General features: G+C 32.6%; 4 protein-coding genes and 1 non-coding gene across 11 annotated transcripts; 2 read left to right on the top strand and 3 right to left on the bottom strand.

Moving 5' to 3' along the window:
* Positions 1–26,766: 26,766 nt before the first annotated feature.
* On the top strand, positions 26,767–32,881 carry LOC120073868 (RNA-binding KH domain-containing protein). Of its 2 annotated transcripts, none has more exons than XM_039026759.2 (7): positions 26,767–27,132; positions 27,288–27,376; positions 29,520–29,668; positions 30,988–31,107; positions 31,226–31,342; positions 31,521–31,664; positions 32,223–32,881. In XM_039026759.2, exons 1-7 carry the CDS (start codon positions 27,053–27,055, stop codon positions 32,367–32,369), a joined length of 846 nt encoding a protein of 281 aa, XP_038882687.1. In that variant the 5' UTR covers positions 26,767–27,052; the 3' UTR covers positions 32,370–32,881. The 2 variants fall into 2 exon arrangements, with proteins under 2 accessions (XP_038882687.1, XP_038882688.1); XM_039026760.2 differs by having other exon boundaries at positions 26,810–27,132; positions 30,991–31,107.
* Positions 32,882–34,843: 1,962 nt separating this feature from the next.
* On the bottom strand, positions 34,844–34,938 carry TRNAY-GUA (transfer RNA tyrosine (anticodon GUA)). The gene is made up of 2 exons: positions 34,902–34,938; positions 34,844–34,879 (listed from the first exon to the last, which is right to left on the bottom strand). It is a non-coding gene; the product is annotated as a tRNA-Tyr (tRNA).
* A 55-nt stretch (positions 34,939–34,993) lies between these two features.
* Positions 34,994–36,821, top strand: LOC120074492 (alphavirus core family protein (DUF3411)). Its single transcript, XM_039027635.2, has 2 exons — positions 34,994–35,251; positions 35,439–36,821. The coding sequence occupies exon 2, from the start codon at positions 35,486–35,488 to the stop codon at positions 36,590–36,592; it is 1,107 nt and encodes a 368-aa protein (XP_038883563.1). The 5' UTR covers positions 34,994–35,251; positions 35,439–35,485; the 3' UTR covers positions 36,593–36,821.
* Positions 36,822–41,332: 4,511 nt separating this feature from the next.
* On the bottom strand, positions 41,333–46,724 carry LOC120073831 (ZIP metal ion transporter family). 4 transcript variants are annotated; one of them, XM_039026700.2, is made up of 6 exons: positions 46,492–46,724; positions 44,857–45,608; positions 44,335–44,619; positions 43,640–43,768; positions 42,809–42,906; positions 41,333–42,565 (listed from the first exon to the last, which is right to left on the bottom strand). In XM_039026700.2, the coding sequence occupies exons 2-6, from the start codon at positions 45,313–45,315 to the stop codon at positions 41,752–41,754; spliced, it is 1,785 nt and encodes a 594-aa protein (XP_038882628.1). In that variant the 5' UTR covers positions 45,316–45,608; positions 46,492–46,724; the 3' UTR covers positions 41,333–41,751. The 4 variants fall into 4 exon arrangements, with proteins under 4 accessions (XP_038882628.1, XP_090168248.1, XP_038882630.1 ...); XM_090312122.1 differs by having other exon boundaries at positions 44,857–45,536; positions 46,548–46,646; XM_039026702.2 differs by having other exon boundaries at positions 44,857–45,536; positions 46,492–46,642.
* Positions 46,725–52,502: 5,778 nt separating this feature from the next.
* Positions 52,503–64,486, bottom strand: LOC120073192 (Leucine-rich repeat protein kinase family protein). Of its 3 annotated transcripts, none has more exons than XM_039025868.2 (21): positions 64,123–64,486; positions 63,859–64,001; positions 62,779–62,929; positions 62,454–62,525; positions 62,285–62,356; positions 61,663–61,806; positions 61,475–61,546; positions 61,329–61,400; positions 60,294–60,365; positions 59,816–59,884; positions 59,635–59,703; positions 59,341–59,412; positions 58,825–58,911; positions 58,583–58,651; positions 57,505–58,016; positions 56,411–56,566; positions 56,047–56,330; positions 55,703–55,769; positions 54,401–54,657; positions 54,130–54,264; positions 52,503–53,050 (listed from the first exon to the last, which is right to left on the bottom strand). In XM_039025868.2, the coding sequence occupies exons 2-21, from the start codon at positions 63,953–63,955 to the stop codon at positions 52,700–52,702; spliced, it is 2,880 nt and encodes a 959-aa protein (XP_038881796.1). In that variant the 5' UTR covers positions 63,956–64,001; positions 64,123–64,486; the 3' UTR covers positions 52,503–52,699. The 3 variants fall into 3 exon arrangements, with proteins under 3 accessions (XP_038881796.1, XP_038881797.1, XP_038881798.1); XM_039025869.2 differs by having other exon boundaries at positions 63,859–63,955; positions 64,123–64,384; XM_039025870.2 differs by lacking the exons at positions 62,454–62,525; positions 62,779–62,929; positions 63,859–64,001; positions 64,123–64,486 and having other exon boundaries at positions 61,663–61,768; positions 62,285–62,334.
* Positions 64,487–72,089: the final 7,603 nt, after the last annotated feature.

The raw sequence follows: 72,089 nt of genomic DNA, 5'->3' as shown, positions 1-72,089 counted from the left end.
AGCCCCACACACTCCTGGATTCTCATCTAGAGAATACCGAGGTCATCTTTGTGGTAGTGCCCTATCAAATTTCTTAGCTAGTATATCAAATATATTTGTCAAGATGTGGACTCAAGCTTTTTCGTTTGGCTTAATCCATTTGTCATATGCATTCAAAACCTTTTGATTTGCAGATGTGCTAGGAGATGGAGAAAATTCCTCTGTTAAAACAAACCTCAAATCATCAACTGCTAGTATTGCATTTATATTTGATTTCCATGTTGAAAAATTAAGACCGCTAAATTTATCGGAAGTGAGTAATTTATAAGAATTCGACATACTGAAAAATTTAAACAAATTCTAATTAAAAAAATGCTTTTAAATTCAATCAAATTTTAGCAAAAGTAATAATGTAACCAAATTTCATTATTTATTTGCAACGATACTTTAGTGAGTTAGAATAGATGCTATCGAGTGCCAGTCAGATACTCCTTCATTAAAGCAAGACATTATTGACTAAATACTATTTTCAGAACAACTTTTTATTCCTTTAGTCATTTAGTTACCATTTTCAGTCAATAACATACTAACATTTAGTAACTCTTGTAAGTGTAACCCTCCATTTTTAGATCTCAAAGGTCGGCCCCAACGATGGTTCTGAATTGGAGAGTCAAGGTTAGGAATGGATCTAAGAGATCCTATCCATTTCTAGAGTTTAAGTTGTTCTGAATCCCATGTTACAACCCTTCGAGGGGATAGCCGCTGTAAAGACGACTAGCTTATGTCACCTAAAAATGACAAGCAGGCGCAACATAGGAATCTCAAGGTCCAACTAATGGAAGAGACCGTTGGATACGTTGATACATATCCTTCACCCACTTACTATGAACTACTTCCCCTATTCACCTTGCTATTGACCCATGCAAACACTTTCCGAATTGAGGTCATTCCCAGAGTGACTCGAAGTCGAGCATGAATCTCAAGGTGTGAACTCTTAGGACATAAGAGCTAAGAATAATATATCGCATATATTATTAATCTCCCACTAAAGTTTTCTTATTTGTTTTGGGTAAATCTTTACTTAGCTATATTCGGCTAATAGACATCCTAAGTCTAGGTGATTATTCAAGTATAACATTTATATTTGGATTTAACCTACGATGTCTAAGTGATAAACCATTTTATTACCTCACACCGCTCACGCATGCTCATAAAATCGGGTTAACAACGCTCAAGAACTGACTAAAATCCCCAGGTAGTGTTCCATAAACTGTTAACTTAAGTACCTCCAGCCTTAAACAAGATTTTAGCCTGGGTGAGTTTCTAACCATAGTTTTATAAGATAACAACCTAGTTTACCTATTTAAAACAAGTTAATATTTGTTAACCCTAGGTGAGCATGCTTCTTATCTTTGTTATAGATTTTAAATGTCTAATTGATTTTATAACACTTTATAAAATATAGACATGCTTCAAATTCATAACATTTATTAGGCCATTCACAATTTAATATGATAATTTATATTAAAAATATGAAACCCTAACATATTGATTCTATATATTATAACCATTTATAACATACTTTCATGCATGCTACATGCTTCGTATGGTGGGATTTTAAATCTACATTGCATACTATATGCACATACAAGATTTATTTAATTATAACATACATTCAAAATGCATAAATAATTAAACACATACTAATATAGCAAGCAAACAACCTAAATTATTATAATAATAATCATAAAATGCCTTGAACCACCACTAGATTGCCCGAACCATCTCGAATCCGCTCCAAATCACTCGAACTGGACTCTAAGGTTTGAATTTAGGCTGAACCGGCCAAAACCCTATTGAACCGGACCCGAAGGAGTCAAACCGACCTAATCGAATTGCCTGGACCGCCAGTAGCACACATGTGCGATCTGGGTTGGCTAATGAACAACGTTGCAATGCTTTAAAAGTAGCGTTGAAACGCTGCGAGGCAGAAGCCACTCCTACTGTAACCATTTGTTGAGCTTGCTTCAAATCTTCTTCAATTACAACTTAATTGCAACTCTATTGGCTCTAATAAACTTACAAACACTTAATCACACATTAAGACCCATAAACAAAGAGCCAATTACAATAGTTACTACATAATTGAAGAGGAATCTAATGCAAAATCTGTGAAAATATCCATATTAGCACAATCTCATACAACTTATGAAAAACACTCACCAAACTAAAATTAACATAAATTGAGTGCTTAAATATGCTATAATACTAGTTGTTGGTGTTGACCATCAATGAGCGGAAGCAATTTGGATCTAAAGCACTCTAATTACATCAATTTTAGATCTAAAGCATGCAAGGATATTAAAGAATAATAGGGTTTCAAAACTTACATTTGAAGAACTTTTCAATTTCTTCAATTCCAGCTTGAATCTTCTCTCCAACACCTTGAAGACCACCATTTAATCTTCTCTACTATCCTCCAGAACCTTAGATTGGATGTGGATCCAAAATGAGCCTTAAGTTTAGGGATTTTTCTTTTTGAGAGAATCACAACCTTAGTGTCAAGAACTACAAAGAACTCTTTCTCTCTAAATTTTTTTCATCAAAATTTGTCTTCCTTCCGCTGAAGCAAAAGGATGTTGTTAAAAAATAGCATGCAATCTCATTGCATAAAGGCTTGACACCTTACCAACACAAACAAGTGGATTTTTATGTGTTTCATGTGGGAAAACCCCACTATGTGTTTTTCATTATTAATTTCGAATTGAATCTAATATTCAATTTTCATAATTTGAAATAAAAATCCAAAAATGAAAAACAATTAAAAAATATTAATTCAATAATTAATATTATATAATATCATTAAATTTTTATACAAAATTGATTCTAAATTAATAAAATTAATTCTTAATAATTAATTAAACAATTTAATTCGTTAATTAATTTAATATCAAATATCAAATTAATAAAACACATATTCCAAACATGAATCTCTATTCATGTAATTAATATTTAAATCATATTTAAATATTTTCCAACTCTCCAATTTTGTTTAATTCGATATTTAAACGTTTAACTATATCGTATATAATTAATAATTGCTTTAAATTGAATTTGAACATTTCAAATTTTCTCATCACGCTATTCTAAAGTTTAGTCTGTTTATGAGCTAGTAGGGGGGCCTAATGGACCTATAGATCATGAGCTTCAACGATTCGAGATTAATCGATTAAACTCTTTTAACATAATTAATCAATATTCGTTAATTACCGGGTCACTCCACTAAAGCCCAGTAGCTGCACTCTCATTTCTATAGATATATTTCTATCCACTTGATTTAACCATGATCAGTAAGTCAATCTTTCACAGATTGTTCATATTATCAGCTGGGTTAAAATTACCGTTTTACCCTTGTAAGACATCTTGCTCCTTAACTCTCCACTGATCCACTAAAACAATTGGATTATGATCCTACCAATAAACCGAGTCCCTCTCAGTCATAGAGAGGGTGGGGCCTCTTTGTTCAAGACTAAATGTTAGTATTTAAGGGAAGAACCTATCTCTAACTCTAAAACGGGTAGAAGTGAATTCCATCTTGTAGGAATATGTCCCCAACTATCTACTCGGTCTTACCCCTAAAATGGGAGGCTTATTGAGCGACGCTGTTGAGCTACTGTCACCCACGCGGATTAAAGGATAATCTCGAGTAAATAGGAGTTCATAGTTAGCTCAGGATTGAGCTCAAGTTACCTTAGGTCATTAGATTGAAATAGTCAGTTTTAACAGTAAACGGTCGTTATAAAGAAAAGTGACTATTTCGTGGTCCGGTCTTATGCAAACATCTTTTCCATAGGATGCCCCCACTCGCATGTTTCTACGTGAACGATTTCGTGATCACATCGTTTGTATCTATAGCCCCAGAATAAGGTACTCAACCCTATCCTTATACTCATAGACCGTTTTGGCTATATACTCAAACATGATCCTCTTTTATATCTCCACATAAGGTTAAAGTATTCATGCTATAGCCAATAGTTCATTAGTTTATTGGATTTATGCTTTACAAGTGCAATTTACTAGAAAAGGTTATAAAGTCAAAGAGTGCTTAGAGCTCATACATTCAGATCTTTTTGGTCCGATGAATGTAAAGGCTAGAGGAGGGAACAAATATTTCATCTCTTATATAGATGATTATTCGAGGTATGGTTACTTATACCTAATGGAACATAAGTCTGAAACGTTTAAAATGTTCAAAGAGTATAAGGCTGAAGGTGAAAACATATTAGGTAAAACAATTTAAACACTCCGATCTGATCAGGTTGAAGAGTACATAGATTTAGAATTTCAGGACTATTTGATAGAATGTGGAATTCAATCCCAACTCTTAGCACCTGATATACTTCAACAGAATGGTATATCAGAAAGGAGAAATAGAACCTTATTAGATTTGATTCATTCTATGATGAGCTATACTCAATTGCCTTACTCATTTTGCAGTGGAGACTGTAATTCACATTTTGAAAAATGTTCCCTCGAAGAGTGTTTCTAAAACACCTTTCGAGTTACCCTAAGGAAACGAGAGGTGGTCTGTTCTTTGATCCTCAAGAAAAATAAAGTGTCTATATCGACTAATGCTACGTTTTTTAGAAAGAGACCACATGAGAGATCATAAACCATGTAGCAAAGTATTATTAAATGAAACTACTGAAGAATCAATAAGGGTTGTTGATGAAGTTGGTCCTTCATCAAGAGTTAATGAAGAAGAAAACACTTCAGGTCAGTCTCGTTCTTCTCAATCACTGATAATGCCTCGACGCAGTGGGAGGATTCTGATACAACCTGACCGTTACTTGGGTTTACTGAAACTCAGGTTATCATACCAGATAATGGTATTGAGGATTGAATGTCCTATAAACAGGCAATGAATGATGTAGACAAAGACCAATGGGTCAAAGCCATGGACCTTGAAATGGAGTCCATGTACTCCAATTCAGTTTGAAGCTTATAGATTTACCTGAAGGGATCAAACCCATAGGATGTAAATGGATCTACAAAAGAAATAGAGATACCCAAAGGGAAGGGGTTGACTATGAGAAAATTTTTCTCCCCTGTTGCTATGCTTAAGTCTAAATGAATTCTCTTATCCATAGTGACATATTATGAATATGGGGTATGAAAAATGGATGTCAAGACTACTTTTCTGAATGACAATCTTGAGGAAAATGTCTTAGCCCGAGGGATTTGTAGCCTAAAGTCAGGAGCAAAAAATTTACAAGCTGAATCGATCCATTTATGGGTTGAAATAGGCATCCAGATTTTGGATCATTAGGTTTGATACAACGATCAAATCTTTTGATCAGAATGTTGATGAACCTTGTATCTACAAGAAAATCATCAAAGACAAAGTAACTTTTTTAATACTTTATATGGATGATATCCTACTCATTAGGGAATGATGTATGGTACCTTACTGACTCTAAGGAATAGTATTCTTAGACACCTCAAGAAGTTGAGGATATATTCCTTATATGCTTTGCACCAGGCCAGATATTTGTTATGCAGTGGAAATTGTCAGTAGGTGTCAGCCCAATCCAAGGTGAGACCACCGAACAACGGTTAACAACATCCTCAAGTATGTTAGAAGAATGAGGGACTACAAACTAGTGTATGGAGCTAAGGATTTTATCTTTAGAGGATACACCAACTTTGATTTCCAAACTGACAAGGATTCTGGGAAATCCACGTAAGAATCAGTGTTTACCCTAAACAGGGAAGTTGTAGTGTGGTGTAGCACCAAGCAAGGATGCATTACAAATTCCATTATGGAATCTGAGTACATGGCTACTTGTGAAGCAGAAAAGAAAGAAGTTTGATTAAGAAAGTTCCTAAGTGATTCAGAATGGCTCCAAATATGGACTTGCCCAGCCCCTAATTTGTGACAAACGTGGGGCAGTAGCCACTGCTGGTTTATTTACGAAGGCTTTCTCGACTAAAGTGTATGAGGGTCATCTAGACGGTCTAGGTCTACGAGATATGTACATTGGATAATCTAGAGCAAGTGAGAGAAATATAATAGGTATATGGATGCCCTAGTTTATTGTATTTATTTATAATAATCCCTCCTTTGATTGTGTAACACCCACTAACTAGAGTTTTAATTCAAGTGAGATTTGTCGGGTTTTATGCCCTAAAACTCGTAGATAGTAAATGTTATTAATTGACCGTTAGCAATAAAGAGTTATAGATGTTCAATCAATAAATTTTATTGTTTGTATTATTGTCTAATTTGTATTAATAAACCTAAATCCAATAAACTAACATCCAAGGTTGTCTTATGAATCTTGAACTGTATATGAAGACATATGGGGATTAATGTTCAAGATTTAGCCTAAAGGGTCTAGTATAGGAATAAGGCTGAGTACTTTATCCTAGTAATACTATGGATACGACGTTTCTCTATTTATTTGAATTTTGACATAATTCTACTTTGTATTTCATACAAATGTAACGATCCAACACATTTGTGTGGTGACACGCGAGTCGAGGTATCCTATGTGAAGTGTTTGCATAAGACTGAACTGCGAAATAGTAACCACTAGATGTAACACCGTTGACTAGTTTGGTTCCTATTTCAATAGGATGACCTAAGTGACTTAGTCTTAATCTTTAGTATATTATGAACTTCTGTTCACGAGAGATTGTCCTTTGATTTGCATGGGTGAGGGTAGCCAGATCGCGACCCAATAAGCCTACCATTTTGAGGACGAGACCGAGTAGGGAGTTGGGAACTTAATTATATAGGATGAAATTCACTCTTTCCCTCCTTGAGGGTAAGTAGAGGAGTGTTCCCTTAAGTGGTGTCTCTGGGACTTGAACAAAGAGCTCTACCTTCAAGGAGGGAACATTCGTTAAAGATTAACCCAAGGGTAAAACGGTAATTTGACTAATACTTAAGAAGCCAGAGGTAACCCAAGGGTAAAACGGTAATTTGACCCAATTGGAGTTACGAACATTCGTTAAGGATTAACTTGTTGTTATTAGTCTATATCCGTGGAGACAGAAATATTTGTAGTGAGAATAGTGCACATGTGAAGCTTTAGTGGAGTGTACCCACAGTTAACGAATATTGATTAACTTGTTAAAGAGTTTGACCAATTAATCTCATATCGTTGGAGCTTCTAATCTGTAGGTCCACGAGATCTCCTCGTTAGCTCATTAGAGGATACTTAAAAGGGATTATTTGAATTGTTATAATTAATTTAAGCAAACCATATATTAATGTAATTAATATATAATTAATTATGGATATGATATATAATTAAATTGGAAAGTAATATTTGAATAAGATTCAAATTAATTGATTCAAGTGAATTAGATTCATAAATAATTAATTAATAGAGAGGTATTGCACATATACATGTGATATATATGATAATTAAATATATACATTAAATTGGGATTACTGTATAAATAGTTATTTAATTATTGTATAAATTAAAATTAAATAAGTGTTATTTAATTGTGCAAATTAAATAAGTGTTATTTAATTAAATAGACTAATTAATTAAATAAGAGTTATTTAATTAATCAAAGAAAAGGAAAATATATATTAGGAAAGAAAAATATATTGGGAAAGATCCTAGACACTTCCTTATATAAAGACCTTCCCATGGTCATTTGTAAATATACATTCCTACACAACTTTGGTTATAGAGAAACTCTGACAATAAACAATCTCTAGTGTTATTGTGCAGAATTTCTCTAAGTTATAAATTCTCTCAATTCTCCAAAAACACCATTTTCCTCTCCCTCTCCTAATAGTTGGATACCATTTATCCGTTTATTAGAATCCTAGAGAATAACGAGGTTTCTCTCGTGGTAATGTTCGAGATCGCTCAAGGAGGTGTTCGTGATCAAAACCGTTTGGAGATTCGTTCGTTGGAACCTTGGAGAGGCTTGTTCATGGCACTAGGGAATCTACAAAGGCAAAAACCGTTCAAACACTTTTCCCTAGAAGCATACTAACTTACGGGTTTATTTATTCTATTTAGTATAACGATTTTGTTTAATGTAAGATCGAATCGTTGGATGCAAGGTGTGATAACACAACACATTTCCGCTGCGGGATTCGACCCCTTTAGGAAATAACAGTAGCTAGGTCATCATATCTAGTTGAAGGTGGCGGACGCCTTGATCCTACACCCTGCCAAAGAGAAAAACTTTAGGCCAGCAATTTCTGGAGTATCTACATGGAAAGTGGAATAGCAGGTTTTCTGAGCAAGAACCGTCTAGAAGAGGGGGAGTTTCACTTCGAAATCGAAGGGATTGATGACTCATCGGAGGAATAAGGTGAGGGGGAAGATGAGTAGAATGGTGCTTGGAAGGTTTATCATCAATAAGGTTAGTTATGTCACCCTATGGCCCCTTAAATATTCAAATAAAAAAAGAAAAAGAAAAAAAGAAAGTCAAGGTCAAGGCTAAGAAGAAGACTTAAAAGAAAAAGATGACAAAATCGTAATGGGAAGCGAGCCTAAGAGAGACTAGTATGCATTGCTAAACCAGAGTAGGATCGAAGCGATGAGATTCGTCAAGACGACAAGCGGAGTCCAAGAAAGAAGCTACGCTGGGAGATCCTCTGTAAGTACTGTTAGGGTTGATGTCTTAAATCTCGTGGGTTCTATAGTTTGTAATTGTAATGTACAAATAATTTATTTGTCTAATAAAATCTGAGGCATTTTATTTGACATTTAGTAGCATTAATCCATAAAACCAATAAACTAAGATCTAAGATTGTATTTGTTGGGGTTGATGCCCTAAATCTCGTAGGGTCCTGTAGTTTGTAAACATATGTATTAACAACATTTTTGTGATGTAATTGTTGGGATTGGTAACCTAATTCTCCCGAAGTCTCGTTGCTTGTAATTATACACATTGTTTTATGAATAAAATAATTGTTATTTCATTCTGGCATTTACTCATATCCAATAAACAAAGTACCATGGTTATTTATGTAAACTTAAGCATGTATATGTGATATACAAGTGGATCATGCCTTAAGTGATAACCTAAATAGGTTTGTAGTATAAGGATTAAGGTGAGATAACTGATCCTAGTGACACTACGGATACGATCCACTTTGTAGAGGTTTGCAAGTGTTGTAAACTACTACATATGGTAGATTTTGACCATTCATATAGAGACATGCAAGCGGGGGTGTCCTGTACAATGAGTTTGTATAAGATCGGACCACGAGATGACTAGACTCTATATATAACACCGTTGATACTGGAGACTTACATCTCACCTAAATAACCATAGGTGACACGACCTCAATCCTGAGTGTTTTGGGAACTCCTGCCTTTGAGGGCGGTCCTTTGATTAGTATGGGTGAAAATGGCCAGATTGCCAACTTAACATGCCTACCTTTTTAGGGACTTGTCTGATTTGGGAGTTGGGAACTCAATTACACAAGATGGAATTCACTCCTTTCTCGAAGCAGGGGTAAGTAGATAGATTGCTCCCTTAAAGGCCGATTCCGGGGCTTGAACATTGTAGCCACAACTTCTCTTTGGAAGAGAGGACTCAGTCATAGTAAGACTACGACTTATGTTCATTAGAGGATTCAGTGGTACTTAAGGAGTTAGATGTAACTACAGGGGCATAACGGTTATTGGCCGAGTTGCACTTGAGTGATCTATGAAGGGTTGTCGCACTGTTGATTGGTTAAGATGGACACATAATATATTTGTGGTAAGGAGAGTTCAGCTATCAGTCTTTAGTGGAGTGCCTGGCAGTTAACGGATGGTGGATCTCGTGACTAAAGAGTTTAGTCAGTTATTCACGTACGGTTGGAGCTTCGAGATATAGGTTCATAAGGTCCCTTTGGTAGCTCACTAGATTCAAGCTAAGGATCAATTCTTGGTGTTGATTTGAAATGTTCAAATTGACAAGAGATAATTCAATTATATGTGATATGATCGGTATGGTATATGGATACATCAAGTAGAGGATTAATGTAAATGAGATTTACATTAAGTACCATGGAATAGAAAAAGAGCTATAGTTTATATGTTTCATGAGATAAAATATTAAAACTATAGGTTATAAATATATTATAGTAAGTTAGTTATTATGTAATCTCCCACTTGTCCTAATGCCTCGGGAGATTAATGTACAATACAATATAAAAACATGTATAATATACAATAAACTAGGGCATACCTCAGTATCAGTAATAATATGAGATATTTTATTCACTACAGTCTATGAAATATGAGATATTTAAGTTACATTAACCACAAACTAAGATCCCTGATTTTCATTGGTTGTAACTTATACATGTATGCGAAGACATATAAGTGGAACGTGCTTTAAGTGATAACCTAAATGGTTTGTAGTATATGGATAAAGAGGGAAACCTTATCCTGGGGACGCTACGAGTGTGACCCACTTTGTAGATGTTACAAGTGTTGTAAAATGCTACAAATGGTCTGATCCTGACCATTCATATATTCGACATGCGAGTGGGATGCTCTATACAAAGGAGTTTGTATAAGACCAGATCACGAAATGTTTATTCTCGTTATATAATGCCACTCATGATAGAGACTTTCATTTCACTAGGATGACCATAGGTAATGTGACCTTAATCTTGAGTGAGTTGTGAACTCTTGCCTATGAGGGCGGTTCTTTGATTTGCATGGGTGTGAATGGCCAGATCGTCGACTCAAACCTACCACTTTAGGGATTCGTCTAATTGGGGAGTTGGGAACTCAACTACACAAGACGGAATTCACTCCTTCCCTGAAGCAGGGGTAAGTAGATAAATTGCTCCCTTAAGGGTTGATTCCGGGGCTTGAACAATGTGGCGCCACACCTTCTCTTGGCCCCAGAAGGGTTTACTTATAGTAAGGCTATTATGTATTGTTCATTAAAGGAATCAGTGGTACTTAAGGAGTTAGATGTAATTATAGGGGCAAAACAATAAATTGGCTCAGTTGTACTTACGAGCGATTTGTGAAGGGTCATCGTACTGTTGATTAGTTATATCCAATAGACACAGAAATTTATCTGTAGTGCAAAAAGTGCAGCTATCGGTCTTTAGTGGAGTGTCTGGTAGTTAACGGATGGTAGATATCGTGATTAAAGAGTTTAGTCAGTTATTCACGTACCGTTGGAGCTTCAAGCTATAGGTCCATAAGGTCCCCGTGGTAGCTCAATGGATTCATGTTGAGAATCAGTTTTTGGGTTAATTTAAAGTGTTCAAATTAACAAGAGAAAATTTGATTATATATGATATAATTAAATTGATTCAATTATATGTGATATAATTGATTTGATGCATTAGATACATTATTAGGAGGAATTAATATAAATATGATTTATATTAAATGCCATAGAGGAGAAAAACAATTATGGTTTATATATTTTATAAGATGTGATATTAAAAGTATAGGTTACAAATATAATATTTATTTATAATTAAATCAATTATGATTTGGTTTTTTCTCCTAATAACCAACTTCGTGGGAAATTGTAATCAATTATGGTAACTGATGGATAAAATGAAAATCGTTTTCATTTTTTCATAAACGAACTCACATTAAACAAAAAGCTACGATAGCCTTGAGAGAGTAAATGATCGTGTATAGAGTTTTTCTATACGATAGCTCCTCAATACTAAACGATCGAGTACCCAAGTCTACACGATAGACTCTTGTCTTCTCCCACTTACTCAATCGTCTACATGATCATTCAATTCCTCCTTCCCTCTACCAAATCCATACATAGCTCACAACTCCTAGATTCTCACACCGAGAATATCAAGGTAGCCTCGTGTGCTTGTTGCTCGAGGGTCGAGGGTCGAGTGTTACTTGACTGCGTTTAAGGATTCTATAGTCCATGTTGTTCACTGGTTTACGTTCATGTTGTTCGATGTTAGACTGAGGTTGATCGAGGGATATGAGAAGAAAAGTTCTTCAAGGGTATGTTCACTCAATCTCTTTTATTTTCTTATTGAAGCATGCTGTAATTTAAAGTTTATGCATAACTATTGTTGTTTGATTGTAAATGTGTGAGTTCTTTCACAATGTGATTTGGAACAATCTGCTTCTGCTCATTGATTCTCTTATATAAGAGTTCCTTCAGTCTTCTATAACTTGAACATGTATGTGGAGACATACAGGTGGATCATGTTCAAGCGATAACCTAAATAATCTGTAGTAGATGGATAAGGCTGGGTACCTTATCCTTGTGACACTACAAATACGACCCGCTTTTTAGATGTTACAATTATTGTAAAGTGCTACAATTGATTTGATCATGATCATACATGTGGAGAAATGTGATCATGAGTGTTATATACAAAGAGTTGTAATAAGATCGGACCACGAGATGACTAGTCTTACTATATAACACCATTGATAGAATAGACTTACATTTCATCATGATGGCCATAGGTGACTTAACCTGAATCCTAAATGAGTTATGAACTCCTGCTTATGAAGGCAATTGCTTGATTTGCATGGGTGAGAGTGACCAATGTCACTGACTCAATATGCTTACCATTTTGGGGATTCGTCTAATTGAGGAGCTGAGAACGCAACTACACAAGAAGGAATTCACTCATTCTCTATAGTTAGAGGAAGTAGAGAAATTGCTCCCTTAGGGGCCGACTCCAGGGCTTGAACAAGGTGACGCCACAACCTCTCCTGGCCTGAGAGGGGTTTGGTCATAGTTTGGATTATGACTTATTGTTCATTAGAGGAATCAGTGGTACTTAAGGAGTTAGATGTAACTAAATGGGCAAAACAGTCATTTTTGCCCAACTATACTTACGAGCAATTTGTGAAGGGTCAATGCGTCGTAGATTGGTTATATCCAATGGACACAGAAATATATCTATAGTACAAAGAGTACAGCTGTTAGTCTCTGGACTGATCGACAGTTAATGGAAATTGGGTAAGTTAATTAAAGATTTTAATTAATTATCCAAGTACCATTAAAGCTTCAATCTATAGGTCCACAAGGTCTCCTCGGTACCTTAATTAGGATTATTGAGAATTGAATTAATTTTGGATTAATTTGAATTGTTCAAATTAATTGAGGGAATTAATTATATATGATATAATTAATATAATGTATTTGATACATTATAATATAAAGTTTATTTTGAGATGAATAAATATTTGAATATGATTCAAATATCAATTATATGAATTTGATTTATATAAAAACTATAGGTTAAATTTAATATGAATTTGATTTATATTAAATACTATAGGTTTAATGAGAGAATTACAAACTATAGGTTATATCATATTTGATATAATATAAACTACATGTTATATGTCATGTTAGATATAACATATAGTATGATATATGTATTATATAATAAGGTGGTTACTATATAATTATATATTATCAAATTAAAATTGGTTTTAATTTAATTTCATTTAAATTTTGAATTTAATTGAGGGGGGGAGTTGCATAACTCCCTCATCTTAATTCTCTCATAGATATACGTGGGAGTGGGTGGTTTAACGAAGTAGGTCGTTTTCTTCCTTTTGATTCACAGACGCTTGTATGCTCAATCTCGGGTCTCCGAAGCATTCTCTAAAAGAAAACTTTTCTCTCTCAAAATTAAAAAGCCTCTTCTCCCAAAATTATCACAAAGCCCACAACTCCTGTGGATTCTCATCTCAAAAGAGAATACCAAGGTTTCAATTGTGGTGGTGTTCGAGGTTGGATTGGATTGCTGTTTTGACGAGTTTGTGATCCTAGGAGAGTCTAAAGAGTTCGTTGGAAGAGGAATTGCGTGAAGAAATTTGTTGTGTCTTCAAGGGTATAGTTTCTTTTCCTAAACCCTGATTCCTCTTTTCTTGAGTTAAAGCATATTGTAATTATTAATGTATAATGGTTTCCGTTCTCTGTAAATTTATCTTTCTGTGAAAAATGATTTTGGGACACGATTTTGCTTTCGCTGTGATTTTCACATACCTTCAAGTACGAGGTACTGCACATAAAAACAGTAAGGTTAGAGAAATGAGGAATCAAGCAATGTGGCTCCAACAAGGGAAAGGGGAATGATAGCAACTTACTGTATTCCCTAAACTCTGTTGAAACTGTATAACGGGAATCAAAGCCAAGAGAAAACCAGTTCCCACTGACCCAAAACTAGTTGTTTTTCTAATTCTTTACAGAAGAAGAACCGTCTACACAACTCCCTCTTTGGATCTCAAATAGTAAAAAGACTCGCCAAACCTCAGGTTGCGACTTAAATTATTAAAAGACATAAAAGTTGTTGTCGATAAAGGGAAATAATTGCATGCTAAACCCAAAGAACATAACAACCCAATAAGTGATCTATCTATTAGGAACTATTTGAATGGGGGCTAGTTGAAACAATGCTAAAAAACTTTGAAGAAAAAGACATAGTGGGAGACAAACACCAAAAGAAAACTTAGTTAAGTAAAAAGAAACTTTACCATGAGGTAGATTGGCTATGCACCCATCAGGGTTAGGAACTCTCATATGAATATCTTCTGGAATATAGTAACCGTATATTAAGTTATCCAAATAAGATTCAGTGACAAGGGATGGCAAGCTCAAAGGACGAACCTCCCTCCCTTACCCCCCCTCCCCCTTTCCAATTTCAAATCTCTCAGCAAAGGAGGTGGCATCATGATAAGAAAAGTCCAACTGATCTCCATTAGAGTAATCAACAAAATCATCAAAGGTACTCAAACTTTAGTCTTCATCACTAGCTATGTAAAGGAAATTTCAGCTAACAAGATACAAAAAAGGAAGAAGGTGCAAAGAAAAGAAGACCAACCTCAATGAAGTTAGATCCGAGAGGAACGAAGGAGTAAAGTATGTGTCAATTAGGGCTTGGGTTGGTAATAAAGAGAATGGGAGAAGAGAAGGATCGAAGATTCTCCATAAAACCTAGGAAGATAAACTCCCAAAATGATGTGATACAACAAGATGACACAACATTTCAAGAAAGGGAATTAAAGATTGTTTTTGCTAAAAAACAAAAGAGAATGCAAAAGTTGATGAGTGTCCCTTGAACATTGTAAAAGATAAAGCAATAGATAAAGAAGGGATAGTTCAAATCTAAAGATACAAGTTTTAAGACAACTGAATCAGGTTAGCCTCAGTTCATAGTCGATCGAAAAAAGGATGACACATAGCACGAGATGAAAGCAACACGAGTTATTAATGACAAGATAGCTATAGCCGGAAGGGTTAGGTAACGAGAAAGATCGGTATAGAGAAGCTACAATGAAAAGGAGAAATGACCACAACTCTGTCCTGGGGATGGAGAATTAGGCCATGAAGCTGGTTAAGTCCTAATAAAGTTAGACATATAGTATTCCTGGTCAGCTCATGACCCAAGGAACACCCAGGGTACAAAAAGCAAAAATTTGTGAGGAACCTATCCTTGAGGTGGGCCGACACAAGCACATAACTTCGTCATGAGATAGAGAAGTGTGTTAGAAAATTAGTTGGACCTCAAAAGGGTTTGGCTCGATAGGTCTAACAGCTCCTAGCAAGTATGAATTAAGGATTGTGACGAGGTGGCATGGAAATCAAAGGGGGAGAATATACTCCCAAGATAGGTTCTTAGGATTAAAACCTGAGACAAAATAGCTAAAAGAACCACAAACCCTAACTTAGAAGTGGAAGCTAATGTTACAGGCTAAGAAGCACAAACACGGATATGGATACTGAAGGAACTCTTATTCAAGAGTACCCACGAGGAGAAGCAGATCTTTCCAATTCATTGTGACAGAATTACCGCATATACATTCAAAACATACTAATATGCATTCATAATGCTAAAGAGATCAAGAGATCATACCAGATGAAGATTTCTTCTTCACAGTGAGTCTAAAACCCAATCGTCTACCTTGAACAATCACCACTCAGACAAAAGGAAACGGAAAAGACACCACCACTCAAAGCCCTCAATATTCTTGGAGTGAGAATCCAAAGTGTGGGCTTTGTTTGGATTTGGTAGAGGGAAGAAGGAAGAGAGACCGTACACAACGATCAAATAAGTGGGAGATAAGGTCGTCTATCGCATAGACAAGATGCTTGATCATTTAGGTGAAGTATACGATCGTGTAGGAAAAAGTAAACAATAGTCTAAACGATCATGTAGAAAAGGTTAAACGATCGTCTAAACGATCATGTAGGAAAGGGGTGAGCGATCGTCCAAATGATCGCATAGAAAAAACTAAACAATCGTCTATACGATCGTTTAGTAAATATCGGGTATTAAACAATTGCTTAAGAAAAAGTAAACGATCGTTTAGTTAATAACGCACAATGTTGTAATCGGTAAGTGATCGCTTAGCAATATCATATATGTAAGCGATTGTGCAGTCACCATCGTATAGGCACTGATTTTCTAAACGATGACACTATCTTTAACACAATACCTACGCCTATGATCCTGCACACCGTCAGCTATTTATAATGCACTCATCTGTTATTTAGAACAGAAGAGACGCCATCCCATTTCCTTTATAACCGTTCAATGAATGTGATCTTATCATATTCATAACATATAAATTAATATCATATATTAATTATAATATTTTCCTCTACTAGATATAAATCATATTTATATCCAATTGTCTCCAAATTAATGTATCTCATACATAAAATTAATTAGATCATATTTAATTAACTCGTTCAATTATATCATATATAATCGAACTCCTTCTTGTCAATTTGAACATTTCAAACTGACCCAAAAACTGATTCTCAACTGGTATCCAAGCTACCAAGGGGACCTTATAGACCTATGGCTCGAAGCTCCAACGGTACGTGAATAGCTGACTAAACTCTTTAGTCACGATATCCACCATCTGTTAACTGTCAGACATTCCACTAAAGACTGACAGTTGAACTCTTCTTACTATAGATATATTTCTATATCTATTGGATATAACCAATCATCAGTACGATGACTCTTCACAGATGTTCTAATTATAGAAGGCCAATTTACCGTTTTACTCATGTAATTACATCTTCCTCCTTAAATATCACTGATCCCTCTAATGAACAATACAACATAGTCCTACTATGTGTGAACACCTCTTGGGCCATGAGAAGGTGCATGACGCCACATCGTTCAAGCCCCAGGATTAGCCCTTAAGAGAGCAATCTATCTACTTACCCCTACTTTGGGGAAGGAGTGAACTTCATCTTGTGAAGCTGAGATCCCAGCTCCCAAATAAGATGAATCCCCAAAATGGTAGGTTTGATTCGGCGTTCTAGCCACTCGCACCCATGCAATCAAAAGACCGCTCTCAATGGCAGGAGTTCCCAACTCACTCAGGATAGGGTCATGTTACCTATGGTCATCCTAGTGAAGTGAAGTCTCAGTCATGAACGGTGTTATATGACAAGACATTAACACTTCAAGGTCAAGTCTTACACAAACTTTTTGTATAGGACGTCCCCGCTTGCATGTCCACTACACGAATGATCAGGATCAAACCATTTGTGACAAATCACAACATTTGTAACAATTCTACAAAGCAGGTCGCGCCCGTAGTGTTACCAGGATAAGGTTTCCTTCCTATATCCATATACTACAGATTATTTTTGTTGTCACTTAAGACATGATCCACTTGTATGTCACTACATACATGCTTAAGTTACATAAAGACAACCAGGGATATTAGGTTTATTGGTTTGTGGTAAAATAAAAGACATCTAAATGTGCAAAGTCAAGTAGTGAAGTAAATATCATTTATATTATACATCACAAGTATTCGTACAAAGTTGTTTACAAACTACAAGACACGAGACTTTAGAACACAAACCCCAACAGATACAGGATACAAATACGATATGATATAGTGATACGGCAATTTCTAAAAAAATAAAATACGGATACGTTGAAGATATGTATATGATAATGCCCAATTAATTGTTATAATACTTATTTTAAGTTAGATGAAAGTCGATTTAAGAAAAGAGTGAAAACTTAAGGAAAAAATCCAGCAACGTTGAGTGGTGGTTGAACGACTAGAGCAGATGGTATGAAAGAAGTAAAAGATGAAGACTGAATAATGAAGTTGAGGATGAAGGGGTGTGTGAATCATGATTTAGATAATGAGAGAGAATAGAAGAATGAATATTTAATTATGTTTCGAGTTTTGTCTTTTATCTTTTCATGTTTTTATTCTTTATTATTTTTATCATTTTAATCTACTTTGTTTTGGATTGCTAGATTTAAATGGACTTATAAATAAAATGGATTGTGGGTTGGGTTTAAATTTGAAAAAAAAAAAAAAGACTCGGTATATCCCCTTCACGTATCTGTAAGCAGATATGTATATCTGAAAATTAAAAAAAAAAATAGATACATCGAATCACGTATCAGACACGTATCTGGACGTATCCGTATCTGATACATATCTGATATCATTCTTTGCACAATTAGAAGTATTTGTGATTCCTAAGTTATGGGTGGATTCTAGAATCAAGGGAAAAAGCATCAATTAGGAAAGAAATTGTTAGGTTTTATGCCCTAAAACTCGTAGATAGTAAATGTTATCAATTGACCGTCATCGATAAAGAGTTATTGATGTTAATTCAATAAATGTTATTGATTGTGTTGTATTTTGTTTTGTCTTACTAACCATAAATCCAATAAACTAACATCCAAGGATGCCTTATGAGTCTTGAACTGTATGTAAAGATATACGGGGATCGATGTTCAAGAAATAACCTAAAGGGTCTATAGTATAGGGATAAGGTTGGGTACCTTATCTTGGTGACACAATGGATACTGCCCACTTTGTATTCGATACAAACGCAATGGTCTAATTTGTTCGTGTAGTTGACACACGAGTGGGGGTATCCTATGCAATGAGTTTGCATAAGACTGGACCGTGAAGTAGTAACCACTAGATGTAACACCATTAACTAGTTTGGTTCCTATTTTAATTGGATGACCTAGGCAACTTAGTCTTATTCTTGAGTGTATTATGAACTCTGTCCACGAGAGATTTTCCTTTGATTTGTATGGGTAAGAGTGGCCAGTTTGCCGACTCAATAACCTATCATTTTGGAGACAAGACCAAGTGAGGAGTTGAGAACATAATAATACTGTAGGAATGTATCAGCAACAGCGGAAGCACAAGGATCATCTAAGCATTCTAATTCACTAATTTTGGCAAAATATAAAGCATGTTCTTGTAGAAAACAAGTGAGTTTCAAGACATATCTCTTGTAGAACTTCTTCAAAGCTCCTTCTCTAGCTGCTATCTTCTCTGAATCTAATTACAGACCACCTCAAGATCTTTCCCACTATTCTCTTGGTACTCTAGATTGAGTTGTGGGACTCAAAACAAGCTTGAATCAATGGATGAAGAAGAAAAGCTCACAGCAGCAATCTTGATGAAGAACCTTTTGAGTCCCACGAATTTCACTCTAATCTCTTCATTATATTGCAGATCGACATGCAAAGAAGAGAGTTGCATGAGTTGCAACTCATGCTTGGAGAAGATAAGGCAAAGATGAAAGCTTTTGTGTGAGCAAGTTGAAAGATGGATAATGGAAAATCAACTTTTTCCATTTTGTGTTTTGTTTTCTAATTTTTCAATTTTATTATAAAATAAAAAATGATATTTCTAAAATCCATTTTGATTTAAAAATTGAAAAATGAAATTAATTTCATAAATTAATTTTTAAATAAAACTAATTAATTTAATATCAAATATTAAATTAATTTTTACACATATCCATCTTTCTATATTTAAATCATATTTAAATATATAAGTTCTCCTATTCCGTTTAATTCTCAAATTAAACACGTAATTATATCTTATATAATTTCCTTAATTCTAATTTGAACATTTCAAATTAACTTATCACGATATTCTAGAGCTAGTAAGGGGACCTCGTGGACCTACAGATCATGGGCTCCAACAATCCGAGATTAATTGGCTAAACTCATTAGACCAGATTAATCCTCATTCGTTAACTAATGGGTCACTTCACTAAAGCTCATAGTTGCACTCCCCTCACTGTAGATATATTATGTCCATGTGATTTAACCATAATCAGCAAGTCGACCCTTCACAAATTGTTCGTAATAACGATTGGGTCAAATATCTGTTTTACTCCCAAGATTACGTCTTATTCCTCAAGTTCTTACTGATCCTCTAATGAACAACTGGTTTGTGATCCAATCACTAAACCAAACTCTCTCAGCCCAGTGAGAAGGTGGGGCCCTTGTTCAAGACTTGGATTTAGCACTTGAGAGAACAACCTTTCTCCTATCCCTAAATAGGGTAGGCGTGAACTCCTTCTTGCACCTTATGTCCCCAGTTATCTATTCGGTCTTACCCCTGAAATGGGAATCTTATTGAGCCGGCGCTGTTAAGCTAACCCTCACCTATGCAAATCTAAGGGCAATCTCGAATAAATAGGAGTTCATAGTTAACTCGTGATTAAGATCGAGTTACCTAGGTCATCTAGGTGAAGTAGTCAATCTTATACAGTAAACATCGTTATAAAGTAAGAGTGACTTATTTCTTGGTCCAATCTTATGCAAACTCATTGCATAGGATGCCTCCACTCCTCATGTCATAACATTTACGAATTAGGATCACATCGTATGTAGCACTTTACAACTTTTTGTAACAACTACAGAGTAGGTTGCATCCAATGGTGTTACCAGAATAAGGTACCCAACCTTATTCATGTACCATAGATCATTTTGACTCTTTACTCGAACCTGATCCACTCTTATGTCTCCACATAAAGTTCAAGTACTCATACAATAATCATGAGTCTTAGTTTATTGGATTTAGACTTTCATACAATTCTTAAAGTCAATAATAAGTTTATTGATTATAGAAAATGTTTATCATATTACAAACTACGAGTTTTAGGACATAAAACCCAACAAATACAAGATGGAATTCACTCCTTCTCGACTTTAGGGTAAGTAGATGAGTATTCCCTTAAGTGGTGTCTTCAGGACTTGAACAAAGAGCCCTACCCTCTCATTGACCCAAGAGTGGTTTTCTGTTTATTAGTTGGATTATAAATAAATTGTTCACTAAAGGAGCACTGGTATTTAAGGATACAAAAGTAACCCAAGGATAAAATGGTAATTTTATCCTTTTGATGTGATAGACACTCGTGAAGAACTAACTTACTGTTATTGATCTATATCCATGGACATAGAAATATATCTACTGTGAGAATAGTGCAGTTGTGGGTCTTTAGTGGAGTGTACCTACAGTTAACTAATATTGATTTATTTGGTTAATGAGTTTAGCCAATTAATCTCATATCGTTGGCTCACTAAAGGATATTAAAGAGGAATGATTTGAATTGTTCAAATCAATTTGAGAAAATTGTGTATTAATATGGTGAATATTTAATTGATTATGGATATGATCTATAATTTAAATTAAGTTGGAGAGAAATATTTGGATGAGATCCAAATATTTAATTCAAGTGAATTAGATTCGTAAAGAATTAATGAATTAAATCAATAGAGAGGTGATGCACATAAACATACGATGTTTATTTATGTTAATTAAATACATACGTTAAATTGGATTTAATATATAGATGGTTATTTAATTAATGTGCTAATTAACTAAATAATGTTATTTAATTAACTGAGCATAAGGATAAATTGGGAAAGAACTTGGAGAAGGGTTAACCTTTCTCCATATAAATTATTCCTTATGGCCCTTTTAGGGCAACAATTCATCTGGTGAGATTTACCCTAGCCACCAAAATACAAATCCTCTCTTTACTCTCTAAGAGAAATCTCTCTACCTCTTCCTCTTCCAATTAGTTGGATACCACCTATCATTCTATTGAAATCCTTGAGAACAGCAAGGTTATTCTCGTAGTTATGTTCAAGTTCGATTTAGAAGAAGTTCGTACCAAGATCGAGAGGATTTTTTGTTGAGCTCAGGAATCTTCAAAGATAAGAATGGTTCTAATCTTAGTTTTCCTTCTCCAAAGCATGTTATTTCATATGTTATGTTCTAGAACACTGTTTTTGTTTATTCAGAATCAATTTTCAAGATGCAAGACATTCACACGCTTTTGTTCAGGATTCGATCCCTATAGAAATGAAGATTAAAGAAATGGGTTGGGAACCAAATGGGCATGGTTGGCCTCATCCAAGCCGACTAAAGCCAAGCCACTAGGATAAGCTCATTGGCCGAAAGCCCAAAAGGTCAGAACCACAAGGAAGAAGCCCATACCAACCCAAGAAGAATACCAAGCGGGTCAACCTCAGACTAGGCATGATCCATGCAAACTTGATCTGATGTAGAAACCTAAAAGAATAAAAAAAATGTGATTAGAAGATAGAAGAGAAAAAGAACAAGGATGAGAGCCTATAAATAGAGAAGAAGAGAGAGAAGCAAGATAACCTAATCAACTGACTGAAAAAGCTTAGACTGAGAACCTTCGAACTCTTTCTGACTTAACCAACGAAGAGTATGTGGCCTACACCACACCAATGTACAGTTTTCCATTCTTTCGCAGGCAAGCTCTCTTCTCCAAAAAATACAAATTTACCGTTGAAGCCTCTCTCAAGGTTAGCCTAATATTCTTAACCAAAATTTTGCATAAACACCATATGACATGAGTTTTTTATACCCTGTAAATGTGTAAAATGTTTGATTTTTTTTTTAAATGAAGTAATCTATTAGGGGTCGTTTGATTTAAGTTTTTATAAATGTTTGATAATAAATAATACCTGAAAATAACATGTATAAGAGTAACATTGCCGAAAATAGGAGATTTTGGTTGGGCAATGTGTATGAAAATGTTACAGGATTTAAAGGAAATAAATATGTTTATATTTATTTTATGAACTTCATCATAGTAACCTCATATAATTTTAATAGATTATTGTATAAAAAAAGTTAATTAATTAATAACAAAATAACCATTTGAATTGTGAGGTTGAAGAGAGCACGACAATAACATATAACTACAAGAACGATCACATATGAGTTGATTATTGGTCCAACATTTTGATCCCTCTTCACATGACTTCTCGAACCGACATTGTTTTGACATTACAAGTATAGGTTCTATCAACGACATATCATGTTTTCGAGGAGAGAAATATTTAAATTATATATATATTTAAATCATCTTGCTACATCATTTATCTATTCAATTTTATATTTCAATTTAATAGTATTATTAGTGGAGGAACCTTTTAAACCTATTCAAAATTCACGGGCTAAATTTGCTCATTTGAAACTTTATGGACTAAATGTACCTATTGCTGAAAGTTGAGGGAAAGTTGGACATTTGTCCAAGGGGTTTATATATAGATGCTTGTATGTGAATTTCCAAATTGTTTGTGGTGAAAGTAGAAACTTTCCCTACATATTTCGTTGTTGTTGCTGTCCATCCGAACGAGCAGGTTCAGGCAAAAAATGAACTAAATTTTTACTGCTACTTCTTTTATTTTTTTAATCGTTTTTATTAAGTTCATATCTATAATTTTTGGATTTGAATTAATTCTTAACAAAGTCGGTTTTTTTCATCTTCTTAAAATTTCAATTTTCTTCTTATTTTTCATGTACATAAGGGGTTTTTTTTATCCATATTTGATACCGATTCCCAACTTTCATCTTATTCTCTTTTTGTATAATATTATGAATAAATTTTTCTTTGATTCCATTTCTTTCTCCGACGAGTGCACGTTTGAAATTAAGTTTTTCTTTGATTCCATTTCTTTCTCTGACGAGTACACGTCTGAGATTGGAGGTTGTATAAACCTTATGAAGCAATCGACAATCGCGATTTAACATCGAGGTTACGCCGATTCTTGCTTTCAAGGCAATAGGTCTTCCATAGCACAACAACAATCTACATGTGAAATTACACAATTTAGTATTGATTTACCATATAAATCTTAAATTTATCTAACACCAGTTTATTTTATATAACAATTGAATTTTCTAAAAACATATATAATTACTTAAGACTTATTTTTAACGCTACAAAAATTTCAAGCATAACTATAATAATCAACACTACGCTAGCTAAAACAATATAAAAAATTCTATTATTAATTATGGATTAGAGGTTCGATTTGCTCGCCCCACATTATAATAAAGTATCTAAAGATAATAATTATTTAAAAAAATAATAATCAAGGCACAATTTTCCTCTCAATATTTTGGATAAGACAGGATAAAGGTGAGATATGTCTTCGAAGAACCAATTCTCTATTTGAATAATGGACATATAAATTCCTAAAGTTCATTATAAATACCATATAGGTTTAAATTACAACTTTAGTTTATGAATCTTTAAGTTTGTATCTATTCCGTTATAAATTTTCAAAAATATTTAACAAGTCTTCAAACTTTAAAATATATACTAACAAATTTTTAAGACTTTAATTTTATATCTAAGTTATCCATGACATTTGGTTTCTTTTTTAAATGAATTAATTTATTGGGGGTCATTTGGTTTGAAATTTTATAGATATTTGAGGATAAAGGATCCCTGAAAATAACATGTATGAGAATAAGATTGCTCCAAATAAGAGATTTTGATTGTGTAAATGTGCATGAAAATATTATTAGGATTTGAAGGGAATAAATTATGTTTGTATTTATTTTATGAACTTAATCATAGTTTAATAGGGAAATTCTTATAAAGAGAAAAATCCAAAAAATATTTACACTTTATAGCAAAAAGTTCTAAAAATACAAAGCATTTTTGGAACTTTTTGCTATAAAGTGTAAATATTTTTTATATTTAAAAAGGCCCTAATTATTAACAAGTTATTCATTTGAATTTATAATTAGTTATAAGTTCTATTAAAAAAATGAATGGTTATACTAAGTTAATTTAACTTATACTAAAATGATCTTTTTTAATTGAAACCAATATTAAAATTAATTGTTAAATCGAGTATAATTTAATTGACTTACGAGTATGTTAGTAACTACAAATGTTAGGTTTAAATTCTCATACCCTTAAATGTACTAAAAAATATTTAAATTAATTTACTAATATTTTAAAGGATAATTCTTATAATAGAAAATTTTCAAAAATATTTATACTTTATAGCAAAAAGGTTCCAAAAGTGTTGGAACTTTTTGCTATAAAGTGTAAATATTTTTAAATTATTTTTAATATTTAAAAAGACCCCTATTTTAAATAAATATTCCTAGTCACATTAATTTAATATATTTTTATCGATAAAAATAGATTAAATAAGTATTCAGTTATCTATTTATTACAATCAATTATTCAGTTTTAGTTAATTAGAGTTCAATAGCCAACATGAGCATAACTCAACTCATAGTGTTTATACTATCGATCTCGAGGTCAGAAGTTCAATTTCCTCATCCCACATTAATTACAATATCTTTGAAAAAAAATAGAGTTCAATATTATTGATTATAAATTTATTTGAATGAATAAATTTTAATTTAAAGAAATATATTTTAATATACAGATATATAAATATGATTGTAAGAAAAAGACAACAAGATATGATATGTTATTAAGAAAAACTAATAAGAAATATTAGGAAAACGTCTTAAAATTTTGGTAGGTTGATAATGAGTGATGTAATTAAAATAATTATAAAATTTCATTATTTTATTATAAAAATAAAAATAAAAGTAATCAATTATCATTATTCAAAAATGAATTTTTACTTAATTTAAGTAATTAAATACATTTAATATATTGTTGGTTAATTGTTTATTTTGTGTATATAAGCATTTGTATTCGTTTAATAAATTTGTATTTGTATAGGGGAGTTGAGTAAATATTTTAATAAATAATTATTGATTTATTAAAATAAACAATCGAATTAACTTTATTAAATTAATATCCATTAATTAATTAATTAATTAATTATATTCAATAACATTATATATAAAATGAAAAAAGGGCGAGCAAATAGAGAACACACAGGAGGGTATAGAAAATCTTGTCACCGAAAAAATATGATGTCTGAGAATAACTTATTCTATGCAAAAGGTTGAAAATTATATAACAAATATGAGTTTAGTTTGCGTGTGTTAATATCCATCTTGAAAGACCTTTATCTAAATGACCTTTAAACATAAATATGAATTTTATGTTTAATAGACTCAATCTATATGACACAAAATAGAAAAAATTTAGAGATCTATCAGATATTTTGTAAAGTTCAATGACTAAATAGACACAAATCTCGAAATTCAACGTGTAATTTAAGTAAATCAAATCTAGTAATACCGTAGTAACAACTCCTTTAATTTATTATTTGACACGTTATTAAATGATTTATTAATTTATTTCATGGGTCTCACATCATTCTTAAATGATATTATTGTGACAAACAATGAATGGAGGTAATATGAAATTCCATATTACTGTAGTACTAGAAATTTTTTCATAATTCAATCATGGACAATAATTGTTACATAGATCATTTATCACGTGATAAAATTTTATTGAATAACTCGATCAATTGCACAAAGATAGAAGTAACCAAGTGAATACCTATATATTTTCCTTCCATCATTATAAGTTATAACCACTCAACTTTTTTTTGCTTGATATTTGATCCATTTAATTTAACGTAATTTCATAAGTTTACTAAATTTGATTTTAATTTCCTTTATTTCTTTCTCTCTTTTATTTACTTTTCTTTTTTGGTTTGAGTACAACTAATTTCCTTTATTTCATTCACTTCTGTAGAACTTCACTGCATATATTTTAAAAAGAAAACCTAATTTTTAAAGCGGAAAAACCTAAATATTAAAAGAGCAATTTCCGAAAAATAAAAAGAAAAGAAATTAAAAGAAAAGAAAACGACGACCATTTACAATCATAGATTTTCCTCATTTCAGCTTCCACCCTTTTACTCCTTAGCTCCGCCTCCGCCTCCGCCTCCCTCGTCGGAGTTGTCCTTATCCTCCGTCTTCTCCGGCGACATCGTCGCCTTAATCTACCGAAACCCTAACTTCCACTTTCCAATCCCCCAATTCTCAGAACATCCATTTCTGCTCTCATAGTTCAATAGCTCACAGCCATGTCCGGTATGTACAGTACCAACTTCTCCCCTGCTAGAACTGCTTCTCCTCACATCAGAACTACTCCCGATGTCGACAGGTATCCCCTCTAATAACCCACTTCCCATAATTGAATTTCCCTTCTCTTGTTCTTCTGTTTAATTTAGGATTTTTTAGTTTACTTAGCTTGATAAGAGCTCTGATTAATCGTTGAATAATCAATCCCCCTTTGCTTCTTTGTTCTTTATTCTGTAGTCAGTACTTGTCGGAGCTACTAGCGGAACATCAGAAGTTCGGCCCCTTCATGCAAGTTCTTCCGATCTGCGGCCGACTTTTGAATCAAGGTATTGTTCTTATCTGAATTTACGGTGTTCTGGACATTGTTTCTGTGTTTAATTGTTGCGGTGATGTATATGTGTATGTTCAGATCGAGGAAGCTGATGGGGATTTTTCCCTTTTCCTCTTTAGTCTTAACAGCGATTGCGATTGCTCTTTTTTCCCTCGAGCTCTACTGTTGAATTGTGCATATGTTAGTCAAGGATAGGTTCTTTCACATTTTTTACTCGGGTTTTGTGGAGTGTTTTTTTTTTTTTTTGTGTGTGTTGGCAATTACTTCTTGTTTTTGCTCACTTCACTCTTTTCATTTCTTTGTTTTTTTCACTCTCCTTCGTTACTTAAAAAAAGTAGAAGTGGGTTGCTTTAACATCGGTTTGTAACCGTTTCGCTTTTTTGTTTTTGAAAATTGTGCTTGTTTTCTCAAAATTTCGTACTCATAATTTTGATATTTCCTATTAAACATTTGAATTCTTAGCCAATTTCTAAAAACTAAAACAAGTTTTTGAAAACTATTTTTTCAGTTTTTAAAATGTGGCTTTGATTTTGAAAACACTCCTAAATTTTAGACAATAAAATATATAAACCAATAGATGGTAGTGGTGTTTATAAGATTAATTTTCAAACATAAAAGATAAAAAACCAAATGGTTACCAAACAGGACATTTGTGTTTCTTATTCTATGTTAGTATATTATAAAAATTTACAAATTTCACTTGAAAATCATTGAAAAAGATATTATTGAATTTTGTAATGCGGTATTTCTTTAGTTTGAAATAAGTACGAAGAAGTTCTAGTTTTCTATTCTTCGTTGTTTACATTTTATGAATATTTCTAAAAAAATGCGAATTGAGAGTTTGAACACATCATTAAATGCACATCTTTTCAAAATAAGGTGCAAGCAATACAAATTAGTGAGTGAGGCCATTATCAATTGAGCCTGGTTAATGCTAGAGTGAGTGTGAAACTAGGCCTAAGTGTATCTTTGTTGGGAAATGTCAATTTAATCTTATTAACTTTCAAGTTTTTAAACTAGGCAGACATTAGCATATTGGTAACTTTTGTTTTGACTTGTGGTGTTCGTATTCTTGCCTTGCACTTCTAATTGATTTTATACTCAGGTGTTGGGAAAACATTAGCTACTTCTGTAGGGTGCTTAATTCTTCTATTATATGATCTCCCACATGTTTATACATATCCATTCTAGTAGAATTTGCTTCTTAAAATTTGGTTATTTTTTTGTACTAATTTCTTTTACAAAAACTCCACTGGTGTATCACCGTCATGAACCAATATACCATTGAAAGACAAAAAACCTTGTGGATACAGTAACCTTCAGAAAGCAATTTTCAAGCTTTTCGTGTTATTCTAATTGAAGCCTATATAAATTGAAGGTTAAGTCATTAAGTTAATTTGGAATGCTATTGACAGCCAATCAGTAGTCGAGGTTCAATTTCTTCTAAATTGGGTGATGCTGTTGCAATCTCATGTTGACAATCTGTTCTTTGTTGGTAACTCATAATACCTTAGTCTCTGACATGCGAAATGAAGGCTGGATGTTATTGTGGAAATCTTTTTCAAGTGAAGGTTGATCATTTAATTAAGATCACGAAGACATGTAGTAGTTTTAGAAATCAATGTACGAAAAAATGGTGCTTTTAGTCATTCTCCTATATGAGCTTCCTCAATTAGGATCTGTTCATGAGGTTGTTCCTCTGCATTTTTGAGTTCTAAGGTCATTAGTCTAGTGGTATTTGAACTTCAGGAGATCTCCTTGGAGTCTTTAGCATGTGATAGTCACGTAATGTTCCAAGGTTCAAGTTTCAACCTCCATTTAAATTGCCAAATAGGGTGTTGATGAACTTCATCCTGCTCTGAGTAGTACAGTCTTTTTTTGCCCTTACAAATTGATCTTGTTGTAGAGTTCAGTTTTATTTTTATTTTTATTTATTTTTATTATTTTATTTATTTTTAAATTATATATATATATATATATATATATATATTTATAAGTATTCTTCTCCGTACTTAATGGACAAATATATTTCTATATCTTCCTTTCTATATACATACATACATGTATATATATATATATACATATTACTGCTTTTCAATTCTGTCAGTAACTTCTCACTGCAAGCTCTTTAAATGCAGAAATATTGCGTGTTTCTGGAATGATGTCCAACCAGGGTTTCTGCGACCTTGATAGGCTTCGGCATAGAAGTCCTAGTCCAATGGCCTCTGCAAACCTTATGTCTAATGTTAGTACAGGTTTGAGTGGTTGGAATGGTCTTCCTCAGGAGGTAATTACTATTTTAGCATCAAAACTTCATTGGTAACTGGCTCGTGATACCTGTTGATCTCATCATTTTGAATCCAATTTTACTATGTTTTGATATATGATGACGTAATTATAACTTGATAGTTTAAAGGTGACATTGTAATGCTCCCTCTTTAGTAGGCTCGTAGCTCGAGGGATTGGGACTGCTATAGACGTTGCAGTGTGCCATTATTTATAGCTAATTTCAAAAGCTTGTTCGTCATTTAATTTTGTTTAATATAAATTTTGGAAATATAAGCAGTGAGAGTAGTGGATTTGATTTTTTTCTTTGACTCGGTATTTGTTTGGGAATGGAATACATCTCATGAATTTGCTAGTTTCTTCTCCACTTTGTGGATCATCTTATTTTTGTGTTTTTGTTAGTTCTCAATAAGGCAGTTTCATGTTCCTCAATATGATTGTAACAATATTATTTAATTTGCTTATTGAGATCCTATTTGCTCTCACAGATGCCTATATATTTAAGGTAAAGATGTGAAACTTGTGTGTGTGTATATATTGGATGAACTTGAGCTTTCATGGAGAGAAATGAAATAATCTACTAGGTTATACAAAAAAAACTGGCTCAACAAAAAATGGGGACACAGATAAACTACAAAAAGTGAAATTTGCCTATGTTAAGATCTTATTGTCTTGAGCAATTTACTAGCATGTAAACTTCCAATCTTGAAAATCTTACTCCAGTGACTTCCTTCGGAAATAGAAGAAGTGAGAGTATTGCTTTGACTTCTCCAAGTTTAGCCTTGTGATAATGATATTTTACTATTTTTCACTTTCTTTGTGTGAGTGGTCAAAAAATTCGCTGCGAGGACTGCCTTGCACTGGTTCCCCTTGTTGGTCCTCCACTTTAAAATTCAACTGAAAGCATCATCTATAAGACCAAGGAGCACTCTTTAGATGAAATGCAAAAAGACAATAAAATTTGTCAAGTATGCATCTGTAGAAGTATGTGTAACAAGTCTAGCTAAACCCGATGTTGCTTACATAAGTTGGCTTCTTGCTGCAACCTTATCCAAAGTTATTACAAGAACAACAATATATAGATTGCATTATGAAAATATTTTTTCTGGTTATGTTATCCATGTTCCTATTCCATCTTCATTTTGGATCCTCTTTAATCATTGCATACTGGTATCTTCTGTGCTTCCAGTTCCAGTCCTCTTATATTCATATAGAATTCTATCTATGTTAATTAGTCTTCTGGATGCCGGATGGTTATCCTTGATTCCTTGGTTTGTTTCAAAGTTGTATTGAGATGCTAGAACCTTTTGAAACATACAGCAGAGATTAAGTAGGGCCCCTGGAATGACAATGGACTGGCAAAGTGCACCTGCAAGTCCTAGTTCACTCACCGTAAAGAGGATTCTACGTTTGGAAATACCCGTGGATACTTACCCCAACGTGAGTTCTGTCAAAGTACACGTTTTTTTTATTTGCTGGTCGTACGTCATCTGGCCTGTCCGACCTCTACGTGCACAAACATATATTAATACTTGAAATTTCTGCTTTTTGTGGATAGTTCAATTTTGTAGGGCGGCTTTTGGGACCTCGTGGCAATTCCTTGAAACGGGTGGAAGTTACTACTGGTTGTCGTGTATATATTCGAGGGAAAGGGTCGATAAAGGATCCGGACAAGGTACTATAAGGATATTACTATTTTGGAATTGATGAATGACATTAACATTGATTCACATGGTTGATCTCTCAAGAGTCATGACGAATAAAGAGATATTTTGCTTCTCTCATTGTATTGTTATCATTCTTGGTTATAAATTGTATTGTTACTTAATTTGTTAAACTTTTATATTATCAAGGAAGAGAAATTACGTGGACGACCTGGCTATGAGCACTTGAACGAACCGCTGCACATCTTGATTGAGGCAGACTTACCAGCCAATATTGTTGATATAAGGCTCAGACAGGCACAGGAAATTATTGAAGAACTGCTCAAACCTGTGGTATGTTTTCAACCTTAGATACGCATTTGGAGTGCTTTTGGCTGGCCAAAATGGGATTTTCCATGCTCAAAAGAACTTCACTGTCAAAATCATCATATTGTGGAAGAGATCTATGAGTGTTTTCTTATAAAAAGCCAAAAGTTGTAAAGTGTTATTTACCAAAGTGATTGTTAGGCAGCACTTGAAATCTCAAGAGTGTAGAACAAATATCAAAGTTATTTGTCGTCACCGTGCTAAGTATTTTTGCTAAACAAACTTATTTTAAAAGTGCTCCCATTCGTGCCTTTTTAGTTATTTTACTCAAGCTTTATTCTATATATATTGGTAAAACATAGCGGTTTAAATGTAACTCATTTACTTGTTTACAAGACTAAGTTGCTTTCAACAACATTTCTTGATTCAATGGGTCAAGGTTTCATCTTTACTTTCCCTAGGTTGATCATCATTCTCTCATGAATTTCTTGCATTTCTCATCATTTGATGCAGTTGATTCAGATTTTTCCTTTTACTTTTCCCAGAACGCAGTGTGTACTAACAAACTTCTGATTCCATTTGCAGGATGAGAGTCATGATTACATTAAAAGGCAGCAGTTACGCGAACTTGCGATGCTAAATTCGAGTTTCAGAGAAGAAAGTCCAGGACCTGGTGGTAGCGTCTCTCCTTTCAACTCAAGCGGAATGAAACGTGCCAAAACAGGTCGTTAGCTCTCATATCATTCCATACCCTAAACAATTTCTACCCCAGTCCAGATTTCGGTCACTACTTATATACCATGAAATGAATCATGACCGACCGTGTGACATAGCTACGAGAAAGGGGAGGCTAACATCAGTTCCAGGCGAGCCTTCTACTGGCTTTTTTCTCTGTGTTCCCTTTAATATTCTTGACAGAAAGACTGGAAAAAGGTTAAAAAAAAGAAAAACAACAATGGGTGAAAAGGAAAAAAAAAAATTGTTAGTATTAGTAGGGGATGGATTTTCATGTTGAGTGTAGGTTTGAATAGGTCAGTTTTTCCAACAAAAGTTAATATATTCATTGGATTTATTCTTGTGTTAGTGACTGCTGAGGAGTGTGTAGTTTTACATTATTGATGCAAAAACATTAGGAAGTGATGATGTAATACTATTTAATATTTGTTAGGTGTTGTATGCAATGTCAATGTCAATTATATTTTTGGACTGATATATGAAAGAACAGTGCAAAAACTCATACAAAAGTGCTTGCTCAGTTTGTTTGTGTTTGCTTTCAAGTTTCAGAATATGATTCTCCTTTCTGTCTTTTTATTTTCTGAAAAAGTTGAAAACTTATGCCTTCACTATTATTCCAACATGTAGCATAGTTCCTTTTTTTTTTTTTTTTCCATCTCCTCTTCCCTAGTTGGTCGGTTTGGATTAGTTTTTGGATGATGTTAAAGATTGAATGGACGTGTTGGTTCAAGAGAAGCGAATTATTGACTGAACAGATTAAGTTTTGACAGATGAACTTACGAAGGTAACATAAATCGGTATCGACCTACTTGCTTCTCCATCGATTTCTTTCGTTTTTTCTGTTAGTTACTGATTGGGGCAGTGTGCAGCTTTGAAAGTGAAAAGAAGGGTGATATCTTAATTTTATGATATTTACATTAATGACATTTGATTGCTTATTTTGTTATGGATTTTTCTATGATATAAAAAAATGTCAATTTGCTACTCATGTCGATATCAAATTTGTGGCAATGTAGAAATATCGATGAAAATATTGAGATTTCGATGGAAATTTAATATCACGTGGATGAAGGAGGGAGAAGGTGGAGAAGGTTGGGAGGTTGGAGAAAAGAATGAGAAAGAGGTGAGGAAAAAAGAATTAAAAGAATAAAGCAAATATATTCCTTTAGATAATAATATAGCACCACTATTCATTTTAACTAACTTAGAATTGAGAGAGACCAAAATATAACTAAAACCAACAATCTCCTAATTAAATGCTACCGAACTCAAATTTTATGGACGAGTAAAAACTATAATATTTTCTTAAATTTTTTAAAAGTTTAATGAAATAAACTCAACTTCTTGACAACAATACGAAGAAACAATGAACCAATTTTCTACTAACTAACATAACTTTTAAAAAAAATAATAATAAACAATAAACTTTATTCCAAATTATAATATGACCAAATATTCATACTAACACAAGCAACCTTTTCAAACTATTTTTTAAAGTAAAAATTTTGACTTTTACAGTGTTCCCTAAATATTAAATGGTTGGTTTTTAAATGGTCAAATAAATGGATAAGGTGTATTAAAAAACTAGAAAATGAATTGACAAGATAAAATACTAAATAATAGTTTTCACGTGGTATTTTCGATTATTTTATTATATTACGATATTTTATTTTTTAGAGAAAATTTATGGTATTTTAATTTATATTACATTTAAAAAAAAAATTGAGCATGTCGTAGATATTATGATCATCCATATTTATAATATAATAAATTACTTATAAAGTGATATGATTTTTCAAATAATACTATTTTTCATTCTGATATATATATTTTTTTTCATTTGCCAATTTTATGAATGTATTTATCGTCTTATTTTTTTTAATTTTTATTTAAAAATTTACAAAACTACTAAATTTACATTATTTATATTATTATTTATAGTTACAGGTAATATATCGAACAAGCTTAATTGAGGAGCCATTATACATTTTCTAAAGATATAAGAATAGTATTAACATACAAAAATGATTTATTTTTATTTGTATTAATTTAAACCCTAAACTTTTATAAGTATATCAATTTACACCATCTTTCAAATTTAATTGAAAAAACGTCATGTGAAACTTCTAAACGTTCATAAGCGATCCAATTTATGATTACATTTGAAAATCATCCGTGCATAAATTTTAACACATGTAAAATTCATTAAATGTCAGTTTTACAAAATAAACTATTAGATTTGATGTATAAACGATTCTCAAAGAAAATACCAAGTTGTGCCATTAATATACTTGTGATAGTTTAGACATTTAATTAATTGATATATAATTCTAAGTCCATTTTCTCAAATAAAACATAATAGAGCATAATAATGATATACTTACACAAATTCAGAATTTTAATTAATACAACACAAATTTTAAAGGTTTAAAGGTGAATTTTTTATTAAAATAAAAATAATTCTAAAGAAATCCGACCTGCCGGATTCGAACCAGCGACCTAAGGATGGCTTTGAGGTAATTTCACCCACTACAGTCCTCCGCTCTACCAACTGAGCTAAGGTCGGATTTGTTTGTTTAAATGAAACCAAAAACATTTCTACTTTAAATATTGTATCATTGGAACAACAAAACCTCGCTAGGGTTTACAGAGGAAGAAAGACAAATCGTGACAGGGATTCAACATCTAACGATTAAACAATCTTCTCTCTCTATATAAATATACATATATATACATGTGTATATATAGATTCCTGAATTCAACGGTGCCGTTTTGACCCATTTCAGCCACCTACGCCACCATTTCATTCCTCTCAATTTTCGGCTGCACCAATTCATCACCCTTCTGTAATTTGTTCCGTTTCATCTCGGTTTCTCAAGGTAATGTTAATTTCCCATTATTTGTTTTCATGTGTTTTATGTTGATCATGTGATCTCTGTTCTGGGTTCATTTTTTCCGCTTCAGATCTGGTGAATACTTGTGGAATTGGGTTTTGTTTCTTTTTCTTCATGGTGGGTTTATGATGTTTTCTTGAATTTTTGTTTGTTGTTTGTTTTTTCTTTTCAGATTTGAGGAATTGGGTAGGTTTTGTTTGAGGGATTTTTGTTTGAAATATGGCGGCTATGGCTCAGCTGCATTGTTCTGTTCGCCCTAGGCATCACTATAATGTTCCTAATAATCCTGCCTATAACAGCACACCGGCTTTCTCTTTTCTGTCTAATTCATCGGTTGTTGAATCGAGGAGTCGATCTCTCTCTTTTTTTAATGCGGATTTAACTAGGCCTAGTTTTCTAGCGAAATCTGAGCTTTCTCTGGCTGGAGGCGACGGTGGAAACGGCGTTGGCCACGGCGGAAGAGGTGGCGGAGGTGGGGGTGATGGTGGTTGGAGTGATGATCGAACTCATGGGGATGATAATGATTCATCGAGTTTTGGAGTGTTGGGATTGTTTCTTAAAGGATGGAGATCTAGAGTTGCTGCAGATCCACAGTTTCCTTTCAAGGTATTGATGGAAGAATTGGTTGGTGTGAGTTCTTGTGTTCTTGGAGATATGGCGTCCCGTCCCAACTTCGGCCTCAACGAGCTCGACTTCGTCTTCTCCACCCTCGTCGTCGGATCGATACTGAATTTCACTCTCATGTATCTGTTGGCTCCCACTGCAGCAGCCGGTGCAGCAGCCAAGCAGCTTCCTGCAATCTTTGCAAGTTGCCCCACAAGTCATATGTTTGAACCCGGTGCATTCACACTTTTAGATCGATTGGGTACTTTTGTTTACAAGGGTACCGTCTTTGCTGCAGTGGGACTAGCAGCCGGGCTTGTCGGGACTGCACTCTCGAATGGTTTGATCAAACTAAGGAAGAAGATGGATCCTGGATTCGAGACGCCGAACAAGGCGCCTCCTACATTGTTGAATGCCATGACTTGGGCCATTCACATGGGGGTTAGCAGTAACTTGAGATATCAAACTTTGAATGGGGTTGAATTTTTGTTGGCCAAGGGACTTCCTCCTTTGGCATTCAAGAGCTCTGTGGTGGTGTTGAGATGTTTGAACAACGTTCTCGGGGGCATGTCGTTTGTCGTCCTTGCACGGTTGACAGGTTCACAAAGTGTCGAGGGGCCGAAGCCGGCAGTAATGGAGTTGGATTCTGGTGATGAGAAAGAGAAGCTGTTGGAGGGAGATAAAGAAGAGGAGTTAAGGGGCAACCAGACAGCTTGCAAGTGAGAAACAATGGATCATTGAGATTAAGAGAATGGCTTTTATGCAAGAACTTGGGTGGTATCATTAAAGCTTTGTCTCCCTTGTTAATATATGCTCCAAGCTCTGACTAAGGATCATTTTACTTTGCTTGTAACAATAAGAAGCTCAAAGTGTTGCGAGGATTCTGAATTATTAGGTACTATTATGAGGTTTTACTAAGAGTTTTTATGGATGAATGAGCTGTTTTACTTTCTCTGGGCTATAGTATCTGTGGGTTGTGAAAGCTTACTCTAAATTTTTGTTTGGTTTAAATCATACTCTGGTCCCTGAATTTTTTTTAAAAAAATGTTTGTTTTGAACTTAAAAAAAATGTTTGTTTTAGTTCTTGAACTTCTAAAAAGTGTTTATTTTAGTCCCGACAGTTGAAATTTTATTAAAATTTAAACGGAAATGTGGGACCGCATATATTTTTTAGCTCTAGATGTGTTGAGTAAGATGAATATGAAGTAAAATATGCCAACTAGCAACGACCAAAATCTTGAACACTTCACTATTTTAATCAAGATTGAAACGGTAGATTTTATAGTGTAGTTAACTTATTTGATAGTTTATTTATCCAAAAATATAAACTATCAAACCATTTTATTAAGAAGTTGATAAAATTTTAATAACAGGGACCAAAGTAAATATAAGTTCAGGACTAAAACGAATATTTTTAAAAATTTAAGGATCAAAATAGAACCATATTTAAAGTTGAAGGACCAAAAATGATTTAAATCTTAAGAGGTTTTTTTTTTTTTTTTTCTTTTTTAGTGAAAAGAAACAAATTTTATAATGGGCATACCACTCAATAGAGTAGAGTTGAGCTCATCATAATAAATGGTATGAGTAGGACGGTGGATATATGAGTCATGTGAAAATGATTTTAAATGATGTTTCTAATTTTTATATTTATTTTATTTTAATTTCTAAATTTCATATAAGAATGTTTTGTGTGACGTCACGTGATCTTATGTTTGAAGAATGTTCAAATATCAACAATCTAAAATTTCTATACGATACCACTAGAAAAGAAGAACAAAAACAAAAATATTTTTCAAAAGAAAAAAACAAAAACAGAGGGAAAACAAAAACAAAAACAAAAACATTTTTCAAAAGAAAAAAACAAAAACCAGTATTGAAATTAGATGATCGAGCTTATTCAATGTACCAAACTTGTACAAATCAGGGTAGGTTGGTAGCACATGCCATTTATGAAAAACATGTGTGATGAAAAGAGACTTTCCAACCTTTTTCTTTTGTTCCCTAAAAAGTCAAATGTATTTCCCTAATTTTTTTATAAAAAAAATAAAATTCATAAAAAAAACCTCAATTAAGGGGGAAAAAGTCTCGTATTATCATAGTACCAACTCATTTTATTCATTATTTGACATGTCATTAAATGATTTATTGATTTATTGATTTATTTATTTCGTGGATCACACATCATTCTTAAAAATGACAAGTAGTGAATGGAGGTAGTATGAAAAATTAGGAAAATTATTGGTAAATAAATAAGCTTTCGCAATGGTGGGTCGCCGAAGAGAATAGAATGATCGGACCATGCTCTCACCCACCAGTCGAACATCCATGGGAAAGATGTTGTGTCAGGTGATTGGAATCCACTAATGTAAAGCGAGGAGTTGAGCATGAACTGGTGAACCAAAGTCACTTTCGAAACCATACTTCCTATAGCTAACACATGTCCAGCGGGAACATGCAACGCAACCGAATGTGAGCTCTATACTGAATCCCCCGCTGGCCATTGGGGATCGAGTGGTAAGACCATGATCTGTAGGGGAACACATATCATAAATTGGTAAGCAAGAATGGAAGGCTAACGAACCCCTAAAGAGGCTAAAGCACTAGCCAAAAGAAAAAAAAAAAAAAGGAATTTCACTTAATGAATCACCTCCTTTCGTTTGTTTGCTTTGGTACATGTCCCGACTAACTATACCTAGTGTCTTACTCTCATGGAAAAAGGAAAAGGAAAACAGGTTCAGAGACACTCTCGCTAACGCTCTTCTTATGCGACAATCCACACTGGATCACCAATTACGATTCTACCAAAAAAATGAAATGAATGTAATCGGGCTTGATCCTTCTTTTTTGTCTTTTTTTTGGGTCTCGTGTTGAATGTGTTGAATACCTCGACTCACTTAGCAATCGAAATAAGAGGCAATCATAGGAAAGAAATCCCCCTGGATATTGATTCCAATCCATTAGTTCCAGCTCAAAGTTTGCCCTTAGTTGTCTCAAAGTTAGCTACTTAGCATGAGTAGGATCACAGGTCAAAGAGGCAGATCCAAAAGGAAGGATGTCTTTCTTCCTCGCAATCGAGTCGGTGTGGAAGGTACCGTAGTAAAATAAGAGATATCATAAAAAAAACCTCATTTTTAGGTTCTCTTTGTTGAGCCTCTTGGAGTGCTTGTACTAGCTGAAGCAGATTGGTCAACAAGAAATTTGGTAGCCTGAAAAACGGGAGTTAACAGTCGTCCCAACCCAAACATGACCCGAAAATCTTGTTTCTCTTTTGAATTATTATATATATTATGTGCTCCAGATACTATCCTAGACTGAATATCCAATGAAATAAAATTGTCTTGATCAAGATGAATGATTTCTTCTATGTCCTATCCATAGAATCAATTCTAATAAGGTACACACTCATATTTCGGAAATATATATATACATATATATATATATATATATAAGGTAATTTAGAAAAAAATGGAATTGTGATGTTGGAATCGTGGGTGGAGACGGGTAAGATTTTAGTAGGAAATTAATGCATCAATCTCAGTAGTCCTTCTATCGTTAAGGGTAAGGGGAAAACATGTAGAGGCTTGCCTAAATCTTATATTTCTTTAGAAAGAAGATCTTTTGTTTGTTTTATGGTAGCCTGCTATAGAATTTCATTAAATGTATCTATTTTGATTCTAATAGAATCAGACCCGATTAGATATTCAAAATCAGATAAGTAAATGGAGAATAGAAGAACCAAAGAAGTAGAAGCATTCGAAAACATCCTAACCACCTGGGCCACAGGTCGATCCATTGGCTCGAGGTATTTTCTCTACCCCTTCTTACCCTTAAAAAATAGGGGCATCTTGCGTCCTTGAATCAATAAACATCTTTCGGCTAACCTAGCCTCCTCTATCCTTCGAGACAAACAAGTGAGTGAATCCCATCCCCTATCAAGTGATTTCTTGAGTATCAAAAGATGATCGCCACGATCTCAGAACCATTGATTCTAGATTTAGTACTCATAGATAAGGAAGGAAACAAAATAATATCAATTTAACGACAATTTCGGTCTAATGGATGTCGCATATCCGCTGTCATTGTACTTGATTAGCGCACATCCGATGTCAAATTAGCAATCTATTGTAAGGTCTTGGAGAATTCCTTAATTGGAGTGAAAGCCAAACGACGGGGCCGAGTCAGTCTTGTTATCCTCACCAGATCAGTTTGGGCTGGTGTACAATGCGTCTAATCCTTTTGCTACCGTAAGGCGGAAAGAACATCTTAGAGCTCTATGCCAGCCAGATCAAAAGTGGAGAATTTCCATTCATTTGCGGTCTCGTTCGCTGATCTTCTTGGGGTTCTAAACATTAAAAAAAAAAAAAATAGGTTTCATGTGTAGTAGAAATTTTCTCCAATTAAGGGGACAATAAAGAACAAAGGTCATCGTTAATTACATCCAAAACTCAATTAGGGAAACAAAAATCTCAACATCTCCCTACATCTTTCGAATTGGAAAAGATAAAATGACTAAAAGAACTCGAAAAATCAGTAGCAGAATAGGCTACATACTGAGCAACTTGATTTCAAACACGAGGGCGGAAAGAGAAAGAGACAATTCCCAAATGTATCATTTCCCAAAAGTTGATTGAATTGATTTAAATCCCAAAGAAAAACTTACATAAGATATCTATGTGGAACATTTATTTGTGAATTATGGCTATTTTCATTTAATTTCATATAAAATTAACTCAAAGTCACCTCAATAAGATTATTCTTCTCCCAGAATCATACCAAAGTACAAAGAAAACCTATCACATAATATTTTTAAAAAGAAAAAGTAGAAAAAAAATAGAACTTGAGGAGATAAAATTTAAATGAAAAGTTGCTACTATATATTTGATGAATGCATTTCTCTCTTAATTAATCTTTGCATTTTAAGAAATTGCACACGTGTGAAAATTGTTCACTACAGGTAATAAAGAGTCGAAATTGATTTAAGCATATAAATTGATTTGTTCAAAAGCAATTATGGAATAGAGGGTTAGGGGTATATTTGGGAGTGATTTTTTAAAAGTCAAAATCACTTTTATCTTCAAAAGTATCCCGAAACATGATTTTAATAATTTAAAATCAATTTTAATTGTATAAAATTGTATTTAAAAATATAAAATTAAACCCTAAACCAATTTTGAGTAAATAAAGATGTATTTTATGGTGATTTTGAATATGATAAAAGTAATTTTAACTATTTTCCAAATCACATGTAATTATATTTTCGACCTGTAATATCATTATTGATATCGAGCTATGACTAAATAAACTTTACAATATTACACTACAAAGTCCCACATGTTAACTTGCCAATTTAGTTTTGGAATATGAGATATGTTTTCTGATTTCAATGTGTGTTCTTTTTACACAAAATTAAAATGACAAAAATGTTTTACTTAACCAAAAAATATAATGGTAAAGCCAAGATTTATACCAAGCCCTGTATTTATCACAAGTCACATAAAACCATGTATAATAGTCACATAAAAAGTTAGCCATTTCTGTGTTAAGATCACAGTTTGTCTTCCATTTTAAAACTATCCTAATCCATCTCCCACTTTTTCTTTGAGAATAAAATACAATCAAAATTCCTAAGGTATTATATCATAAATCAGAACTCTATTGTATAGAACAAGAATTTAAACATACACCTCTAGAAAATTGGCTGTGCTCCTTCCCCTCCAACTTGCAAATTTCAGTAAAAAGCTCTGCCATCAGTTTTGCTTTAAAACTGACGTGTGTGCTTTTCATTCATATCTGCAACTCTCAAAATGTGTATCCCGTTGTGAGCAGCACGCTGCAACGACCTGTTGAATTAATTACAAAGATGAACATGCTCGCATTCATCATCTAACGGCCTCCGGTGCAGAATTGCAGTAAGGTGTGTGCAAGCAAACCAACTTGGTGCACATCAAACACAAAATAGCAAACCCCAAACCAATCACAAGTCCACTGCTACTTTTCTGTGTATCCAATCGCATTGCTCTCTTGATTATACTTCCGAAGCTCGGAAGTAGCCCGCCACAAGCCAGCACCATCACGTGATCTAAACCGCTGTAGTCGATACCTGCAAGTATGGCTCCAATGGCAGAGATTGGACCTACAAACCCAATGAGGGCTGCACTCATGAGAGATCCGTGCCAGCTATCAGTCGCCCCAAATATACAACTAGCTACTGCTGCGCCCCGAGGGAGGCCGTGTAGAGAAACAGGGAGAACTATGTGACGACCGAATCCATATGCTTTCGGTGCAGCAACTCCTAGTGCAAGTCCTTCGGCTAAAGCATGGAATGCAACTGCTCCACATGATAGGAAAGATTGAAGGGTGTGCACACTTACTGAAAAATTGGTAGAAGCGGGTAAATCATTCACTGAAGCTCTTTTCTGCCCAGCAAGCTTCAGAAGACTGGAATTTGAGAAGTGGATGAATGCTGCTCCTAAAATTAGGAGCGTTACGAGAGGGATGAAATCCATTTTTGAAGAAAATAGTAGCTGCAACGGTCGCCAGGCACCGAGAATGAAAGCAATCCCAGAAGCAGCACCCATGAGAAGGGCGTGCTGAAGATGAAAAGCATGAGCAAATGCAACTAGAACAAGGCCACCGAGTACTGGCCCAACTCCAAAAAGTAAGGAAACAAAGAAGCCAGAGACATCTTCTGAGCTGAAACACGAAAATATCGAATCAATCACTTGAACGAAACTTGCAATACCATTCCTAGTTAAAATATTCACGTTAGCTAAACTTATAATCAAATCATTTTCATCATGTACGCTAACTACATAATAAATAGCCATTTCCTGGAATGTAATCGATCTTTACTCACAAAGGTTAGGTGCTGAAGACAAAAAAGTAGGAGAAAAAAACATAAAGTTAAAATGCTTTAAAGAGAAGGATCAAACCCACTTGTATTCATGGCTGAAACTCTGGAACAATGTGCTTAGAGCTTCCATGAATGCAACAGAAAGTGTGGCTGCAGATGCAACTTGTGATGGCGAGGCTTCCTGTAACAATGAGGCAGAGAAAACCGAAATTACCATCCCAGCAGTTGAACAACTCTATAGCAATAAACCCACTTCACATCATTCCAGTTCCCCACAATTTTTTTAATCCAACACAAACTTCTTGAATAAATGAAATAAAAATTAAGACAGCAGAAATGGTATACAAACAGTAGATAATTTTCAAGACACAAATCGGTGCAATAGATCTCAACTTTTTTTTGGGATAGAAAAGAATAACAAACACCCTAGATAGTTAAACTTTTTTTTCCCGGGATAAGCAGGCATCGGGAGCCTCACTCACATGCATGTACGTTTGGCCAACTCTCTTTGATCTATGGTTAGGCATCACCCATTCCAAGTCCAGTTTTAGGAGACAACAAGAGTTTTGAGTAATTGGTTTTCAACTTGGGAGATTGAACTCAGGACCTTTTAGAGCCAGCATATCTCCAAAATTCCTAAGTTCTTACCACCCAGACACCCCTGGATAATTCTATTTAGAAGAAACTTTAAATGTAAATCATCTTTTAGGCATATTAGATAACACAATTCCATTTCAATACCCATTGACAATGAGAGAAGTAACTCATATACTTGATGAGTGTGAGGTACCTTGATTTTTCCAATGTGAGATTCTCAACAAGGTAAAGAATTCAGACCCTCTCAATTTTCTCAGTCTACGTTCTAGGTTGATAGGGGAAAAAAATGAAATTGAGGATCTTAAAGCTGAGACTACCTTAAATGCATCCGGGAGTACTTCTGCGACCACCATCCATATCATACATCCAGCAGCAAAGCCCGTACAGAAGGGAAGAAACTTGTTAAATGCATCAGCACATATGAACGAGGGAACGGCTACAATAGGCTGAGACATTTAAATTGCAACAGAGTTAAAAACTCAAATTACTGAATTTTTCATGAAACAAAGTAGCAACTCTATCACAGCATTAAGCAGTAACTCACAGTACAACAATAGATTTACTGGATCAAACTGCATAATTTATAAAAACTGTATATTTCTATCATATTTATTTGGATCTATTAAGGTGACACATAGATAACTGAGAATAATAGATTAAATATTATGAAAATAAATTTCACCATCCCACCCAGGCACATGAACCTTCATTATGAAGAATATTTAGAACTGTTCTGAAAAAGAATCAAACAACCGTGTTTAGTGATCAAATCTGGCCAAGATGTTCAGCATACCCAAAAGATCGCTCTAAAAAATTTTCACAAAGCTGACTCTAGCAACAGATAATGTTGGACTAATGGAAATATAGGGATTGTTTTGATTTTTGTGCTTTTGAATATACAAATTCTTGTCTACAAGGCATAACGTTCTTTTCAATCAATCTCAGATATCTTTTTACTAATTTGAAGTGAAGTAGTGGAAGCAACTAACTTTGCAATTTATAAATGCAATACCTGAGGTAATGATGTAATCACACTCCATAACAAGGCATTCTGTGGTGAGACACCCCTTGAGGCAAGAACCATACTTACAGCTAATCCCTCAGGTATGTTATGCACAGCAATAGCTAAAGTCACCAAAAGACCTTGAGAGAAACCCTTTGACCCAGCAAAAGAAACACCAACACCAGAGCCCTCACCAAATGAATGAAGAGTCATTATCCCAATTATAAGAACAACTTTAGTTGCATCTGCACCTTTTATATCTAACATACTCACTTCACCATACTGTTCAAGAAACTGAAAATCAACATAAAAAAGAGCAATGAGATCTTAATGCAGTAATCAAATGATTAGGATAACAAAATGCATAAACGCTCGGATTTAATACAGAACAGACAATATACTGAGCAGATAATTTAAGATAACTCCACATTAATGTTCGGAAAAAGTAAAAAATGCCCAAGAATCAGCAACTGAAATTACATGAAAATCTAGTAGGATAAATATATTAAGTAGAAAGATAAGGTCCATCACCTTCTTACAAAGCCAAATAAAAATTCCACCAGCTAAAATCCCAATTACAACCCAATTGCCAGCACCATGTTCCTGCCCTTCTTGTATAAGATCAAAGCTAGCAGCCAACATCACCCCAGAAGCCATTCCATTGCATAAACCAGCCCACTGTGGATCGAGTTCCACAAAAAAGAATGGAACAGCACCTAAACCAGTGGCAGCAGCCATGGCCAATGTAAATACTGCAACAGTCGACACTGAAACTCTGCTCCCTCCTTTTCTCTCATGCAACAAGTAGTTAGCATCCTCAAAACCAATCAAATTCTCTGTACCAGAACCATCGATAACTTTTATTCCACTTTTATCTGGAGCAGATATAATCTTTTGTGAATTCCCATGTTCAAAGTCTGCTATAGAACGACCACAGAACAATAAGAACGGTAGAGAAAACAACAGAACTTGCTTTAAGTCCACTGTCATTTTTTTTTTCTCAAGCAGATTTCACTCGGTGATTACAACTTCATGAATTGGACAGATGAACAGTATTCTTCTCACAGAGATAATTAGGAACACATTTGTCCAATCTCTCAAGCACCAGATAGAACAGTCCGTACTACTTCACCACAATCCTAAAAGAGCATCAGATATTGTTTCCCAGTCAAGCAGCTTACAGCATATGATTTCCAGGAGCAGCAGGCATCCTTCATTTCAAAATTACGAAAAAAACCCTTTTGTTGTTAGATTAACACTAGGGAGGCGCCTTTGCAGCTATGCTGTGAATCGAAGAATGATCAGAAGAATAAGAAATCTGTTACAATATTATCTACCAAAGAGTACATACATCAAAACAGGCAAACCATGAATGGCATTCATGTTTCTAAATCATAAGAGATATTATTAGCATTTCCAGTTGTTTTTTTGAAAAATGAAGATAAAGAAAGAAGAGCGATCAAAAGAAACGTAGAAAGGTATGAGTTAATTTCCAGAAATACCAACAAAGATAAGATAGATTCACCGAGAATATAGCCAATCCAATCAACGGTGCAATTTTCTGAACTTATACATCAACAATCTCCTTCAAATTCGCAAAAATCTTCTCCAAAATTTAATTAAATAACACAAACAAAGTGCGGGGACAATGCTAAGGTCAACAACCATCCCATTGAAAATCCCTTCCACTAATCTAAAAAAGAAATGGTTTATAAAGGATGAATAATGGACGCTTACCACAAAGTCAACAATAATCCCATCAATAAAAACACCCCAAAAAACCGCCGGGGGGGGGGGGGGGGGGGGGGGGGGGGGAGGAGGAGGATCAAACTGCTAGATATTTTCCACAATTTCCCATTAAACAAAGGCAACGCTAGAATCAACAAATTCGTTGATCGAACCCCACAAAACAGAATTTCCCAACACGATAGACGCATTTCAAGCAATTTAAGACGAAATTGCAACAAACCCATTTAAGAATAACCAAAGAAAGAAAGAAGGGTATAGACGCATTCTTGAATGAAATTGAAGGCAATGAACACAATGCAAACAGAACCCTAACAAGTTGAAATTGAAACAAAAACAGACATGGGAATTACAGAGGAATCAAAAAGACGATAAATTGAGAAGAAAGTAAGAATTAAAGGAGCGGAAAATTGAACTTACGAAGAAGAATTGGAGAAATAAAGAAGAAAAAAGAAGAACAAAGGCGCTCCCCAGACCTTAAGACTTGGGCGAATGAGAAAGGCAGCAGTTTTTCTTGAGGTGGTTGGTGGAAGGAATAATAGGAAACTTGGATCTTAAATTGGGAGTCAAACAATGAGGTTCAAAAATCCTAACTTTGTTTAAAATTATAGTAATTTATGGTTTAGTCCCTAGTCTCTAAAATGTTTTCAATTACGTCCCTCAAATTTAGATTATACTTTTATTTAACGTAACGTATAAATTTTAGTTCAATTGACCTGATATGAAAGACAATTAAATAGATTAACAAATATGCCATAATAACATTGTGTTCATATCAGTACTCTACCTTAAATGAAAGTATAATCTAAAGTTTAATAATGTAATGGAATTTTATGATCAGTTCGAGGACTGGATAGATATTGTGATTAAAATATTGCTATTAAATCTATAATTAATCGATAACTTTCTAACATTTCATTTTTAATTTCTATATGCAAAGGGTTATCTTTTACTTTTTAGATTTTATATGGTAGATTTGAAAATTTTATCAAATGAGAATTTGAATTAAAATATATACAATTTTAGGGAGTAAAAGAGAAAATTTCATCACAAAATTATAAGGTTAAATTACTGGTTTAGTTTTTGATAGATATTTGAACTCTTCATAAATTTAGAAAGAACGTATCTCATAAATTTCGACGATTTTATTCGATAATAATTTGATTATTTTTTTTTATTTATGAAAAATTTACTTATTTTCTCATGGTTATTTATCATGATTTTCATCTATGTTCAAAAACAAAATATTTTTTTTAGGTTTTAAAACTGAATTTTGAAAATACCCAAAAAAGTGGATATTAAAATAAAGAAATCCCTCCACTTTTAATAGTCTAATTTCATCCATTACATTTTTAATAAATTTTAAATTACTATTTAGATTTACTATTTTAGTTTCCATACTTTATTTATTTTTTTTTGTTTTTTAATTGTCTAATTTTAGTAAGAGGACTTTCAAAACATCTACTGTAATAATTTACATGTAAAAAAATGCTATGTAAATATATTTTCATTTACACAATTTAAAAAGAATAGGTTCATAAAGACTAAATTATTTGGGGGGTGGGGGGAATTAAACAACAAAAAATAATTATAAAATTTATTGAAAATACATTAACGAAAATTGAGAAATTAAAAAAAAATCATAATACGGAAATGATAATTTATCCTGAATAATTATTTTAAATAGTAAAATTGATTAAAAAATATATATTTTTTGAATGATAGCAAAATGTGGAAAAAAAACTTAAAATTGGAAATATTAAAAAGAAAAAACAAGGGGATGAGAGAGAGAGAGACAGCACATTGTTTTGGTACAAAACAGACAACTTTGTGCCACCGTTTTGTGTTTTGTATTTAGACAACGGAATTTATTATACACAGAATATTCTATCTATATCCCGTTTACTTCAACTCTTTTTTATAAAAAAAAATGTTTTTTAGCTAGTTTATTTTTAAGAGAAAATTACTCGATTTTTAAGTCTAATTTCCCTTTTTTATTCTTGAGTTTTAATATCTCTTACTTTTACTTGGGGTTGAAGTTAATTTTCATTTAGATTTTAGATTTCACATTTTTACCTAGTTTCAATTTGGTCATTAGATTTTAATATTTTCCACTTTTAATGTAGGTTTTCATCAATTTGATAACTTTTAGTTTTTGGCATTAGTTCGCACGAGATACATGAAGAAACATGTTTTGTAAGTTGAAATTATGTTTTATGTTGAGTTGTGTGTATGTGATTCGATTTTTAGTACTTGATCATTTGATTCTCTCTCAATTGAATGTATAGTCACCTAAGAATTCTTGTTCTGAGGTGGATTTTGTGGGCTTGGTTGATTTATGGACCTAATCTTTAGACTCAACTAATGGATATTGGGCTTGGTTGACTTTTGAGCTAAATTAAGGTGTTGGATACCAAAATAGAATGTTGTTTTTAAAGAATGATCAAAACTATTTTAGTTTAGAAAAGTGGACAGATTACTAAATCTACTACTTTTAAAATCTATAAATAAACAGATTTATCCTATAGTCATATCCTACTATGGTGTAATTTAAAAACGAATCTAATATACTATAATTTCGAATAAAATCTAAAGAAACCAACAAAAAGTCTAGGAAAACACAGTTTAACAAACTAAAAAATAATGTTTTTTAGGAATATTTTTTATATGGAAGATTTGAGATAGTTTCCAAAGAAAATATGTGATATAAGGATGAGAAGCAACAAACTAAGTGACGATTAATTCCCCACCAACCTAAAAAACAAGTACCTTATGTTAAAAAAAAAAATAAGGTTGCAATTTCTAAGTCATATAAATACCTTGAACTTAACTGCTAAAATTCTTGCTAAGTCGAGGAAATACATTGTACTTAGAAAAATAAAAGGTTAGAGGTAAACACTTTTAGAAAACTTTAAACATTTGAGATTTTAGATCTTTTCTACACTAACTTTTTCAGATAACCTCAAATTACCAATATTCACTATAAATTGGTAACACAACCAAAATACAGAAGAAAAAAGTAATCCACAAGAGGAGATGTACCATGCTGAATACGTTGGATCCACCACCAGTATGTTACATGTCAACTTTATAGATTGTGGAGTGAAGTGTTTCATGAAGCAAAGTACCTCCCGTTTTCACTTACACTGCCGAAAACAAATTATATACCTTAAGAATTAATCCACACAAAGATAGGAGATAGAGAGAGTAAGAAAACGAACTTGAATTTGCGGAGAGGTAAAGTGGAATGTGTGGGAGAGAAGAAAGAAGAAACGTGTGGGAGAGAAAAAGGAAGAATTGAAATGAAAATCAGATCTAATATGATCTTGAGCACTGTAATTGAAATTAGAAAAGAAGATTAGAATTGAAAATGTGTTATTGCAATCCAAATCAAGCACCATTAACCATTGACAAAATTGTTAGTCCGTAGATTTAATTTGTTAAATCATCTATGCTAATTAAAAACTAAATCTCAATAAATGTCTCCTTAATAAGTTTAGAAACTTTTAATCCAAATAAAATCTCTCCTTAATAAGTTTAGAAACTTCTCTAGATTTTGCTAAAATTGTGGAGATATACTCCAATCCTAATTGTTGGGAGTGTGGGATTTAAGGGGCAAAATTGAAAATTTTGGAACACTACATATCATGTTTGAAAGAATTTAAAAAATGGTCATTATTCCAATTGGAAGACCGTTTCGATCATTACATGCAATTTCAAAAAATTCAATCCACAAGGGGAGATGTTCGGTCATTATGTTCAATTTCTCCAAATTAAGCCCATTTTTAGGCTAAATAGATTTTAACTCAAATATTTATACCAAATTGGATCAAATTATTTGTTTCAATCCAACTGTCACAACGAATACACATGGCATCATCAGGATTTGTCAATTTATGACTATTTCAATTTGGGAAAGAAAAATTTCTAGTGCTACATGCTACCTCCGTTGACTATTTGACACATCATTAAATGATTTATTATTTTATTAAATATTTATTGCGTTGACCCTAAAAAATTCTCAAAAGCTCTTTATGTGACAACCAATAAATGGAGATAATATAGAAAATTTCTCATATTACCATAGTACTAGAAATTTCCTCATTTAGGACATATGTCAAACTTTAATTAGTCTCAAATTTGATAATTTGTAATTTCATTATTAATTTGAGAAATGACACGACAATTTGTGATTTGTTCAAAATTCTTCATTCACATGGCGTCAACTGAATAGTAAACTAGTTTATATAATTATGATGTGAACATTTTGTTTAATTTAAATAGTAATAAGTTTAATATAATTATGATGTGAACATTTTGATTAATTTAAATAGTAATAGAAATTTTGTAAAAACTGTTTATACTTAAATCTGTTCTTTTAAATCAATTAATAGAAACTAATACCAAGAACTAAAAATGGATATTTAGTGGAAGATTAAATTTAGATGAAAACAAAATTCAAAGTTGGAGAGTAAAAATAAAATATTTTGAAACATAAGAAGGAAGGAAAAAAGAACTAAAATGAATTTCCTTTCCGAAAACAAGGACAAAATAAATTGCATGAGTAAAAGTGTGAATATTTTTTGTTTTATTTTTTAAGTTCAACAATAAAATGAGAGTGGATGATTTGAATTTTTGACCGTTGATAGTAAGTTTTAATTCTTTTCAATATTCCATTTTTAAAACTTTTGTAGCTTGACTTAAATAAAACTATTTAATCCTTTTTTTCTTTAATAAAATACTTGTTGTAAGATCAAACATTCCCTTTTTTTTCTTTTTGTTTTTTTAGTATAAGAAATAATAGGGAGGATTTGAACTTTGGATATCAATAAAGATAGTACATACTAATAAATATTAAATTAGGCTTAGTTTGATGTTTATTCTATTTAATCCTAGGTCAACTCTACCAATTTAATAACTATAAATGAGGTTAAATTACAAGTTTAATCATAGTACATACCAATTATCATTAGATTAGGTTAAGTTTGATGTTTATTTTGTTTAATCTTTAGGTCAATTCTATCAATTTAATAACTACACATGAGGTTAAATTACAAGTTTAGATTATAAATTTGATTTAGAAAAATGTCATGTGTGTGCGTGTCAAGTCCTACAATGTCCTGAAATCCTTGGTGTTACACGTACTCAGAAGAATGACCTATAAATAGTCACATTCGACCACCCCAAAGGAGGGAGTAAGTGAGAGACCTAACATTACTTCTATTCGTGCTTAGTTGAATTATCTACCCCTTCAACTAACTTAAGCACTAGAGTGTAGTAGGCTCGACATCACAATAGTTCTTTGTACTAACTTAAACATCAGAGTGTAGTAGATTTAGCACCACAACGGTACAAGGATCTCTTATGCAAGTTAGCTCGAAGAAGATTTGAGATTTGATGCTAGACCAAGGAGAAGTGGGCTGAGGTCATAGTCACTAGCCACCCGCAACGAAGTCCAATGCGAACGAGATTTGAATGCCAACAAGATCTATTAGACATAATATCGATCTATTTGTTAATTAGTCCCTAAAATTCCGACTTTGTATCCAATAAATATGTGAATTAAAAAAATGTTAAATATTTCAAATACCTATTAAGTGTAGGACTTACTTGGTACTTTTTAAAGTTTAGAAATAATTTACATACACTAAAAAGGTGAATGACTGAACTTGTAATTTAGCCTTAAAAAACCGTCAATATTATCTTAATTCTTAATAATGCTGTTATTTGCAACTTGCAATTTTTATTTCATATCAAGTAAATAGCTGGCTTATAGCAAACGGGCAATACAAAATATTGAATATATTTATAGAGAGAAAGAGGGGGGGAAATTAGCAATTGATTGAACGTTCATAAGCTTTTACAAACCATATGACTTAGCTTTGACTATTTTTGATCTAATCTAAGTGACCTTTCAAATGGTAAAAGTTTGACTTGGCTGATGCAACTATTTATTATTATTATTATTATTATTGGTTCAAAAGAGTCAAGCTACAATCGAATCGCCAACTAATGATGACTAAAACAATATCTCGACAACCTTTCGTTTATCACGATACATCGTTCCTCATAGTTCAAGAGAATAATCTCAAGTGCTTCATCATGAGAAAAATTTTGTGGACATTTTTGGAAAATTTTCATGAAGAAGAATTAAGGGAGATCTGAGAGATTTGACATAAAAACTCAAGGGATTACCTGTTTTTCCTGTTGGAATGATTTACTCTCCTCTATTCTAATATTATTTGGCTTTGAATTCTTTAGAGCAAGGGAGAAACAAGAGTTTTATGTTTGAATACTTCGATGTGATCAAACAAAACTTTTTCCATAATAGAATCTTATTCTTATGCTGATCAAAACATGAAACTCGATTTCAGACACGTGCATTCTCCAACGTCGTAAATTTCAATCGCCATCTGTACAACACAAGTCAATTTAAAATGCGAATTTCTCCCTTTTCGTGCTTTTTTTAATATATAAATATACATATAGACTGAGTTGAACTCAGAACTCTTCATGGTTTGAAGAGGCCTCTCATCTATCAATCCTACTTTTTATCAGAAACATTGGCTAAACATATCAGGATTTGTAAGAACACATTACAAGCATCAAGCAGAAGCCGAACCAGATGTCAGCGAGGTCTGATGGTTGGCATGACATCACTGATGAGATCGCTCCCAGAAATGCTTCCTGATGGAAACTGGTCTCGGGTGATGCAGGAAGTTGATGTCGGTGAGGATGGAAGTCTGGCACTTGATCTCAAGGACAAGTCGGAAGACAAGGTACCGCTATCGTTAGGCATCATGTTCAGTATGTTCTCCAGCTCCCTCACCACAACCAGCATTGACGGCCGCTCTTCTGGATTGTCATGGCAACAACTAAGGGCTAAAGCAACAAACCTCTCTAGACACTCAGATGCAAAAGAACCTAACGTTGTGTCTACAATTGAAAGAATTGTCCCCATTTGATGTGCCAATTTTACCTGTTGTAAACATAACATGTTAAAAGAAAAGAAAAGAAGAAAAAGTCGAAACTACTGTTTTAGCTCATGTCTTCTATGTCTTCGCACTCTTTTTTTTACATTTTTTTAACACTGAAATTGAAAATTTCCTTAAACCACCCGGAGGCATTTGGGGCAAAGAGTAAGTTTTTTTCATTGAGGAAAGACAACTCTAGGGAGTGTTTGAGACGCTGAGTTAAGTTATAAAATCTGGTGTTAATATATTGGAATTAGAAAGCACACATTTGAGGTGCAAATTTGTGAAAATGGAGTTTCTCGATAAATATGCAAAAGAGAGAAATAGGGAAAGATGACGTTTTTCGATAAATATGCAAACTTCAATACTGAACAGCATTGAAGTTGGTGAAGTTGAGTTATTTTAACACCGATTTATAAAGTTAGTGGACCAAACACCTTCTAAAGATAAGGTCTAAGGAATTTTGAACTCCTAGGACCAATATAGTGTAAGAAGTTCGTAAAACATAAAATTGATGTACTTTTAGTCATGGGACCTACAAACTTCTTGGACCAAACAAGGAGTGGAGTGGAGTTCACAACTCCTTGAGCAAACACCCTCTTAGTTCTTAGGATTTTGTGAACATCATAGTAGTTTATGTCTCAACACTACCTATCTTGGGAAAAGTAGTTAAGAAAAATGGAGGCTAGGATGAAGCCACTTTCAAAATTTGTATTATGTGCAACTACATAACTTGATATTGCATCAGTTTCCTCGCGAGTCCTATAGTTTTCAATTACTATTTAATTGGACAGTGAATGAGAGACTAATTGTGCAGTTTGAAACTAGAAACTACAAGGCAAAAATATTAGACGTAGAGGATAAGGAATCAAAATTGAAATTTAACCCTAAAGAAGGAGGACGGATGAGAAAAAAAGTGAACTAAGGCCGATCCCTAATGCAGTTGTTCAAACCAATTGAATATCGAAGATATTTCCTGTAGAAGTGTTGACTGTTGATTATGAAATCCATGAACATCCATGTAAGCAAGGACAAAGTTTTAAGTAAGAGTGAGATGTTGGAGGAACGGTGAAAGGAAATATACCTCACGTACGATGTTTTTGCCGTGCGAAATAGGGTGCATACCCGTCAAGAGCTCCAAGAACACAACTCCTAAGCTATAGACATCACTTTTATCTGTCATTTTATGGGTTAAGAAGTACTCTGGATCAAGATAACCCTGCATGATACGTAGAACAATCAGAAAAGCCAACAAACAATATATTATTCATTCCACATGGACAAGAAATCATCACAGGACACTCCCAAAAATTATGGATGCTTTATGTAGACCATGTTCGTCAAGATAAACTTACAGGGGTACCCTTCACAACAGTAGATACATGTCCAGGAACGTCCCCCTCGTAATCCAGATCAGGAGCAAGACGTGACAATCCAAAATCAGCCACTTTAGCCGTGAGCTTGGCATCGAGTAGTATGTTTCTAGCTTTGATGTCTCGGTGAAATATAGGAGGATTTGCTTCAGTATGGAGATACAGTATACCTTTAGCTGAACCCAGTGCAATTTGTAATCTCATACGGAAATTCAGATTTACTGTAGTTTTACTTTTGTCTGCCATAGAACAGTAGACGTTAATGGTGCAACTAAAATGTTAGACGCAAAAGAAAAACTCAAATAATCTTACGGCATCATTCCACAGAATATAATAAACATAAAAGCAAGCGGCTGTATTAGGAATAGGTGAACAATGTTCAGAACATTTTTTGCACACAAAATAAAAAGGTAAAGAATGCTTATTTCTTTTGAGAAGAAATATGTATTTTATCAGGAAATTAGTAATAAAATTTGAACAAAAAAGTATGAAATAAGGATGAAGATATTCGTCCAACAAGGAATAGGTTAAAAAAGAAGAAGAAGAAGAATTACAAAAAGACTTCCCACAGCCCACCTAGAAGCCAAAAAGATAACCCCTATGCAGAGCAGAGAGACCTCGAGGAAAAATTAACATCACAAGTAACTCACCGTCTATATTATTGTTCTAAAGATAATTTGAAACGACTATTTATGGATCTATGAGGCCACACAGGAGACCAAAATAGTTTCTATCTAAGAAGCATGAATACTTTAGTTTGCCTAGCGTATCCATGTTGTGTCAAACACTTGGACACTCTGACACTTGTTGGGCACGTATCTGACACTTGTTAGTTCAACAAATGTGGTAGACATGCATAGAATACTTTTTTTTTTTTTTTTTAAGTGTTCATAGAACACTTGTTGAGTAGACTAAAAAGACACGTATATGACAATAATAATAAATTTTGAGTGTTAAGTACATCAAATTAATTTTTTAAGGATATAATGCATCAACCTATTTACTTTCAATTTTCTTAAAATGATATATATTTTTAAAATGTATATTTTAATAAACGTGTCCATGTTGTGTTCGTATCCTAGATTTCTAACAAATGACGTGTGCCGTTTCCGTGTCATGTTGTATCTATGTCTCGTATCTATATATGTTCTTAGATTTCTAGTCCCATGAGCATTTGTGATTAACCATATAATGGGGTTTCCTCTCAAAAAATTAAGCATATAATGGGGGCCACGGGCATAGATTAGGGTTCAGAACAAATAAAATATTTGCTGAGGCCAATACCAGAAAATTCAAAACTAGAAAGCCAGTCCCGCAAAGTTCCATTTGGCATAAACTCGTAAACCAGCATCTGTAGAAAGACGGAACAAAAAATAAATCACTGCAGAAATCAAATCTTTCTGATGCATGCGCTCCCTATAAGAACTACTTCCCAGAATGAGTTACTTTTCTGAAACCAACTTACTATTATGCCTTCAATTCATAGAAATGATGAAAGAACCATGTAGACTTTAAAATTGACGTTAACCATATGTGAAGAGGGATGCCGGATATGATTTGATCACACGATAAGCTCAACACCTAACATCATAAAACCTAAATAAAGTAAAATAAAGTGACCAACATACTTGTTCCCCTTCTTCATCACAATATCCGATTAGGGATACTAAGTTTCGGTGATGTACTCGTGATAAGAGTTTTATCTCCGTCAAAAATTCTTTTTGGCCTTGTAAGGATCCTTCTTCTGCACGCTTGATGGCTACAACTGAATTATCTGATAGTGTGCCTTTATAGACCTTGCCATAACCTCCTCGGCCAACTTCAGTTGAGCGGTTGAAATTTCCAGTAGCCGATTGCATTTCCTTGAATGAAAATGCTTTGACACCATCAATTTTCAGACCAATCGTTGAAGCTGCAGTGAAAGAAAATTTCAGAGCACTTTATGTGACAATTATCAGAGTTTAATTTGATCGTCCATTCTACCATACTTACAGAGATTTTTCCTTGACAAATTGTGACGGTATCTATAACGCCTAGTGAATAGAAGTACGGCCACTGCTACGATAACAAGAATACAAAAAACAGATCCAACAATGATGGCAGCCATGATGCCCGTACCAATGCCCATCTTCTCTGTCTGGAAAATGACTGCACTGATAAACTTGTAAGGTTAAATTTATATATAACTGCAACAGAAAAATCAAAGAAAAATAATAATAATAATAAATGAAACTCATAGTTTCAAGCAATTAAGGACACAAATTTGGAAATACTCATATGCATTAAACAAAACTCGGCCAGTGTTATAGAGGCAGTGACACCAACATATACTTGGATATGATGTTATGGCAAAATATGTTTAGAGCATAGATCGGCTCATCTCAGCTGATGAGACACGGCACCAAATCACCAATGTCCTTAGATATTGTCGACCTCTAAAATTACACAATGAACTTTAATAAAATTAGAATCTTATTAATTGTTAAATAAAAATTGAATAAAACTTTTGAACTTAAAAGTACCTTTCCGTTTTCATCTTATGCAATAGATGTGGCATATTTGTCTAATGTATACCAGATGCCGTGCGACACTTGGTGAAGATTTGAAAAGATAAAATATCACAAAAGATGATCAACTACTAAGGACTCTAGTATACAAAAGAAGAAATGTTCACTTTTTTTTTTTTAATGAAAACATCCATTTTCATTGAGAGAAAAATGAAAGAATATACGGACATACAAAAAACCAAGCCCACAAAAAATAGGAGGTCTCCCTTTACAATAAAGAGACTCCAGCAATACAAAATCACGTTTATAGAATAATTACAAAAAAAACTTCGAAATCAAAGCCCACTAGGAAACATGAAAGCAAACAAGGGACATAGCTCCCTAGGATCCCTCTCATACCCCCTAAAAACCCTATTGTTTCTCTCTCCTCACAAAACCCATAAAATCGCACACACGCTGGCAAGCCCAAAAGAAGAAATGTTCACATTAGACTGATACTAACTCGCAAGACCAGTTAAACAACACATTAATTGGACCATGCCATTATTGAAAAGAAATATTGCAAAACAAAATATATACCAGTCTGAAAACGTTCAGGGAGTGTGAAGTTGAGAAGCTCGTATGGGCCAAAGAAGTCATTACGGGTAAAATTCCATGACATAAATTGTTCTGTAATTAGAAATATCTCCGTAATATCCAATTTATGAGTGCCACTATCAAATGATGGAAAAATCTTCAGATACATCCTCAGGCGAGCTCCTTCCCAATCGTATGAATCGATTAACAATTGGTGCATATCCAAATTGAGTTCCTTTGTCAGATACGCTTCAAATAAATGTATGTATGGAGGAAAGTAGGAAAAACTTGGACTCTTCAGCCTATATCCAATCCCAAGGGGTGATGCACAAAAGCATGGGTCAGGAGTGTCTGGCACTAATTCAAAGAAACTGTCCGTTGGACAACTGCTAACTGCACATGTTTCACTGGAATTCTTTGAGCTTCTATGAAGCCCATCCTCTACAATTTTTGACATACAGAACTGGTCAGAGTTTTGTCTGCTCAAATTTTGGCAGATTGGATTTCCTCCAAGCCTACAGAATGATAGATGGTTCAATGACAACTATAGAATGCAGGTTTCTGAAAATAATAAGTCAAATAACTCTTTCAAGTCCTAAAATAGCAAATATGATTACCAACGAGGAAAAAAGAGAACTTGGACATCTGAAATTCTGAATTCCACGCATACATATAATACATGCAAAAACTTATATCTTGTGGAGAAGAGTCATTATTGAAAAACAAATACAGCCATAGGTTTACAATATATATTTAAGTGTATATTAGACATCCGTTAAATTTCTGATGACAAATATAACTCAAATGCATCTGAACAGGGCATATGAACGGTACTTTCCTATAGGGCATGAAAACATTTTGTAATTGCAAAAATGGAGAGTGGAGGTAACAAAAGCCGAGGTCTCTGGAGTAGGAAACATGAGAAATTCCATTAGCTTTTGTTGGAATCTTTTGAGGGCTTGGTTTTTTTTCATGCCCTTCTTCCCAGTGAAAGTTGTTATAAGGAAAAACATGAGAAACTCCATGGGCTTTCATTGGACAATGAGAATAATTAAAGAACCAGAATTGATAAAGTGAATACCTTAGGGTCACATTAGCAGGAGTGTTTGTGCTTCCAGAAATGTCAGAGAACAAATTGTTTCGAAGATCGCTGGATTAAAAAAAGAGAAGTGATCATTCATAAATCATGAACAAATTTGTTCTATAAATAGAAACGACTCAGATTTCAGTTCATAAAGTACAGCTTTTAACACTTAAAAAAAGGAATAATACTCCAAGAAAGTTGAAAAATTCCTATCCTATATTTTTGCTAAAAGGATTTACAGTGTAAGTCGAGCACTTGATTCAAAGGACATTTTCTCCCACAGAGCAGACGGTACAGAACCATTCAGAAAGTTATTCTCAAGTGACCTGCAAAGAAGAGAAATTGATAATGCTGAATTATATTAAGTGTAAGAAAATGTTGCATTATTAAGGGGATGTTTGGTTTAACTTTTCAAGTGTTTAATTTTGAAAATAACTCATTTTTAAAAAAAATTGAAGTTTTTGACAACCACTAAAAATAGCTTTTGAAACACTTTCAAGGTGTATTTTAAAAAGTTTTTATCAAGAGTTTAAATAAAAATGATTTTCTTAATTCCACCGCTTCGAGTCATCTTCTTCTTCTCCCGTTCAGAATAAAAGTGATTTTCTTAAAAAAATATTTTTTTTCTATAATCAATCCAAACATGTCCTAAATCACTGAGATGGAAAAATGTAACTAAGATACTTTGACAAACATAGCCATTTTGTCATGAAAGCATTTATAAGACCATGCATAAGAACCAGATACAATCTTACAGTTTCTGGAGGACAGGAAGATTGGAGAAACTTCTGGGTATAGATCCATTCAGCTGGTTGTTCGACAAAATTCTACAACATCAACGAATTTGTTAAGCATGAGAAAAATCATCAGAAAATCTTCAGACAAAACGTAAATTTTCACGAAAGTTAAGTGAACGTCTGTATCTGCACGACCATGATACTTTCGTAAAAACATGTTATTCAAAATTAGTTTAGATTTCCAACAAACTGAAAGCCTAAAATGAGAACAAATGCAAGTTAATTTATAATCAACACCAGTCATTGACATACATTGTTGTCATCCTAGAAGCGAGGTTATAAGGCGGTATGGGTCCAGTAAAATGGTTCCAGCTAAGATCTCTGTAGAACAAGCAAGGTAAAAAATACCACAGCTATGATCGTTAACCAAAAAGAAGAAAGAAAGTACAAGATTTACTGAAACAAAAGCAAACACCTACAGAGGACAACTTACAAGTAACTGAGGTTTTCTATCTTGCTAAAATTAGGGATTGGTCCCTCCAACCCGCAATTCCTCAGACTTCTGGAAGAACCATAACGGTGGTAGAGAAAAGCATTAGCACCCATTGAGAATATTCATGAAGCCAATTGCTTATTGGTTGTTACCTCTTTTTAGTTAAAGAAAAGAACTTGGAATGTCTTCAAAAGCATAGGAAATATCTTCATGATTTACATTTCTAAGCATATATGTATGTGGAAAATATGATAATAAAATATCGAAACCTTAATGGACCACCTTAGTGGGCAAGGTAAAGAGAAACAAATACCATGATTGATGTTAAAAGGCATGCATGTAAGAATTAACATAAATCCTTTTTCAAAAAGAGAAATTATGAACATCATTAGATTTTAGAGCCATTCTATTGCAGAGATATAGAATGAATAGCGTGGAAGGTGAAAACTGAAAGAAACACCAAAAAATTACAACTTACAATTTCACTAATGTAGGAAATTTTTCATAAGATGCTGGAATTTCACCTTTGAAATTGTTGTTATCAAGTTGCCTGCCGAAGGCAGCATAGAGGTGAGAAAATATACATATACAAACATACATATATTGGAAAAAGAAACATTATGGAAATTATATGTGATCACTTTTCTCATCAAGGCAAAACACATGCAACTAACGAGAGTAAAATATTGGCGTAGATACATCTGAATAATTTTTCCTTCCATATCAAGTACAATACTAAGAAGTTGAAGAGCAGATAACCTATGACAACGTGATCAAGTAAAATAACAATAAAAAAATAAAATTATTCCGATGCCAAACCTTTGAAGTTAGACATAAAATGCAGAACTTGTTCAAAATTTGGTTAAACTCCCCCGCAGGTAAGTCCAGCCAATTTGAATATGTTCGTAAAGCAACATCCCTACTTAGAGCCATTCTGACGCCCAAACTCTCTCAAAGTCTATCCCTAATAGCTTGCTTTTTCAAATAAGAAAGCTACTCCTTTATTTCACCCAGAACTGTTCTTCCTTGGTGCTTGACCATTATTGATGTTCTTGTGAACGGGTCTCTTAGGATATCGATCAGAATTTTTGGAGGTGTCTGTTCAATGTGAATTGTGCTCTTTTGGGCCATCTTAGGTTCTTCAAAGGGATTGTAGAGCCACGATGGAGGAGGTCCCTTTGTATTTTCTTTTCATGGAAAAGGAAAGCATTTGTCACGAAGCATTTTCTTAACAGGAGGATGTTTTATGATGTTGAGGTCATAGGAGGTTAGGAGCGCCATGCACTTAATTGCTTCTATGTGGATCTTAGTCAATAGGTATGTCACTTTCGGTTATTTTTAATTGTAAACCATCGAAGTCATATTTTTGCAAAGTTGACACCTCTTGGTGGTCTCTAAGGAGTGTGCTTGTTCTTATAATATAATTGTAGAGAAGGCAGATAAACAGTGAATGAAAACATAAAGTTCTGAATATGCTATAAGCAACTTGGCTATATGACGAAAGTGAACTTACAGAATGCGTAGCACTGGCAAGGTCGAAATTTCTGGTGGCAAAGAACCTGAGAAGTTATTGTTATCCAAAAGCCTGTAATGAACATGAAAATTCATTGGAATTATACCCTCTGATCACCTCCATATATCTACAAACATAACACTCACAAGTGAAGCAGCTTGGATAATCTGGAAAGCTCAGACGGAATTTCACCACTTAGTGTGTTGTTATTGAAGTGGCTGCAAAGTAAATGAAGAAATAGGAAAATAGATGTTTTTATTAAAAAGAAACAAAAACAAAATGGTTCTTTGGGTCAACTTGAAATGAAAAGAAGAAGAAGAAGAGATCCACTCACAGGTGCTTCACAGGCATCAAGTTAGCATATGATTTTGGGATAGGTCCTGAAATTTGATTCTCGTCTATTTGAAACCGGATAAGATTTGTAAGATTACCAAGCTCATCTGGAAGAGAACCAGATAGTTTATTTCCATTTAGGAGTCTGTATATCATAAACATTCACACTGTCAGAAGAAACTAAGATTAAAACAAGTAGTATTTAAGTTTCACTTCTCTGTCCTGTTTTACTAACTCATCGATCCAAAATTTATGAATAATTTCTCTCTCTCGAACAATGAACTAAGTAACTTTACCTTTCTATCATCTTTTACTAACACAAATTGAATCCTAAATTCATGAATGATCTCTCTCACACAATGAACAAAACCTGTCTCTCAACAAGAGAAGTAACAGAAACAAGCCCCAGGTGTTGTGTTGGTAAGCAGGAAAAAAAAAAAAGAAAAGATGACAATTAAGTTAAGACCATGAAGATTCTCTTGCGGCAATATTATTTAATAATAAGCAGAAGCAATTTAAAATAGTTAAATTATAAAATTTCTATCATTAACTATGAAGGAAAAAAGGGGCACCCAAGCAGGAGATAGAAATAAACAAGAAGAAATCAGTGAGATTTAACTTACAAAAGTTTCAGTGACATAATACTGCCAATCTCCTTTGGAATTGAACCAGTTAGGTTATTCCACATGAAATCTCTTCCAGGACAAACCAAAAGAAAAAAAAAAATCAATAACAGAAAGAATGTTTAGGAAGTATAAATAGAATAATGGAATCTTCTTGTCAACTACTCACAACTTCTCAAGCTTGGACAATTGGCTGATCTCAGGGGCTAAATTTCCAGATAGGTTCATATACATTAGCTGGCTGCAACAAATGAAGGAGAAAAAATGAAGATTGTTTAAGCCATTTATCGATTACTACATATTATGAGTCAACACAGAGTTATTTAAGCCATTATATATTCCTAATGGTCATTGTTTTGTTTTCAAAAATAAAATGTGCAACAAAATAGAAGATATTTCTCTAAAATCCATGACTTCTGAGTTTCTCATGTTTTAATTTAGGACAGGAAAAATACAGCATAAAGGAAGGGGATAGAGTGCTGGAGACAACGTACAGTTCTTTGACACGTAAGTTCCCGACAGCTCCATCAGAATAGGTGCATACAACTCCAATCCAATTATCTGTGCAAGGATCTCCATTACTCCAACTGTTAAGCCGGTCCATAGGATCAATTAGACTCCTCTTCACTGCTATCAATGCTTTAACTGCAGATATATAAATCATAAGATAGGATGATGGGACTCAAAAAGGCACTATATGATATTTACCCCTATTACGTGGCCTTTCTAAGTAATGGTTAGGAGAACAAAAAATTGTAACAGAACTGGAAAAAAAGAGACCAAATTGGAGGGTAATAAACTTCCCAGATCAAGTAGTTCAGGTGCTTGATTATCCAAAATATGATTTCATAATAAAGATAATTGTACCATAAGCATAAAAATGGTATATGATAGAAGCTGCAGATTGTTGTTCAGAAGACCATAAAATAAGAGTTTTTTTCCTTTCAAATCAATGACTGTACAGGTCATCTTATATGCACTTCAACTATTCTCTCAAGACAACCATATGACCCTACTACATTTGGTTGTCAAGAAAACGTGTAAATATGTGGTAACCACAATTTGAAATTATTTCCTCTGAGTCCTTTATGATTTACATTAGTCTTTATTGACCATTCAATAGATGATAAATAAACCATTCAAACTCGATAGTCATTACTCGTTAGCAACTTATTGCATGTTTGAGAGTGATTCTAAAATTGTTATAATCATATTTGTCATTTTCAAAATCACTCAGAAAATACTTTTAACCATTCAAAAGCAATTTTAATAACATGAAAATTGCATTTAAAGATGTAAAATTAAAGGTTAAATTGATTTTGAGTGATTAAAGGTGTGTTTCAGAGAGATTTTGAACTTGACAAAAGTATGAATCACTCCCAAATATACCCTTAGTTGACATACTAAATTGATACATGGAATTCCTTCCTACATGCCATGCTACCAAGAACATTAACCCCAAATTAAAAATAACAATAATAAATAAACTATCACAAAAACTGAGAACAAGAACATAACCACCCAAGAACGTGGAAGCAAATTCATGAAAAAACATAAAGCCGATAAAACTTTACCATCAGATGGCTCTGTGGTAGCAGCACCGGCAAGAAGCATGGAGCGACAACACAACAGCAGAAAAACGCAAACACAATGCCTCCACATCGACGGCATCTAGCAATTAGCTCGCAAACAGCATCACAATCAAACAAACGAACTCCTACTCAATATCAAACCATCAGCCAAAATCACAAATACCCAATTACATTCTAGAAATTCAACACAAAACCCATCAACAAAATCCATCGAATTGAAAGAATCAAACCGCAAACAGGCAATACCTGTGGGAGAAGGAAGCAGAATGAGGTCGAAATCGAAGTGTTTGTCAGGAACCCAGTTGGTAAATAAGAAGAAGACGACGAAGGGAGTGAATTTGAAGATGGGGTAGAAGAAAAATGGAAGGTGAAGAAGAAAAGGAAGAAGAAGAAGAAGAAGAAGAAGAGAGTGAATTTGAAGATGGGGGTAAATGATAGAAGGGGAAAGCGACGAGAAAGAGAGAAAAAGCATTGTGGAAGTTTGGTTGGCGCTTCCAATTTACTAATAATTTAGAGTTTTGCTTCACAACAGACCTCAGCCATTGACAGCAACAACCAAAAGGTCCAAAGCCATTACAGATTCTCTCTCTCTCTCACTGAAGTTGAAATTGAACCGGCGTATGTTGTTGACTTTTCTTTATCTAAACGATGATGTAAATTCCACGCGCTCTTCCGAGAGTGGCCTTATGAAACGATTTAATGGATTTTCAAAACAATTTTTGGCTAAAATATCAAGCATTTTTGTAGGGGTGGAACTATGATTTTTAAAAAAAATAAATAAATAAATAAAAATCAAACCAACCTTTTAAGACATTTGAGGCAATGAGTTAGTTATTATAGTCATGTTTACGATAGTTTGCGTTTGGGGTAGATTATTTTAATTTAGATTATAATAGTATGTATTTGAGATGTAAACTATTTTAATTTGGAAAGGAAATAATAAATACGGTAGCAAATAATAAAAAAATGATGAATATAAAATGATAAAAACCGTGGTAAATAGTAAATAGTATAGTAAATGGGGGTTTCGAAATAGTGTTGACGATAGCTAATTTGAGGTTTGAAATAGTTTTTACTGTAGCAAAAGGTGGTCATAACCTTTACCCCAAACGTTCTCTTAGGTTTTACAACCAAAATTATGTAAGTGTTTTTTTCTCTTTCCATGGTGTCACCAAGTATTTTTTGAATTATGTTTTTCTTTCCTGTTCTAACTTATTCTTCAACACTTTGTCCTCTACACTTTGTTTAATTCAATCGGTGTATGAAAAAAATTATGTTGTCCTCCATCGTCGCACATTGTAGAAGAAGAGTTAGGGAGAGAAATAGAACAAGCATAGAAGAAAATGAAATATTCAAAAAATTGAAATGAATTATAAAACCTTGATTCTTCAAGTAAAATAACATTTTGCCTAATTTTTTTAGATAAATCTATCAAATTACTCAAAATATCATCGTGAAATTACAATTTTATTCTTGAACTTTGTTTGCATCTAATAAGCTTTAAAAATATCGTCCTTTTAGACAATTAAAAATATCATTTAGATTCACAAGCATTTTAATGTGTTTTAACATTTTTTTTAAGAATTAGCATATCGATTTGAAATTCGTATCCAATAGAATATTAAACTCATAGATTCGTGAATTTTGAAAAAATGTCAATAAGTCAATGATTCATTAAGCACAAATTAAAAGTTGAACAACTTTATTCGATATAAAATCAAAATTTTGGGAATTTATCCAACATTTTAAAAATTCGAAAACTTAGTAGATATAAAAACATAAAGTTTATTGACTTATTGGTAACCTTTTACAATTTAAGATTATGTCTAACACAAATCTAACCGTTCAAAGACTGTAGTTATAATTTAATTAATAACATTTTAGTGTTTTTCAGTTTTGACAAGTTTAGTTTATGAACTTCCAGGTTCATGTAAAATAAGTCTTAAATTTTTGTAAAGTATCCAATAGATTTATATGTTTTAATTTCAATAGACTAAACTTACAATTTAACATTTTTTTTTAAATTTAATTACACCAATGTATGCTAATGTGAATTCAATTTTTTTACCTTTCAATCGATGATATAATGACCTAACTAGTTGAAATTATATTGAAGATGTCATATAATGACAATTGAAACAATCTAAACCCTTCATGAACAATAATATTGTATAACTCACACCTTTTTTCTAACTCTATAAATTTGGAAAACATAAGGTTGACTATGAGAAAGTATTTGATTATCATTTATCTCATCCATGTTGAGAAATTTATTTGAATTTAAGAATACAAAAGAAAATTGAAAATCATAATGGTGATAATTAAAAAATCATGACGTTCTAATGAATTGCTATCTCAATTTAAGAAAACTGAAAAACAATTGGTAGTTTGTATATTTCGCAACATTTAAGAGCTTAATTAGAATATAAGTACAATTGTAAATATAACAATCAGATCCAAAGTATTAGTCGATATAACATAATGTTAAAAAAAAAACAAATATGACAAGCTCTAGATAGTTCAGTGATAAACTAGGAGTGATAGACCATATCACTGGTTAGAGTCTATCAACAATTTTTATATACTTTGTTATTTTCACCCTTATAATTATAAAATACATAAAATAACCACATAAACCCAAATAGAAATTTGAGTTTAAGCAAAATCCTTAAATAAAGTAATGAGTTTCATCTAACCATAAGCTAGCATATTCACCTCAACCACAAATCCGGTTTAAGATGAAGATTACAATCATAAACAATGCCCAATAACTTAGAAAATAGAGAAAATGAGATAAGATAATCGAATTGGAGGTTGAAAGCTCGACCAAATTGACCTAAAATTGCGAAAAATCCTTTTCGTAATAGGGCGCATGCCGCACGATGCTACAAAAATCAGCACGAGGAAATCTTCAGAGAGCAATCAATTTGAAAGTTTGAAGGTGTCAATGTTGTAAGTGGAACAACCACCACACATGTTAAGCTTAAAAATAATAAATAGTTTTTTTTTAAAAAAAAAAATACTTGTATATTTGCCCATGATTCTTGCCATAATTTTTCTTTTGTTATTTTTAGTATAATAAAGTGGAGTGGGGAATAAAAAAATTATTTTAAATGATAAAACTACTAAAAATATTGACAAATAATAACAAAATATTACAAAAATAATTTATGTCTATACAAAAGATAATAGTCTAAGTATATCACAGCCTATCATAGATACACAATAAAATTTTATTATATTTATAAATATTTCGATTTATTTTCTTATATTTGAAACAAACCCTACAAATAACCGTTTAATATTTGAAAATGTAATAAGCATCTTATATGTTATGTTAAGTTATGCTTATAACCTATCTACTGTAATGTGTTGCTCCTTCGATTTTAGATTTTTATTTTTGAATGTTTTGATTTAGTCATTAAATTTAATATAGAAAAACGTTATCCATTTGCTAAAACAATTGGTGTTAAATTAAAGACAATTATCAAAATGGTTACTTTTATATTCAATAAATAGTATGACATTTTAAAAAGCAAGAGGTCAAAATGTTTTTTTTTTCTTTCTTCTTTTGAAAGGTCAACAATTAAAATAATTGTTAGTCTTACGGCTAAATTATCGGTACATTTGATGATTGTTATATATTTTATTTTAGTCACTAAAAAAAGTGACTTTAAGGGCTATCGTAGAGTTGTTTGATTATGCTTTATATATATATATATATATATATATATTTATTTATTTATTTTAAATCACATTTATTTGGTAATACTTTTAGCGGCGTTTGGGATAATGAATTAGTTATTATAGCCCTAGATTATTATAGTTGGGTTATGATAGTTTATGTTTGGGTATAGATTATTTTAGTTTGGGTTATAATAATATGTGTTTGAGGTATAAACTATTTTAGTTTGAGAATGAAATAGTAAATATTGTAGCAAATAAAAAAAAATGATGAATGTAAAATAGTAAAAACTATAATAAATAGTAAATACTGTAACAAATGAGGGTTTTGAAATAGTGCTGTTAATTGGAGGTTTAGAAATAGTTTTTATTGTAGCAAGAAGTGGTTATTATATTTTCCCCTTATTATGTTTATAGATTTAAAAAAATTAACAATTAAACATAAATAAAATAGTTACCAAATCAAGGATGAATTTATTAAGATTTAAATCTCATTTTTTACCCTAAATATTTTGTTTTGTTATATTTTGGCCCTTAAAACTTTCAAAATATTTATTTTAGTCTATAAACTTTTAAAAAATAACAAATTTAGTCTTTAAATTTATTTTGAATTCAACAAATTAATAACATGACTTGTTTTAATATCTTCACATGTTGATAATGGGAACTAACTCAATTACGTTTCAGAACTCCTCTTAATTCAGGTGAACCCCCATAACAATAATAAGACTAACTCCGATTAATAAATTGATAACCCAAAAAAGCTAACAAAAAATTGGCTTGAAAGATTAATAAAGTCCAAGAAGAAAGGAGAACTTGTTTCTAATTTCGAGATTTCGAACTCTCCACAATCTGATTGTTCGAACTAAATTGAAAATTCTTCAACGTGCATTATCACACAAAAATACAAAGAAAACACAAAACTTGAGAGATTTAACTCTACGAAAATTCATTCAAAATCAATTCTTTCTTCAAATGACAAAAGTATATCAATACTTATACCAATTGAAAAGACACTAAGAAATGATACAACATTTCATCTAATTGACTAAATTCATTGAACATACTTTCAACTACCTCATAAATATAAATACATGAAATTAAATTGGTACATTATTCATTAAAGATGTAGATGAATCTGAATTTTTAGATTCACAATGACTCATGGATGAGTTTTTTGATGCACGGAGAGTTGTAACTCTTCACTTTGGCTTGAAGGCTTAACTTGGAAGTAGACATTTAATCCTTCTCAAAATCTTCTAACTCTATCTCACTTCATTGCACTTATTTTTTTATCACACATGTACATGTAATTAAACTACATATGTCAAAATGAGCTCAACTATAATTGACATGACTTTCCTTCTTATAGGTTGAAGGTTCGATTCCCCATCCCACGGTTGTTGCTAAATGAGTTAGAGACAAAAATAGTATTGTAAAAGTTCGAGGACCAAAATAATTCATTATTTGAAAATTTAAAGACTAAAATAGATACGAAAAAGTTTTGAGACCAAAATAGGATTTGAGCTTATCTGTTATTATTCCATTGAAAGTTGAAATGCCTATTTTTGGTAGATATGATATTACTCCAAACCATTAAAATTTATGTTAGATTGTAACTTATGTTGGCATGTCACCCTTGGTGTGGAAAGCATATTTATCCACCCAAATACTATAATTAATAACTTTTAAAAATAATATTAGTTCAACAAGCGAGAGCAAGTCAATACAATTTTATTTTTTATTTTTTTTACAGTTAATTTCCTATATAATACCAATATTATATATAGAGTACAATCAACTTAAATATAGTTCAAATAGTTAAAATATTAATAAAGTGAAAGTTTGGATTTGTTTCTCGTAATGGTTATATCATTAAAGAAAATTGAACATTTAAATATTCATATATTTTCAAAAGGTTAAGATTAAAAGATTAAAAGATTAAAAAATCGTGATATATTGTTGATATATCTCTAAAAGTATCATGTATTTGATAGAATATACGGGGTAAGATCTTTTTTTTTTTTTTCCAAAAAATCGTGATATATCAACAATATATTTTCCACATAAATTTTGTAGATAAATAAATCTGTGGATATTTCGTCAAATTATCATGGACATTTTGTCGATATATCTTAGATATTTTGCCGACATGTCGTTGAAATATCTCTATAGGGTTGTTTATTGTTACTTTTTTGCAATATCAAATTTTTCCAATGTATTATATTTTTCAATTTCCAATTTTTCTCAATTTTCAGTCTAAAACCTTCATTTCCAAGAGTTGCCTTAAGAAATGATTAATTGGATTTAAAACAAATTTTGGCTAAAATATCAAGCATTTGGTATGCATGGAACTATATTTTTTTTTATTAAAAAAATGAAATTTAACAAACTTTTGCAAACAAAATCTATAAGTTTTGAAGAATATGTATGTTTGGTCTCCGAATTTTAAAAATATATCTTTTAAGTCCGTAGGTTTATAAGAATAGACTCACTTGGTCCTTGAGTTTTCAAAATGTACTTTTTAATCCTGATTTTTTAAAAATAGGTAAAAAAAAAAAAACCTCTTAAATAACCTTATACTATTATTTTGAATAATTATATTATATTTAAAACTAGAAGAATAATTTTTAAAAAATCACATCTTCACTAAAACTTTTTTTCTTCTAATTTTAAATATCATATAATTATTTTTAAGAAAAAATTACATTTTTAGTCTCCAAATTTTGAAGGGATTTTTTAAGCCTATTTTTATAAACTTGGGACAAAAAAGGTACCTTTTGAAAACTCATGGACCGAATAGACCTATTTTTATAAACTTATGGACTAAAGAGATACATTTTTAAAATTCATGGACCAAATACACATGTTCTTCAATACTTGGGGACTAAAAAGGTAATTTTTCTATATTTTTTTTTTTCTTTTGGTGACGTTACCAAATAATTTTTGGATTATGTATTTATTTTCCGTTCTAACTTACTTAGAAGGAGGAGGATGATCGATTTGAAAAGTTTGAAGGTATTAACATTGTAAGCGTAACAATCACTCCCACATGTTAACAAATAATAATCATAATAATAATAATAATAATAATGTTAGAATATTATTTTGTTTTACTTTTAATAAATCATAAATTTGATTCTTCAAAGTTAAATTTTATCAAAGTTGATTAAATAATAATAATAATAATTTTTATTTAAGAAAAATACAATGTACATTAAATAATGTGAATATTAATAGATAATTTTTTTAAAAAACAAAAATTTAACAACAAACTAGAAGTGAAAACTAAATTTAAGACTTATTTATAATACAATAACTAAAATAAAAACGGAAGAAACTTTAAAATATTTGGACCAAAATTATATTTTTACATAATAATAATAACTCTTATATTCACGAGTGATTCTTACAATAATTTTTCTTTTTATTTTTTTTATATGGTTAAATTTTTAATATTTGGGAATGTAATATCGAATTTATATTTCTGAAAGTTTTGATTTAGCCATTATGATTCGAATACATATGTATATATATACATACCTACGTAAATGTACGTGTATATATATATATATATATATATATATATATATATTAAAATACAATAATTGGGTTAAATCGAAAGTCAGCTATCAAAATAGTCATTTTTAAATTTCAGAAATAGTACATACATTTGAAAAGCAAGAAGTAAAAAGTGTTTGTTTTTTAAAAGTCAACGTGTTTTAGTAGTATAGTTCTCAAATTATTAGCCTTTATTTTATAAGGAAAAAAATATATAAGTACATTTGGTGATTACTTATTATAATTATTTGGGTTTTTTTTTTGTTAAATATTTATTTATTTATTTATTAAATGGTCAAATATTTATTTGAGTCAATAAAACATGTTTTTTTAATTAAAAAATGCACAACAATTAAACAGATTCACAATTTATTAAAATTTAAATCTCATTTAGGTTCGGTATATCTATAGTCTTTAAACTTTTAGAATGTCTACTTTAATAATTATATATGTTTTGATATCTTATCACTATACTATTTATATAAAAAGTTAAAAATATTGTTGTAAATTTGAGGAGCACAACGATAATATAAATGCCAATAAAATATAATATAATATATATAGAATAAATAAGTAATAAAATAATATAAATATATATAGATATAAAATAAATAAATAAATAAATAAAATAGTGAAATTATGAAATTTCCTCTAATTTCTCTCCAAAAAGTTGGGATTTCTCACCAATTTTTCACACCAGCAAAACTCTCAAATGACAACTATTTATAGGAGTCTTGACAAGTAAGATATGGAATGACTTGGACACGAATGATGTGTATTTATAAGACATGTGGCATTTAGACACTAAGCATGGACATCTATCTACCATCTATTATAATATTTATAATACTCCCCTTAGATGTCTATCATATATATGAAATATGTCTCATTGAAACCTTACTAGGAAAAAACCTAATGGAAAAAAAAATCTAGTGAACGAAGAAAGTACATATTTCATATAATTTGTA

Source organism: Benincasa hispida, chromosome 3 (genome assembly GCF_027475165.1).
Source record: "Benincasa hispida cultivar pf3 chromosome 3, pf3_genome.v1.1, whole genome shotgun sequence".
NCBI lineage: Eukaryota > Viridiplantae > Streptophyta > Magnoliopsida > Cucurbitales > Cucurbitaceae > Benincasa > Benincasa hispida.
Note: the sequence above shows the minus strand (reverse complement) of the source record. Positions and strands in the feature narration are given on the sequence as shown.

Bases quoted from the DNA above. Each gene is read 5' to 3' on its own strand.
- LOC120073868 (XM_039026759.2), top strand. From the start codon at position 27,053: ATGTCCGGTATGTACAGTACCAACTTCTCCCCTGCTAGAACTGCTTCT. The intron at 27,377-29,519 runs GTATTGTTCTTA...CTTTAAATGCAG, and splicing joins CGGCCGACTTTTGAATCAAG to AAATATTGCGTGTTTCTGGA. The intron at 31,665-32,222 runs GTATGTTTTCAA...TTCCATTTGCAG, and splicing joins AAGAACTGCTCAAACCTGTG to GATGAGAGTCATGATTACAT.
- LOC120074492 (XM_039027635.2), top strand. From the start codon at position 35,486: ATGGCGGCTATGGCTCAGCTGCATTGTTCTGTTCGCCCTAGGCATCAC.
- LOC120073831 (XM_039026700.2), bottom strand. From the start codon at position 45,315: ATGACAGTGGACTTAAAGCAAGTTCTGTTGTTTTCTCTACCGTTCTTA. The intron at 44,620-44,856 runs GTGATGGACCTT...GTTGATTTTCAG, and splicing joins TTATTTGGCTTTGTAAGAAG to TTTCTTGAACAGTATGGTGA. The intron at 43,769-44,334 runs GTATTGCATTTA...TAAATGTCTCAG, and splicing joins TGATTACATCATTACCTCAG to CCTATTGTAGCCGTTCCCTC.
- LOC120073192 (XM_039025868.2), bottom strand. From the start codon at position 63,955: ATGCCGTCGATGTGGAGGCATTGTGTTTGCGTTTTTCTGCTGTTGTGT. The intron at 61,807-62,284 runs GTAAGTTAAATC...TATGATATACAG, and splicing joins ATTATGTCACTGAAACTTTT to ACTCCTAAATGGAAATAAAC. The intron at 58,017-58,582 runs GTATTCACTTTA...ATCATTCTGTAG, and splicing joins CCTGCTAATGTGACCCTAAG to GCTTGGAGGAAATCCAATCT.